The 72089-nt window shown below is 45.3% G+C and overlaps 3 protein-coding genes across 3 annotated transcripts in view; 1 reads left to right on the forward strand and 2 right to left on the reverse strand.

The window, feature by feature from the left end:
• Positions 1 to 1102: 1102 nt before the first annotated feature.
• Positions 1103 to 33522, reverse strand: LOC121571323 (NEDD4-binding protein 1). The gene is made up of 9 exons (XM_041882727.2): positions 33401 to 33522; positions 31996 to 32289; positions 10526 to 10660; positions 8084 to 10305; positions 7652 to 7782; positions 7228 to 7324; positions 6829 to 6936; positions 1796 to 1897; positions 1103 to 1516 (listed from the first exon to the last, which is right to left on the reverse strand). The coding sequence occupies exons 2-9, from the start codon at positions 32260 to 32262 to the stop codon at positions 1114 to 1116; spliced, it is 3465 nt and encodes a 1154-aa protein (XP_041738661.2). The 5' UTR covers positions 32263 to 32289; positions 33401 to 33522; the 3' UTR covers positions 1103 to 1113.
• Positions 33523 to 63547: 30025 nt separating this feature from the next.
• LOC123491478 (receptor-interacting serine/threonine-protein kinase 3-like) lies at positions 63548 to 69485 on the forward strand. The gene is made up of 5 exons (XM_045222277.1): positions 63548 to 63659; positions 63924 to 64112; positions 64346 to 64474; positions 69004 to 69190; positions 69388 to 69485. The coding sequence occupies exons 1-5, from the start codon at positions 63606 to 63608 to the stop codon at positions 69483 to 69485; spliced, it is 657 nt and encodes a 218-aa protein (XP_045078212.1). The 5' UTR covers positions 63548 to 63605.
• A 2282-nt stretch (positions 69486 to 71767) lies between these two features.
• The window catches only part of LOC121571321 (cerebellin-1), a 9608-nt gene continuing 9286 nt past the window's right edge, over positions 71768 to 72089 (reverse strand). Inside the window, exon 4 of the mRNA XM_041882726.2 lies at positions 71768 to 72089. This exon is cut by the window's right edge and continues 208 nt beyond it. The gene's annotated coding sequence lies outside the window, so the exon portion shown is untranslated.

Raw genomic sequence — 72089 nt, forward strand, 5'->3', positions numbered from 1 at the left:
TGCATTCAATACTAATTTCAGGTCAATAAAGTTTTTCTGTAATACAATGAAGGTAGACTGTAGTTCAGACAGAGCTTGGTCACCCGTGGGGGCAATAGCATAAACAACAGTATTATCGGCATACAAGTGCAGGTTACCATTTTACCAAGTCAATATTGTTAATGTAAACAGTAAAAAGTACAGGACCCAGAATCGACCTCTGCGGGACACCTTCCATGTTATTGATTCAATGTATTTCCTTTTCTTGTTATTTCTCAGTTTATAAGTGTAAACAACTGTCTTAACATGACAAATGTGTGTTTGAATTTACATTCTGTGGGTTACATTCAATGTAACAGTCCCCGCAAGGAGAACATGTGTAATTGGTAATTAATTGATTGATTAATGGGATATGATTGATCGATTGATTATTATATTTTTTCAGTATTACCAATTAATTATTGTTCAATTTGTTAATTCTTATTTAATTATTTATTATGGTTTATAATGCATTTTCTAACTCTTCTTACAATAATATTATTCCTATTTCAAACTGCATTTATAGTATGAATATACAGTATATAAACAAACAAATAATTGTCTTACTCTTTAAACTGCTGTTAATGTAATAACATTAATAAAGTTATACTATTGAAGTATGACAATTCTGAATTTGAAATTGTTAATTAGAAGTTGAGCATCATCAACTTAATATTATTATGCTGTAATGTCATGTTTAATAGATAACATTGTACATTGAATTCAGCAACGCTACTCATCCCTAACACAAAATCTAACAGTGGCCAGAAGTGTTACAATAAACTTTTTTTAAATTAAGGGTACGGAATATGTTTTAAAAATTGCTTTGCAGTATTAAGACCTGTTTTCAACATTAATTGGATAAAAATCAATTTAGAAACATCATTTGAAGATCTGTCTGACTTTTAACTAAACCCATCATTCAAACAATTAAATAATATACATTAATACATCAATATACACACTATGGACTAGACTGAATAGAAAGCAAGAAAGAAAGTGAAAGTTATTGGTATTTTTCTGGAATACCACACGCGCACACACACACACACAAAACACACACACACACACACAAGCGTCCCCCCATCACTCAGTCTACACCCCCTGCTCAATCTCCATCTGTTGCTGCAGCATAATGTGTGACAGTGAATTGATGTCAGTCACTGTAGGGTTACACTGCAGCACCAGAGTAACAATGCTATCCTGTCCTGGGAACACCTGGGATAGGCTCTCCCTAAGCCTGGAGGTCTCTGCTGCGCTCCTCTCCACATCCAGGCCAAGGCCCATCCCCGGAACAAGGTCCATTCCGGGGCTACCGTGTCCAGCCTTAGCCTGCCCCTTCCTTTTCCCTCTGCCCCGGGCCTGGCTGGAATATGGCTCCACAGCGACACCTGGTGTTCTGTCCCGGAACATCAGGACCTCTGTCTGGGCCCTGGGAGCTCGGGGGAAGGGGGAGGAGGCAATGCCCGCAAACGAGTGACTGCCTGGGTCAGGAGTCCTGAGAGAGAAAGAGAGAGAGAGAGAGAGAGAGAGAGAGAGAGAGAGAGAGAGAGAGAGAGAGAGAGAGAGAGAGAGAGAGAGAGAGAGAGAGAGAGAGAGAGAGAGAGAGAGAGAGAGAGAGAGAGAGAGAGAGAGAGAGAGAGAGAGAGAGAGAGATGGGGGAGGGAGGGAGAGAGAGAGAGAAAGGGAAGTAGGGAGAGAAAGAGTATGAGGAATGTGTATTTGTTTATGTGGGATAAATCTAGACAGAGAGTAAGAGGAAGTGTGTGTGTGTTACCTGTGCAGTGAGCGTAGGAAGTCATCTAGATGGGGTCCTTCTCGGCCCAGCGGGTCATCAGGCACCATGAAGTGATCACCTACAAACGTGTACTGGAGGAGTCTGGGTAATACACAATCAGTATGACACTGAGACCTAATTTACAGCTTGTATTAGGATGACATGCTGAACACGGGCCTTGCATTTACTTGCAATTACACCTTGTTAATAAAATATGTGCACTCTGGTCCCATTGTGTCTCCATTGTGTTCGGATCTAACTTTTCCCTCCAATTTATGCAGATAGTTTGTGGTCACAATTCAGTTATATACAGTGTATAGCCTATAGGCCTACATCAGTGGTAACCAACGTTTTATGAGTCAAGATCACTTTCTAAATCAAAATGCAAGCCGAGATCTACCGCTCAGATTTTTTACATTACTTAAAAAACGTAAGCCTATGCAACATGAACCTATTAAAAACAGTAATGTAGCAATGAGGTTTGTGCAGTAGGCTATAAGCCCAATACATTATCACCTCATATTGGCTTTAATTCAATTGCCCTGCCAATGCATTGCTGTTCGGGCCATTTAAAAATATATTAGGTAGGCCATATGATCACACCGGTAATAGATCAGTTGTTGTATTACTTGTGAGGCACAGCTGAGTGAGCATACATTTAAATAATTTGCTTTTTATTTGTATTTTACTGGGCTATTTTACTGGTCCTGCATCTGATGGTCAGTCTCAGCGGAGGGAGAGAGCAGCAGACTGAGGGTCTGCCTCTCAACATCCCTCCGCTCTCCCTTTCCTCGACTGCCACTGACCAAAAAGGGACACCGTCTTCCAGCTGATGGCGAAACTCGAGTCGCACCGCATTATTTCTGCCTAATGCACAAATTCATGTTGTTACTCCTATGAACAGAGAAAGTTAAATATTCCTCGATATTAAAAAAGGCCCAAGCCACTAATAATAACAACAACGCAAGCCTATAGATACACTTTCCTACTCATTCATTACTGCTGCAGTGCTGGTTGTAGCGCGAGTAGAACACACATTTTATGGCTTATGAAAGTTGAATAAAAAGTGTTGACAGAACTGACTGAGTAAAAATATAAACATGAACTCACTCATATAAAAAAGAAGGTATTTGCTGTATTAATGGTTTTAAACGTTTAGAAATCTCAGTTTCAATTTAGCTGTATATATTTTTTTACACCTGCTACGTTACTGCAGACACAGTAATCTGAGCCTTCCAATTGGCCAGCGGATAGTGTACTTGATTTGCTCTCCGGGCCCGCCGGGAAGCAGCGTTTCTACTTCAGACACATGAAATGGTTCAAAATGGGAACACTTGGCCACCCAGCGCACAGGGCAGCTGAATCGGGTGCACCCACTGCCAACAGCGCGAGACGATTAAAAAAAATACGGCTTTATCGTTGTTCTTTTTTTACAGAAATGTTTGGCGATCGACTAGGAATGCCTTGACTTGGAATGCGATCGACCGGTTAGTGACCACTGGCCTACATCATGGTATTGGGGTGGTATTTCAATGTTTTTTCACAGGTATATTATTTTCCTATTTCCATCTTCCAAGACAACCCTATGCTTGACATGACTGTATGGCCACAGCAGATCATTGGATATGCCCTTAAATATTTTGGTGTGCAACCTGGAATTACAATTTAAGAGGACCAGCGCTTCTATCATAAAATAAAATCTGTGCTGTTTGTGAGCAATGTTGTTAGGCTACATTGTTTCACTGTTTCTTCTTCAGAGCACACTGGTGAGCAAGTCGATAAATAGTATAATTTCACTTCACCGTGAGAACCACACGTTTCTCAAGTTTAGCACTGTATCTACACATTTTTCTGGTGTTCCTATATTCTGTAAGATAGGCTATACTCAAAATGTAGGGTTTCACAGAGAGCATTGCTAACAATTGGATCACTTTCAAAATGATTTTATAAATTAACTGTATTTTCTGAAGGTTTGTATAAAAATTAAGTGTAGGCTACATTACGTCATTATGTCAATGGAGTGCTATTCAACTTTTTCACTTTAACTGCTTTCCATTTTCAATCCTCCCTTTGACCGTCATCTTAAGCTATTTCGGAATGAACGTGCCGATATTTGCTGATATATTGCAATAACTATTGACCTATTCTGGACTAAACTGTGGCCATTTATTCTGCACAGGTTTATTGGATATTGTGATGAGTGTGAATGTGCTCATTGGAACAGGTTATAGAGCAAACAATGCAATTATCACAACATAAGTTGAAGATTTTAATATTGATTGCTTTGTGTTGTTGTAGGTAGAATAGGTAGGATAATTGCATTGTCCCTAAAAACCTAGGCCTAATCAATATCTGAGGTTAGTCAGGGTCTGGAAGTGCAGGCTGGATGCAGGTGTTTCAGCCTAGCTCAGTGCTTTCTGTGGTGGTGGGTCAGCCAGCGGAAAATACAGAGCGTAGGGGTTAGTAATGTTCTCTAGTTGTGCCGTGATTGGCTAAGGGTTCTGTCACTCATGGGGACACTACATCACCGCACAATCTACAGAGAGAGCTTGAAAATTCAAGCCCCTTGGGTGCTGCCATAGATTTACATTAGAAGTGCCCATCCAAGAAGGCTCAAGGTCATTGGCCACAGATAAAATGACGTCAAATGTAGCTTTGATTGGACTGATCATGTCAACACTATACTTTCAAAATCTTAGCTAGCAAGCTAGACATGCAGACATCATCATGAATCAAGTCGCAAATCCTTTTCAATCCTTGTCATATGAAGAGAAATTATAGATAAAACGTATCGGTGCTCATCGGCCATTGGACATAAACATTACACAACAAGTTGGAAATCGCAAAATCAACAATGAGTGGTTTGGAAGGAATCGGTGGCTAACTGCAAGTGTTGCAAAGCAACCACTAGCCTGCTATTCAGTGGAGAGGGTGTTTGGTCCAAGTCTGGGTTTAATAGTCTATTTTACGAGCTTAAAAGGATAAACATTCACATGCAACACCATGGGCCAGAAAAGGTTGGATACGTTGGCCATGCTGTCAATCCAGCATGACTTCTGCCGCATTTAAAACAACTGGAAACTCGTAACTGGGAAATCTAGACTTCAGTGAGTTCAAGACAACTGGGAACTCTGAAAAGAACGGGTTCCGACTGGGAAAATCGTCTTTGAGTGGTCATCCAATTCGGAATTCCAAGTCGGGAATTCGGGCCTCTTTCTAGAGCTCCAACCTGAAGATCACTGACGTCATGATTCGACCGTGTTTTTTTCAGAGTTCCCAGTTGCCTTGAAAGCACCATAAATCCAGAGAATGCCAGACTGAAGACAAAGTTTGATGACAAAATTTGCCCACAAGTAGGACTGCCGCGCCACCTTCCTGTTCAAGTGAGCACAGCACAACAAAGTCCAAAAATCGCTTGTATGCTGCTGCATAAATTATGTAATATGCCAGGGAGATATGTATACTGTAGCTAAGAAAGTAATACTAAGTGTATGTTGTGTAGTAAGCTGTTAGTAGCCCATGTGCCTCACCCTAATAATTTGGTCCCTTTCCCCCTCATAATTTAGCCTACTGTTCTGACTTGATGTCATGTAGCCTATAGCCTGTTTTAGAGAAATGTAATCATCAAATATTGTAAGAGCTTTCATTGTCTGCTTATATGCCCCATTTATTTATCCTATGGTTCTGACTTGGTGTACAGGGAGAACACTGTAAGAACGGCCCATGTTCTGAATTCTGTCGCTGTACATTTCAAAACTGCTGAACAAATATTTATATTGAATACGTCCGTCTTAGCTCGCTCATTAATGTCTTAATTGAAATTACGGATTGCCTCTTATCCACTCGTCGTCCCTTTATGCCATAGTTTGTACACCTCAATTGTCAGTAGAAACCACATTTGTTTAAGCAAGTCAGCCATATCAGCTATGATTTTTAAAAAGGCAGTAAATGAGGCTGAATGAACTGTTTTGCTGCCAGACAAGGCTCCGCTGATAGCCAGGTGTAGCGGTGGTAAGGATTCACTCCATGGTGCTGTAAAGAAAGCTCTGCTGTTGGGACAGCTTTATGTAGGCCCTAACAGTTTGTGGGCACCGTTTGTCACCACTATAGTGCAATTAATGTATTGTTTAGTGTTGTGTAGTGTAGTTGCTTTGCTGGCATGCATTTAAAAAAATGGGGGAGTTTGCCCCACCAAGATTGCCATGCTAAAATCGCCACTGAGTAGGCCTAGTCTATTTATAGGCCTACGCCTACTGTTTCAAAAATACCTACCTATAGCAAAACATCAGAAATACATTTGCCTATAGCTTAATGCAAAGACACAATGTATGAAACTTGATGGGGAAAGTCTGAAGGGGAGAGAGAGACGGTTATAGTGCGATAGTGACGATGAAGACGAAATTGAAAACTTTAAACAAAAATGATATGCCACCTGTCCTAAATAATGATCCGCCGTTGATACATTTGAGTAAAGCAGGGGGTTAAATGCTGACACCACATTTTAATTTTTTGCAATTGTCCGTTCTGTCCTTGCTCTTTTTCTTTTTACATTCAATAGGTGGAACACTGAGGTGGAGTTTGAATAACGCTGTATTTTAGACGGAGCACTGATGATGTTGCCCACTGAATGTGGTCAGGTTGGACTAATTGCATTTACACTGAGCAAATCTGCTTACATTCCAATCACGATGTAGCATTAAGATGCGTTTCTTGTTATGCGAATACAAATGCACAAACAGTTTGCATTTTTAATACATGATGTAAATGGGGTCTGTTGTTATAGAGATATGAGCCCAATATATTGCTTTGAAATCAAAGGGGTGTTGGTTCATACTCAAGGTTGACTTTAGTGGTCAAATCCACTAAAGGGGAATGAAAATGGTATTGTTGCTGTCCTGTGCAATGCACAAATCTATCCTAAATCTATTTATAAAAATGTTTCTGATTTCATTAGACAATTGCTAACATACAGTCAACTTATTGACAGAAAAATCTGTTTCCTCTCCTCCATTCCTTTCTTTCTCTTTCTCTACCTTTTCTTGATGATGTCTCTCCATACATGGGACTCATCCAGCAGGTCTCTAAGGTTGTCATTTGTCACGATCACACCATCCGTCTTCTGGGCCAGCTGCAGCATGAACCTGCAGAGAACAAGGATGAAGGACGAGGGAGGAGTGCAATAGGGACGTCACTTCATCCATTTATAGAATATTCCCTATTAAGCATGAACAAGCCTTATACTGTACATATATAACTTAAACTGTAACAAAGCTGTTTATAAGCAGTTTAAAGGGAGTTCATAAAAATACTTTTCATGTAAATTTAGAAGCCATTAATAAGCAGTTTATAAGCAGTTTATAAGCAGCTATTAATATAAAGATTTTAAGCTGTTTACAAGCAGATCTATAGTATGACAGATGCGAGGGTCCAACCTGTCATCGTATGAGTTTATCCTCTTCCCCTGGACCTCTCTGGAGGGGGTGTAGGAGAGCAGACCCAGGTTCTGGAGCTCAGTTAGGTAGTGCTGCTCTGAAAACAACACAGACCAAAATCCGCTCCTTTACAACACGGTACACACAGTCACACACATTTCACTGTAATGTCTAGACCTGTTGTATTCGGCGCATGTGGCAAATAACATTTGATTTGATTTGATTTACCACAATGAATAAATTCCTTAGGGATAATACTATAGGCTTGGGGTCAATTCAGGAAGTGAATTAATTAATGGACAAATACATTAATAACAAATCCATAGAAAAAACTTAACTTCCTGAAGTGACTTGACAAAACTGGTGAAATGAAAGAGCTGGATGGATGTAAAGTCTGGGCTTCCAGACGGACAGGAAGTGTTACCTTTGATCCGGGGATCTCTCTTCTGCCTCCACTGGGGCAGGAAGGTGCTGATTCTGCGATGGCCGCGGTTCCAGAAGTGTTGCACAGCCAGGGCGATTCCTCGACACGAGAAGAAATTACCCAGACCATGACTACAGAGAAGGAGCGAGATAAAAACATATTAAATACTGCTGTATAGAATACTTGTTATTTGAATAATGTAAACAATAGCTCTGTTAGTTGGAGCATAGCATTACAACTAAAACAGTTGTGGATTCATGTAATGTAGGGGCCACACAGGTATGTCACTGCTTTCAGTGAAAGCGTTTACTAAATAACTAAATGAATGAATAACCTCAACATTTTGCCTGCCCTTCTAAATTTTCCATCTTATTTGTAATCCTTTCGTCCTCTCACTTCTCTCGTTCTCATTCTCTCTTCCCTCGTTCTCACCTCATGGCAACATTGCTCCCGTCGATGACCACCATCCTGAGACCTGGGTCTCCTGGTTGGTCAGTCAGCTTGAGGTCAAAGGGCGTCTGTAGTCCTTCCAGGAAGCGCTGCTGCCCTGTCACTAAAGACCCTGCTGCCATGGTCGGGAGACCCCATCCCTTAACAGCCGCTTCTCTTAGGGCAGGGAGACCCTTTCTTGCTGGAACCTCTGCAGCTAGGGTAAAGAAACCCTGTTTCTCCTTCACTCTGGTTGCTGAGGAGTTATTCACGGTGAGGGCGGAGGCTAGTTGATTGTGAAATAAGGGAAGGTTGGTGGGTTGTGGAGGTAGTGTGGTGGGGTAGGTGGGCTGGGGAGGCCCTCTGACTAAAGGGGGGCTGGCTCGACGGGGGGTGTGTGTCTGGGCGGGTTGCGGTCGTGTCTGTGTGGGGTTCTTCTGGTGACCATGGGTCGGGAACGGAACCTCGTTCATCACAGTGTTCCACTGAGCCAGATCCGGTTCAACCCTAACTGGACCATCAACGGTTCGGTTTGGCACTTTCACTTCTCCTACCTCATCTGTCTTCCTTTCACTCATTCCTTTGGCACTCTTCCTTTCTACTCCTCTGTTTTCAGTAGCCGTGAATGGTTGTGCCGGTGCCTCCCTCTCTTTACCTCTCTCCTTCTCCGTTTCTTCTTTTCTGCCCTTCTTTTTCCGTACATCTGAGACAACCTCATCCACCACTCTTGGGTCGTCACTTACCCTGTCCTGGGAATTAGCTTCTGTCTCTCTGGCGCCCTCTCTCTGTAGCTCCAGGAGTAGCTGACGTGTGGACAGTTCAGGTAACATACTGTATACTTTTATTACCTTCTCCTCTGTGTACCCACAGTTGGCCGCAGCCTTCATCAGCACCCCCAGGACAAAATCCTCCTCGTTCCCCACCTCTCCTCCCTTACTGTCCCCTTCACCGCTCTCCCTGCCCCCCTCACTTCTCTCCCTGTCTACCTTTGTTGAATCCTTGGACAAATCAGCAGACAATCCTCCACTCTCCCTCCCTCTTCCCTCCTCCTCTCTTTGCTCTTCTCTAGCCCTCACCCCATCTCCCACGCCTCCCTCCATCTCCGTCTCCACCTCCACTCTTTTATCTATAACGCTTCTCTTTCCTCTCACTTCTCTACCTCCGCTCTCCTCCCCCTCTCTTCCCCTCTCCTCCACCTCTCTGTGCTCTAGCTCCACAGGGCGGTTCATGGCCAGTCCGGTCCGGTCCTGCTCTTGCTGCACCAGATCCAGGATCTGGGAAGCTTCTCTGAGTCTGGTCTGGGCTAAGACCCTCAGTACCACGTCTTCTGCATAGCCCATTGCCGTGAAGAACATCAGAAGCAGGCCAAACTCCTTCCCTACTGACAACAAAATCTTCCCTTCTCCCTCCTCTGTCTCTAGCTCCTCCTCTTCTTCAGGGTGTCCCGCCTCCTTTACCTCCTGTGGGGAATGCCCTAGTACCGCTTCTGCCCCCTCCGACCCCTCGGCTCGACCACGAATGTCCTCGTTTTGTGGGAAAGAGTGGAAGATGGAATCTTGGGGTGCTGCTTCGTTCCCAATCCCTCCTCGTGTCCCATATCTGCTTCCCTCTCTATCTTTTACAGGTGGGGTAGTGAACGTCTGTTGAGAAAACTGTCCCATTTTCTGTAGACCAGGGTCTTGGTTGTGGTGGGAATGTTCGGAAGGTTTGGTCGTTGAAATCCCCTGTATTTCCTGTATGGCCCTTGCCTCTCCAGCTCTGATCCCTATTCTGGTATCCATAAGTGTTAGTGCCTCTAAGTCGAACTTGCTGTCCCATAGTCTCTGGGTATCAGTGTCCATTAGACCCACTTTGTCTCTAGACCCCCCAAGACCAAGGTTCAAGCCCAGCCCTGGAATGGGGTTTGAGCCCAGCACTGGACCGGGATTCAAGCCCCCGCGACCAGGTTTAGATCCCAGCCCATGTTCCCTCACCAGATCCAGTAAAGTCTCCTTCACTGCTCCCGGTAGCACTAGCAGGTCCAGAGTGTGCCTGTCCTCCCATCTCTCCACCAGGGACTTGAAGGCCAGACGTGAATCCAGGGTCTCGCCTGCTGCCCTGTCCCCAGGCTCGCTGAGTCGTCCCTGGGTGCTCTCGTAGCGCTCCACCAGGTCTGTGATCAGGGAGTAGGCCCTGACCACTGGTTCTGCCAGACCTGAGATGAGCAGGAAGCCTGGGGAACCCACCTGGAGGAAGGAAAATGTGAAAAAAGGGAGAAGATCAACTTTAGTCTTATCTCTCTAGGACTAAAGAGACTCAAACCCACAACCTCCTTCCTCTCCTCTAATGTGCATTTCCTTCTTTCATCAGCCATCCATCCATTTGATCGTGTGTGTGTGTGAATACACTTGTCTGTATGCCTGCATTCGTGTATGCGCCTGGGAGCGAACGTGTGTGTATGCTTACCATTATCTGAGCAGAGGTGTTTCTGATCAGGCAGTCCATGAACAGCCCCCGGGATCCACAGAACACACAGTGAAGGACTGCTGGATACGGAACCTCCTGCTGGGCCTCCTGATTCACAACTCCCTTAACAAACAACTGGAGGAGAGAGACAACCTGATTTTGGACAAAATTACCTGGAAGGATTCCTACTACCAAAGATTCTTATTCCCAAGGACTATACAACAAATCCTCTGGCAAACTAACAACTAGCAAACAAAGCACAACAGAAACCTGAAAATACTATCCAACCTGGAACTGAGTGAGTAATGTTTAGTCTGAAGCTACTTTTAAAGCCAAGAAGAAAAATATATTACACTATTTTACTTTATAAGGACTGAATGCTAAGTTAAGGCTACCAAGCTTGCTAGGACAGAACAGATCCGGCTGCAACTTCAATTAGCACTGAAGTGTGAAGTGAGAGGTGTCAAAGACCTTGAGCCCAACAATGGCAGGAGAGTTTCACAGCCTCCCCCGCCCAAATGCAGAGGTCTTTGAAGACCCCTGCTCAATGGCCTCCCTCTGTGCAGAGGTCATTACTTGGATGTAAAAATGAGAAGGCACAGAAAGAGTACAAAAATAAGCTCCTCATGGACAATCCAGAGACACTTTTTGCTGACTGGTACAGAAATGGGAACATAAGCAACTTAATATTCCACACAGACCATCCCCTGGCATGGCGCAGTGCTATATTAACACACTACCCCTCTGTCAAGAGTTAGCGATGAGTTAGCGCTGTGTTAGCGATGGGTGGAAACTCAGGACACTAGGCAACGAGGACTCTGAGTCAGCCAATGTCAACCTGTACAAGTCTGGAACAGTATTGGTACAGGGCAACCCCAAACAGCAGCAGGAGAAGCTCTCTCTTGAGAAAGACTCCCCCACCCCGAGGGAGTCAGACCAGACCTCTTCATTAAACAACCCCATAGACGACCAACCCCAAGCGGAAAGTCAACCTCCCAGCACAGAGCACTACACCGTCACACAGGATCAATTCACCCAGCTGGAGGTAATGCAGGTGGAGCTGGAACAGCAGGTGAACACATTCCAGTCAGCACAGACCCAGACAACAGTCCAGCACAACAACACCCCCTCATCCTGACCCGGTGTTATGATGAGTTTCTCTGGTATCGAGTACTTCAAGATGTAAGAGAATATGGGACACAGATGGAGAGTTGATACAAAGTATTGTGATGTCACGAGAGGCTGTGTCCTGGAGGGACGTTACATCCCCCTGAGGTGGCTGCAAACCCAGACAGCTATGGCTCCATCTGCTGGTATGGTCGGGAACTCCAACCCTCTATGGCCAATCTTCCCACGCAGCTGAAACAAATGAGGAGCTGATGAGCTGAAGGTTTGGGAAGGGAAGAGACACACTGAGGGAGTGTGTGGGGGGTGAAGAGACACAGTCTCCAACCTGGGCTCTCTGGAGGACAAGAGTGCTGCACGTCCACTTCCATGAGGAATATAAGGATTTGGAGATACTTACCTTTGGGAAATACTCACCTTTGGATATATGCACCTGTGGAAATACGTGAGAGACATTTGGAAGGACTTTCGGCTGGGTTGGCCACTAGCTGCAACGTGGACTACAGTAAGGCTGGGGAAAAGTTATCTGAGCGAGTGAGAATTATGATTTTGGATGTGGAAGAGACATCCCTGAACTGTTAACCCTTAAAGAGCCACAAGAGAACAGAATTTTGTTATATTTTCGTTAATTTCCCAAGACCTATAATAAAATCCTTGTTTTGTTTGAACCTTGTCTCCTTGCACTACTTGAGCAATCCCGCTGAAAGCTGTGTAGCCTCTCGTGACGTCACAGATGGTGGAGAATACGGGCACGCTCAAGCGTTAATAGTGCATGTCAGAGGAGGATACCGAAGGTTTGATCACCCAGTTTTCCAAGTTGGCCGTAGGCTCCCCGCCGACTGAAATGGAGGACATATTGAAAGCCCTTGTTGCTGGCCAGCAAGCCCAGATGCAAGCAAACGTGGCTCTCTTGGAGGAGCAAAAGAAAGCCAACCTTCTGAAGGCAGAGGAATTGCAGTTGCAGAGACAGAGGGTGGTCCAAAATACCCGCCCAATAAAGGCAAGTGACTTTATATCTAAGATGGGAGCTACCGATGACATTGAGGCATACCTGCATGCATTTGAGGCCACGGCCACTAGGGAAGCCTGGCCCAAGCAACAGTGGGTTGGTCTGTTAGCCCCCTTTCTAACCGGGGAATCGCTGAATGCTGTCCGGGACCTGGGCCCTGACCAGGTTACTGACTATGATGCCCTGAAGTCTGAGATCCTCAGCAGATATGGACTCACAAAGTTTGGTATGGCCCAGCGTTTTCACGGCTGGACCTTCCAACCAGACCAACCTCCTCGGGCGCAGATGCATGAACTTGTCCGAATCGCAAGGAAATGGCTGGATCCGCAGAGGAATACAGCAGCGGCGGTGGTGGAGGCCGTTGTGGTGGATCGTTACCTACGCGCCCTGCCTTATGAGGCAAAACGGTTCATCAGTCAACAGGCCTTGACCACGGCTGATCTGACCGTGGAAGCTGTGGAAAAGTACCAGGCCACAGCGGAGATGCTGAATGCTTCCCGAAAAGACCCCAGGAGTGCGGCCCCACCACAAATGGGAAGAACCCGTCCAAAGGACCCCAAGGTCTCGAACCCAGCCACGTCAGGACTTATCCCGGCTCCAGGGGAGCCAGAAACCAGGCGGGTCCAAGAAGAGTACACCAGGAGGGGGAAACTCGACAGTGTTACCGGTGTGGGGAGATGGGACATATCTCCTGGCAGTGTGGGAAACCAGCCGATGAACCTATGCCCACTGCGGAGTCCTCCAGCTCAGCACCCACACACCGTTTGCCTCGCTCTTGGGAGTCGTAGATGGCGGCCCAGATCGACCCCCCACCTGCCCGGTAACTGTGAATCACCATGATGTGGAGGCCTTACTGGATTCTGGTAGCCGGGCCACCCTGGTGCGTAAGGATTTGGTGGGCCCAACGTGTCTGACCCCGGGGAAAGTCCTCCCAGTTTCCTGTGTCCATGGGGACACCAGAGAATACCCCATTACTGAACTTACAATGACCAGCACACGGGGAACCATACACACGACGGCGGGGGTGGTTGATTCCCTCCCCGTCCCTGTCCTAATTGGACGAGACTGCCCAGCCTTTTACCCACTCTGGAGAGAGTCTCAGGAGAGGATAACCCGAGTACCTCGGAAACGGAGAGGCAAGACTCATCCTGGGAAGGCTCCGGTGCAATCCTCCGAGTTACTCACTCCCGCCCCGGGCTTTGATAGGGATGGCAGGTGCCCAGACCGACACAGAGACGGAGCTACAGAATCTGGACAAAGAACTGTCTGGTCTGAAGGGGACCGCTGAGAGGTATCGTTTGTTAAAGCAACAGTTAGACATGAAGACAGAAGAGTTAGATATCCTCCAGGCTAAACTCCAACAGAGCTCCTTCCATAAGCAACAGGAGGAGCTGGAGAGGCTGCGCAGGACCATCGAGGAGTGTGAGGAGACCCTGCGCAGTAGTAAGGAGGTCCAGAAAAAGGCAGAGGAGAAGTACAAGGTGTTGGAGAACAAGATGAAGAATGCGGAGGCAGAGAGAGAGAAGGAACTGAAAGCTGCTCAACAGAAGCTAAACTCTGCTAAAACCAAGGCTGATGCGTTCAGTAAGAAACTCAAGGAGAGACAACAGGAGGCTGAGTCCCTGGTCCTAGAGGTGGAGGAGTTGAAGAGAGAGCAGGCTGGCAAGCACCACGGCAATGCGGACGCCCTCTCCCGGCGTGATGCCTTCTTCGCTGCCTTTACCCGACGAGGACGTCGGTCCCGAGGAGGGGGATGTGTGATGTCACGAGAGGCTGTGTCCTGGAGGGACGTTACATCCCCCTGAGGTGGCTGCAAACCCAGACAGCTATGGCTCCATCTGCTGGTATGGTCGGGAACTCCAACCCTCTATGGCCAATCTTCCCACGCAGCTGAAACAAATGAGGAGCTGATGAGCTGAAGGTTTGGGAAGGGAAGAGACACACTGAGGGAGTGTGTGGGGGGTGAAGAGACACAGTCTCCAACCTGGGCTCTCTGGAGGACAAGAGTGCTGCACGTCCACTTCCATGAGGAATATAAGGATTTGGAGATACTTACCTTTGGGAAATACTCACCTTTGGATATATGCACCTGTGGAAATACGTGAGAGACATTTGGAAGGACTTTCGGCTGGGTTGGCCACTAGCTGCAACGTGGACTACAGTAAGGCTGGGGAAAAGTTATCTGAGCGAGTGAGAATTATGATTTTGGATGTGGAAGAGACATCCCTGAACTGTTAACCCTTAAAGAGCCACAAGAGAACAGAATTTTGTTATATTTTCGTTAATTTCCCAAGACCTATAATAAAATCCTTGTTTTGTTTGAACCTTGTCTCCTTGCACTACTTGAGCAATCCCGCTGAAAGCTGTGTAGCCTCTCGTGACGTCACAGTATTTATTTGATTACGGTACAGGGTTCGTTTAACAAACGGCACGTGCTTTGCCTCTTGTCATCCGAACCACTGGACAAATAAAATATCGCTCTTCTTATAGTCCATGTTACATTTTGCTTCCACAACATCCGGTAACCATCAGTTGGCACTCCCCACTCTGATGGTATCTGCTTGTACCCAAGTCAGTATATTCTATCTATCAATCATTCTAAGATAAACCCCAGTAAGCTCCCTCGACATACTGGAATCCTTGGCATCCAGACTCTGTGGCACCAAGAGTCACCTATCTAATAGATTTAACCTTGTTCCAACAACACTATGAAAATACATAACACCCGGAGAGCTGGAGGGGGAGAGAGACATGTCTCAACTCTGGACTGTGGTGAGACAACTTCAACAGGAGAAAGAGCAGGAGCGGAAGAAGAAGGCCCGGGGCAGGAGAAGAACAGCGCACTAGAGGAGAAGGTGAGAGTGCTGGAGGAGAAGGGGAGAAAGATGACGTGTGAGAGAGAACAACCCATTAGAGAGCTGGCCACCCCTGCAGAGAAGCCAGCAGAACAGCCCACCTCAGATCCTGACCAAAATCTCGACACCACAGCAGAACAGTCCACCCTAGACCCTGACCATAGCCTCGACACCACAGCAGAACAGTCCACCCTAGACCCTGACCATAGCCTCGACATCACAGCAGAACAGTCCACCCTAGACCCTGACCATAGCCTCGACATCACAGCAGGACAGATAAATGAAGAACCCCAAGCCCAGGGCATCCCACCCCCTCTGAGCACCCCCCCTTGTCAGCCCCCCTTATAGCCCTCCTGACAACCCCCCCATACCCACAAGCCACAGATTGTACTCCTTATGGACTCAAACAGGAAATATATACAATAAAATAAACTTTTTCCCAAACACACAGTCTCTAAACTCTGGTGTCCAAACACCCAGTGTGCCCTAGACCTTCTGTCTGAGGACCAACTAGGGTCACCCTGCCACATAATAATACACACAGACACAAACGACCTAAGAGCACAGCAGGAAAGGGTGGCCAGAGCACTCAAGGGAGTGATTGAAAAAGCTTATTCTAATCAAATCAAATTGTATTTGTCACATACACGTGTTTAGCAGATGTTATTGCGGGTGTAGCGAAATGCTTGTGCTTAGCTCCGACAGTGCAGTAATATCTAACAAGTAATATCTAACAATTTCACAACATATACCCAATACACACAAATCTAGTAAGGAATGGAATTTAAGAATATATACATACATGGACAAGCAATAATAATATAATAATAATATGCCATTTAGCAGACGCTTTTATCCAAAGCGACTTACAGTCATGCGTGCATAAATTATTATTTTTTGTGTATGGGTGGTCCCGGGGATCGAACCCACTACCTTAGCGTTACAAGCGCCGTGCTCTACCAGCTGAGCTACAGAGGACCACAATGCAATGACAGATCAGCATGGACTAAGATACAGTAGAATATTATAGAATAGAATACAGTATATACACATATGAGATGAGTAGTGCAAGATATGTAAACATTATTAAAGTGACTAGTGTTCCATTTCTTAAAGTGGCCAGTGATTTCAATAGGCAACAGCAGCCTCTAATGTGCTAGTGATGGCTATTTAACAGTCTGATGGCCTTGAGATAGAAGCTGTTTTTCATTCTCTCGGTCCCAGCTTTGATGCACCAGTACTGACCTCGCCTTCTGGATGATAGCGGGGTGAACAGGCAGTGGCTCGGGTGGTTGATGTCCATGATTATCTTTTTGGCCTTCCTGTAACATCGGGTGCTGTAGGTGTCTTGGAGGGCGGGTAGTTTGCTCCCGGTAATCCGTTCGGCAGACCGCACCACCCTCTGGAGAGCCCTGCAGTTGCGGGCGGTGCAGTTGCCGTACCAGGCGGTGATACAGCCCGACAGGTTGCTCTCAATTGTGCATCAGTCAAAGTTTGTGAGGGTTTTAGGTGCCAAGCCAAATTTCTTCAGCCTCCTGAGGTTGAAGAGGCTCTGTGCGCCTTCTTCACCACACTGTCTGCGTGGGTGGACCATTTAAGTTTGTCGGTGATGTGTACGCCAAGGAACTTGAAGCTTTCCATCTTCTCCACTGCGGTCCCGTCGATGTGGATAGGGGGGTGCACCCTCTGCTGTTTCCTGAAGTCCACGATCATCTCCTTTGTTTTGTTGACGTTGAGTGAGAGGTTATTTTCCTGGCACCACACTCCCAGAGCCCTCACCTCCTCCCTGTAGGTGGTCTCGTCATTGTTGGTAATCAAGCCTACTACTGTTGTGTCGTCTGCAAACTTGATGATTGAGTTGGAGGCGTGATTGGCCACGCAGTCATGGGTGAACAGGGAGTACAGGAGGGGGCTGAGCACGCACCCTTGTGGGGCCCCAGTGTTGAGGATCAGCGAAGTGGAGATGTTGTTTCCTACCTTCACCACCTGGGGGCGGCCCGTCAGGAAGTCCAGGACTCAGTTGCACAGGGCGGGGTTCAGACCCAGGGCCTCGAGCTTAATGATGAGCTTGGAGGGTACTATGGTGTTGAATGCTGAGCTATAGTCAATGAACAGCATTCTTACATAGGTATTCCTCTTGTCCAGATGGGATAGGGCAGTGTGCAGTGTGCAGTGTGATGGCGATTGCATCGTCTGTGGACCTATTGGGGTGGTAAGAAAATTGAAGTGGGTCTAGGGTGATAGGTAAGGTAGAGGTGATATGATCCTTGACTAGTCTCTCAAAGCACTTCATGATGACAGAGGTGAGTGCTACGAGGTGATAGTCATTTAGTTCAGTTACCTTTGCTTTCTTGGGTATAGGAATAATGGTGGCCATCTTGAAGCATGTGGGAACAGCAGACTGGGAAAGGGAGAGATTGAATATGTCCGTAAACACACCAACCAGCTGGTCTGCGCATGCTCTGAGGATGCGGCTAGGGATGCCGTCTGGGGTTAACATGCTTAAATGTCTTACTCACGTCAGCCATGGAGAAGGAGAGGCTACAGTCCTTGGTAGTGGGCCTCGTCGGTGGCACTGTGTTATCCTCAAAGCGGGCGAAGAAGGTGTTTAGCTTGTCTGGAAGCGAGACGGTGTCGGCGACGTGGCTGGTTTTCCTTTTGTAGTCCGTGATTGTCTGTAGACCCTGCCACATATGTCTCATGTCTGAGCCGTTGAATTGCGACTCCACTTTGTCTCTATACTGATGTTTTGCCAGTTTAATTGCCTTGCGGAGTGAGTAGCTACACTGTTTGTATTCTGCCATATTCCCAGTCACCTTTCCATGGTTAAATGCGGTGGTTCGCGTTTTCAGTTTTGTGCGAATGCTGCCATCTATCCACGGTTTCTGGTTAGGGTAGGTTTTAATAGTCACAGTGGGCACATCACCACCTATACACTTCCTGATAAACTCAGTCACCGTTTCAGTGTATTCGTCAAAATTATTTTCGCAAGCTACCCGGAACATATCCTAGTCCGCGTTATCAAAACAATCTTGAAGCGTGGATTCCGATTGGTCAGACCAGTGTTGAATAGTCCTTACCATGGGCACTTCCTGTTTTAATTTCTGCCTATAGGAAGGGAGGAGCAAAATGGAGTCGTGGTCAGATTTGCTGAAAGGAGGGCGGGGGAGGGCCTTATAACCATCCCGGAAGTTCGAATAGCAATGGTCGAGGATTTTAGCAGCGCGAGTACAACAGTCGATATGTTGATAGAACTTCGGCAGCTTAGTCCTCAAATTTGCTTTGTTAAAATCCCGGCTACAATAAATGCCGCCTCAGAATATGTGGTTTCCAGTTTTCATAAAGTCCAGTGAAGTTTTTTGAGGGCCGTCGTGGTATCGGCTTGAGGGGGGATATACACGGCCGTGATTATCTTGGGAGATAATATGGTCTGCATTTGATTATGAGGTATTCTAGGTCGGGTGAACAAAAGGACTTGAGTTCCTGTATGTTACTACAATTACACCATGAGTCGTTATTCATGAAACACACACCTCCGCCCTTCTGCTTCCCGGAGAGATATTTATTCCTGTCTGCGCGATGAACTGAGAACCCATCTGGCTGGACCGATTTCGACAGAATATCCCAAGAGAGCCATGTTTCCGTGAAACAAAGTATGTTACAGGCCTTGATGTCTCTCTGGAAAGAAATCCTTGCCCGGAGCTCGTCGACCTTGTTAACCAGAGACTGAACATTAGCGAGTAGTATACTTGGAAGCGGTGGGTGGTGTGCACGCCTCCTAAGTCGAACCAGCAGGCCGCTCCAAGTGCCTCTCCTCCGCCAGCGATGTTTTGGGTCAGCCACTGGAATCAGTTCAGTTGCCCTGGGGAGAGCAAACAAAGGATCTGCTTCGGGAAAGTCTTATTCCTGGTCGTAATGCTGGTGAGGTACCGCCGCTCTGATATCCAATAGTTTTCCCCGGCTGTATGTAATGATACAAAACACTTTCTGAGCTAATAATGTAAAAAATTATATATATTTACAAAAATACCGCAAAGTTTCTTAAGAGCTAGTCGCGAGGCCGCCATCTTCGTCGGCGCCAGGTATGTGACATTCTACTGTCCCCAACTCACAAGTGGTTATCTCCACCCTGCTACCACAAAAATACTTTCACCCTACTACCATACAGCGGGTAAATGCCAGTATTAAAGATGTATTAAACATTTTACCAAATTATCATAGAAACTGCAACCAAGTTTCTATGTTCATAAGACTAATAACTTGAATATGTGCAGGGGGCCCTAAGCGTTTTGGGGGCCCTAAGTGAGATTTGGTTGACATTTTCTGCCAAATGTGTTACACTAATGTATTTTCTGTAGCTCAGTTGGTAGAGCATGGCGCTTGCAACGCCAGGGTTGTGGGTTCATTTCCCACGGGGGACCAGTATGAAAAAATAAAATTATGCACTCACTAACTGTAAGTCGCTCTGGATAAGAGCGTCTGCTAAATGACTAAAATGTAAATGTAAGTATTTCCTGTGACTGTGCCTCAAAACCAAATGTTTACCTGGCACACCACTCCACCCTGCACTTGAACAGCCTTTACGACCTGGTCCACCTATACAAGGCAGCAGTGCCCACCTTCGCCAGGACCCTAAAGGACATCGCCCTCAACCGCAGCCCCAACACCTCACACAGGAGCATCAAATCAACAGACACCCTGCCCACACCAGCGAGACACTCTCCCAGACCTGCAGGATCCCTGACCTGAAGGATCCCCCCCCCCCTTACACTAGCTCAAGCCAATAGCATGTACCAGATGCTCAGCAGGCTCTGCTCACACTTACTGGTCTGAGGCCAAACCACATCACTAACAACATAGAACACTTTATGGAACACAAAGACTTCACCATCTCATCTTGGAATATCCAAGGCCTGAGGTCATCTGCCTTTGGCCTAAAGAGCAGGAACCTGGACTTCACCAAAGAAATCAGAAATATAGACATTGTCATCCTACAAGAAACATGGTATAGAGGAGATGGACCCACTTGTTGCCCTCTAGGTTACAGAGAGCTGGTAGTCCCATAAAACTACCAGGTGTGAAACAGGGAAGGGACTCAGGGGGTATGCTAATGTGGTATAGAGCAGACCTAACTCACTCTATTAAATTAATCAAAACAGGAACATTTTACATTTGGCTAGAAATTCTAAAGGAAATTATCTCAATAGAGAAAAATGTCCTCCTGTGTGCTACCTACAGTGGCTTGCGAAAGTATTCACCCCCCTTGTCATTTATCCTATTTTGTTGCCTTACAACCTGTAATTAAAATTGATTTTTTGGGGGGTTTGTATCATTTGATTTACACAACATGCCTACCACTTTGAAGATGCAAAATATTTTTTTGGGGTGAAACAAACAAGAAATAAGACAGAAAAACAGAAAACTTTTGTGTGCATAACTATTCACCCCCCCAAAGTCAATACTTTGTAGAGCCACATTTTGCAGCAATTACAGCTGCAAGTCTCTTGGGGTATGTCTCTATAAGCTTGGCACATCTAGCCACTGGGATTTTAGCCCATTCTTCAAGGCAAAACTGCTCCAGCTCCTTGAAGTTGGATGGATTCCGCTGGTGTACAGCAATCTTTAAGTCATACCACAGATTCTCAATTGGATTGAGGTCTGGGCTTTGACTAGGCCATTCCAAGACATTTCAATGTTTCCCCTTAAACCACTTGAGTGTTGCTTTAGCAGTATGCTTAGGGTCATTGTCCTACTGGAAGGTGAACCTCCGTCCCAGTCTCAAATCTCTGGAAGACTGAAACAGGTTTGCCTCAAGAATTTCCCTGTATTTAGCGCCATTCATCATTCCTTAAATTCTGACAAGTTTCCCAGTCCCTGCCGATGAAAAACATGGGGTGATGAGAGGTGTTGGGTTTGCGCCAGACATAGCGCTTTCCTTGATGGCCAAAAAGCTAAATTTCAGTCTCATCTGACCAGAGTACCTTCTTCCATATGGTTGGGAGTCTCCCACATGCCTTTTGGCGAACACCAAACGTGTTTGCTTATTTCTTTCTTTAAGCAATGGCTTTTTTCTGGCCACTCTTCCGTAAAGCCCAGCTCTGTGGAGTGTATGGCTTAAAGTGGTCCTATGGACAGATACTCCAATCTCCGCTGTGGAGCTTTGCAGCTCCTTCAGGGTTACCTTTGGTCTCTTTGTTGCCTCTCTGATTAATGCCCTCCTTGCCTGGTCCATGAGTTTTGGTGGGCGGCCCTTTCTTGGCAGGTTTGTTGTGGTGCCATATTCTTTCCATTTTTTAATAATAGATTTAATGATGCTCCGTTCAAAGTTTCTGATCTTTTTTTTAGAAGCCTACCCTGATTTGTACTTCTCCACAACTTTGTCCCTGACCTGTTTGGAGAGCTCCTTGGTCTTCATGGTGCCGCTTGCTTGGTGGTGCCCCTTGCTTAGTGGTGTTGCAGACTCTGGGGCCTTTCAGAATAGGTGTATATATACTGAGATCATGTGACATATCATGTGACACTTAAATAATGTCCACCTGTGTGCAATATTACGAATTATGTGACTTCTGAAAGTAATTAGTTGCACCAGATCTTATTTAGGGGCTTCATAGCAAAGGGGGTGAATACATATGCACGCACCACTTTTCCATTATTGATCTTTTAGAATTTTTTGAAACAAGTTATTTTTTTCATTTCACTTCACCAATATGGACTATTTTGTGTATGTCCATTACATGAAATCCAAATAGAAATCCATTTAAATTACAGGTTGTAATGCAACAAAATAGGAAAAACGCTAAGGGGGATGAATACTTTTGCAAGGCATGTTCATTAATTGTTTATGGTTCATTGAACAAGCATGGGAAACAGTGTTTAAACCCTTTACAATTCCCCCCTCTAGAATCCCCATAATTTAATGAAGACAGCTTCTCCATCATAGAGGGGGAAATCAATCATTTCCTGGCTCAGGGACATGTACTAGTCTGTGGCGACCTAAATGCCAGAACTGGACAAGAACCTGACACCCTCAGCACATAGTGGGACAAACACCTCCCCCATATGCCCCCCTAGGCACAACTACGACAACATAACCAACAAAAACGGGTCACAACTCCTGCAGCTCTGTCGCAAACTTGGTATGTACGTAGTCAATGGTAGGCTCAAGGGGACTCCTACGGTAGGTACACCTATAGCTCATCTCTTGGCAGTAGTACTGTAGACTACTTTATCACTGACCTCAACCCAGAGTCTCTCAGAGCATTCACAGTCAGCCCACTGACACCCCTATCAGATCACAGCAAAATCACAGTCTACTTGAACAGAGCAATACTCAATCATGAGGCATCAAAGCCAAAGGAACTGAATAATAAACTCAGCAAAAAAAGAAACGTCCTCTCACTGTCAACTGCGTTTATTTTCAGCAAACTTAACAAGTGTAAATATTTGTATGAACATAACAAGATTCAACAACTGAGACATAAACTGAACAAGTTCCACAGACATGTGACTAACATAAATGGAATAATGTGTCCCTGAACAAAGGGGGGGTCAAAATCAAAAGTAACAGTCAGTATATGTACCTCGGGCAGTTGTTGTTGCCATCCTGTACCTGTCCCGCAGGTGTGATGTTTGGATGTACCGATTCTGTGCAGGTGTTGTTACACGTGGTCTGCCACTGCGAGGACGATCAGCTGTCCGTCCTGTCTCCCTGTAGCGCTGTCTTAGGCGTCTCACAGTACGGACATTGCAACTTATTGCCCTGGCCACATCTGCAGTCCTTATGCCTCCTTGCAGCATGCCTAAGGCACGTTCACGCAGATGAGCAGGGACCCTGGGCATCTTTCTTTTGATGTTTTTCAGAGTCAGTAGAAAGGCCTCTTTAGTGTCCTAAGTTTTCATAACTGTGACGTTAATTGCCTACCGTCTGTAAGCTGTTAGTGTCTTAACGACCGTTCAACAGGTGCATGTTCATTAATTGTTTATGGTTCATTGAACAAGCATGGGAAACAGTGTTTAAACCCTTTACAATGAAGATCTGTGAAGTTATTTGGATTTTTACGAATTATCTTTGAAAGACAGGGTCCTGAAAAAGGGATGTTTCTTTTTTTGCTGAGTTTATTAACAAACAGGGACGGCCTGTTCAATAGGGCGATATGGGCGACGCACTGCCAAACGGGAAAAGGAAGGGATTTTTTTTCTAATCAATTATATCACGGCAACAGTAGTTATCAGTGTTGTAATCTATACGTCTGATCTGCCACAGTGCCACACTGCCACTAAATGTCCAATCAGGCTAAAGTCGTGCTTCAAATGGCTCCACCCCCTTTTGGGGCGATTTCAGTCAGATTGAAAATCGCCCAGAACTTCTGTCATAGACTCCCATGTAAAATCTATTTTTTCAAATTTCAGAGCCTTCAATACAATCTCAATGGGTGTCTCTGGGCTTGCACTTACGCGCTTTCGTCACATGAACGTAACTAAGAAAAGAGAGGGTAGCAGCCTCAATCAATTCACTACTACTATCAACATGGCTAGGCTTCAGTGCAACTCGATTGTGTCTTTGAAATAAGTTCCTTTTTGTCGGCGAACAAATGAAGATAAATTGGCAACGAAACAATTAGGACCTCCCAGACCAAATTTAATAATTCAACAGGTTTCTACTAAAGGGGGGAAGTCCTACACCCGAGGATTTTCCAAAAATTGGTATGAACGAAAAACCTGGCTAGCAGGCTGCGATGTAGCTAATGCAGTTTTCTGCTACCCCTGCGTACTCATTCACCCTGAAGGCGGCACTTCAGACAGCACCGCTTGGACAGCGACTGGTGTAACCGACATGCACCATCTTTCAGAAAAGATTAAGAAACATGAGCTGTCAAAGACCCACATGGATAGCTGTTTGAGAATTTCTGCTTTGGGGAGAGTGAATATTGCCACTCAACTGGATGAGGGATACAGGCTAGCTGTCCGCCGCCACAACGATGAGGTTAGCAAGAACCGCCATATCCTCAGCCGGCTAATCCAGTGTGTGAAGTTTTGCGGCGTGTTTGAGTTAGCTTTGCGAGGCAAAGATGAAACTGAGGGCTCCACCAACCCTGGTATTTTTCTTGGACTTGTCAACTTTGTGGCACAATTAGATGAGGTGTTTGATGACCATCTTAAAAATGCTAAAGTTTTCAAGGGCACATCAAAGACCATTCAAAACGAGCTACTGGAGTGTATGCTAGCGGTCACGAGGGAACATATTGTGGAGGAGGTGAAGTCTGCGAACTTCGTAGCTATCCAAGCTGACGAGACCACGGACGTTTCTACACAGACACAGTTGGTGCTTGTGCTGAGGTACATAGATAGCAAGCACAAAGTGCAGGAGCGCTTTTTTGAGTTCCTTCCCATCTCGGAATCAACCTGTCTCAATCGCCAGTGTACTTTTGGAGAGACTGAACGGTCTTTTTGCCGATGACGAGAAAGTCAAACTCATTGCGCAAGCTTACGATGGAGCCAGTGTGATGAGGGGAGAGAAGGCTGGTGTGCAGAAAAAGGTGCGTGAGCATTTCAAGAATGCCCATTACGTGCATTGCTATGCGCATCAGCTGAATTTGATCATACAACTTTTTTTTCCCGGTCACCCAAACGCACCAGCATTCTTGACCAGACTGTTGCACGAAGACTGCCCAGACCTTCATCCACACGGTGGAACTTCAACAGCAGAGTCGTGAACACTGTCTACGAGAATCGAGACGACCTCATAGAATGTTTTGAAGCCATCCGGACGGGTTCATTGGGTTCATTTGACCAGGGCACAGTGAGAGAGGCATCTGGCTACGTGAGGATGCTGCATGATGAAGATTTTATTTTTTTCCTGCGGCTTTTTCACAAAATCATGCCCCCACGTCGACATTCTGTACCAGAAGCTACAGAAGAAGGACATCGATGCTGTCTTTATCAAAAGTGCCCTCGACAGCTTCACAAGCAGTGTGCAGGCCATAAGGTAAGATTAAACAATATCATTCGATCTTTCTCAAAGCAGAGCTTTATTTGAAAATGTATGCATGAAAGGAGACTGCATTTGTGTTTGAAATTACATTATTCTCATTATATATGGCCAGTGGTGTAATCTATTTTATTTTATATACTATGTGTACTGTGCAGTGGTGCTCATAAGTGTATGAACACATTCTAAAGTTGACTAAAAAGAGGAATAAAAAAATAAAAAAATAATCTTTTGGAAATTTATCTTAATGACTTAATTAAAAAAGTTGGAAAATCCAACCTTTATGGACACCAATTTTCTTTTCTTTTTTATTCCTCTTTTAGTCAACTTTAGCATGGGATCATAAGCTTATGAGCACCACTGTATACTGTGCTGAACATCCAGGCTATGTGAGACACAAAGGCTAACTTAAACACTAAAGACTTTATGCATCCCTGCCCATTTTAAGTGGAACTGAAGTATTTGTACTATACATCATGGATACATTGCATATACCTGTGCATCACATAGACAACAATACTGTACAAAGCCAACAAACACATTGGTCTGTTTGCCTTCAGGGACTCCTCTCAACAGCAGCTGCAAGAAGCAACAGGAGCCAAAAGACCCAGAACAGCTTTGAGAGAAGAGGAGAAGCAGAGGCTGTCTGAAGAGGTCTGCAACACCATCCTGGATCACACCAAAGAAAGGTTCTCTTTCTCTGGCCACCTTGTGAGTGCTACCTTACTGCAAGCAGACATGTTTGAAAGGTACTGCCATTCATTTCCTGATGAGGCTCTGAATGCCACTGTGAATGCATACCCCATGCTGAGCAAGGCAAAGCTCAAGACAGAACTATCTCTGATCTATGAGAATCCTGAATTCAAGGGAGGCTGTGGTGCACTGGCACTGTACCAGGTTCTCATGAGCTACAACCTCCAGGAGACGTTCTCTGAGACTGTGACTCTGTTGAACATCCTCATAACTACTCCCATGACAACAGCTGAAGCTGAGAGATGTTTCTCAACTTTGACACGAGTTAAGACATTCCTGCGAAATTCAATGGGCCAGGAACGTCTGAATGCACTGGCCATGCTTTCCATGGAGAGGGAACTAGTCCTCAGCATGCCTGATTTCAATGAGAAAGTCATTGAACGCTTTGCTGTATTGAAACAGAGAAGAGAACAGTTTCAGTACAAGTAATGTAGCCTCTCTCTCTCTTTGTCCCTCCCTCCCTGTCTCTTTAACACACACACGCCCAAATCAGTTCACAGTTGATGTTGTTTAAAATAGTTATTTTTCATTTTAAAAAAAGTAAAACAAAAAAAAATATCTGTTCATGTTCATTTTTACAAATCTATACAATTGGCCAGAATATGGTTGTTTATATTTACAAATCTATACAATTGGCCAGAATATGGTTGTTCATTTTTACAAAGCCATACAGATAGCTGTGTTTACCTTTTCTAGAAATTACTTTCAAATTCTGTTTTCAAGCAAAATGTCTATCACTGTTCATTTTCACAAATCTATACAAGAGGGCAGAATATGGAAGTCTATAAAAATGTCTTATTACCAATAACTTGCATCAATGTTTTCAGTAGCCTCTATCAAAAGCTCCTGCTTGCTTGTTGTGAATTATGCTCAGGTGCACATATTTCCAATTCAACCATGAGGCAAAAAATGTGGTAAAAGCTCTTGTTGATCCTGCAATCTGAACAAATACCAAGATGCTGTATTTTCAGCTGATATTTCATTTGTTTATGGAAATGCATATTGTTTATGCAGTGTTGAGGAATGTGAAAGAACACCCTTGATTATTTTTACTGTGATAACTTATTTTGATTTTGTAAGCCAACACTTTTGAGATCAGTCAATAAATGCTTCTGGTATTGACTTATATGCTGCCCCTGTCTTCATGTTGTTGCTGGACATATCTTTTTAAAAATGTGTGTAGGTCACCTAAATCATCAGAAAAATTGCCCCCCCTGAGAATTTTTTCAGGAGCCGCCACTGTTAACAAATGCTATAGATGGAAGGAAAGTAGTGAATCTAACCACTTCTGGGAAAATTGGAACACACAAAACAAACAACAACATGAAGAGTTATCTATCCAAAACAGAGATGTATGGATGAACCACTTCTCCAATCTTTTTGTCCCTCTAACAAAGAACAAACAGCAAAAACATATACATGATCAAAAACAAATCTTAGAATCAACTATTAAAGTACCAGAATCCACTGGATTCTCTAATTACATTGAATGAACTACAGGACAAAATACAAACCATCCAACCCAAAAAGGCCTGTGGTGTTGATGGTATCCTAAAATAAATGATAAAATATACAGACCACAAATTCCAACTGGCTATACTTAAACTCTTTCAAATCAATCTCAGCTCTGGCATCTTCCCCAATATTTGGAACCAAGGACTGATCACCCCAATCCACAAAAGTGGAGACAAATTTGACCCCAATAACTACCGTGGGATATGCGCCAACAGCAACCTTGGGAAAATCTGCTGCACTATCATTAATAGCAGACTCGTTCATTTCCTCAGTGAAAACAATGTACGGAGAAATTACCAAATTATCCTCTGACAGACCATGTATTCACCCTGCACACCCTAATTGACAAACAACTGGGGGAAAAACATACGACATTATAAAATCCATGTACACAAACAGCGGTTAAAATTGGCAAAAAAAACACACATATTTTTCCCCAGGGTCGTGGGGTGAGACAGGTATGCAGCTTAAGCCCCACCCTCTTCAACAGACACTACCACTACCTACTCATTCAAGGGTTTTTCTTTATTTTAATTTTTTTTTTACATTGTAGAATATTAGTGAAGACATCAGAACTACGAAATAACACATATGGAATCATGTAGTAACCAAAAAAGTGTTAAACAAATCAAAATATATTTTGATGACAGCTTTCCACACTCTTGGCATTATCTCAACCAGCTTCATGAGATAGTCACCTGGAATGCATTTCAATTAACATGTGTGCCTTCTTAAAAGTTAATTTGTGGAATTTCTTTCCTTCTTAATGCGTTTGAGCCAATCAGTTGTGTTGTGACAAGGTAGTTGGGGTATACAGAAGATAGCCCTATATGGTAAAAGACCATGTCCATATTATGGCAAGAACAGCTCAAATAAGCAAAGAGAAACGACAGTCCATCATTACTTTAAGACATGAAGGTCAGTCAATACGGAACATTTCAAGAACTTTTAAAGTTTCCTCAAGTGCAGTCGCAAAAACCATCAAGCTCTATGATGAAACTGGCTCTCATGAGGACCGAAACAGGAATGGAAGACCCAGAGTTACCTCTGCTGCAGAGGATAAGTTCATTAGAGTTACCAGCCTCAGAAATTGCAGCCAAAAAAAATGCTTCACAGAGTTCAAGTCACAGACACATCTCAACATAAACTGTTTAGAGGGGATTGTGTGAATCAGGCCTTCATGGTCGAATTGCTGCAAAGAAACAAATATGTCATTTGTTCTGGAGTCCAAATTGGAGATTTTTGGTTCCAACCGCCATGTCTTTGTGAGACGCAGTGTGGGTGAATGGATGATCTCTGCATGTGTATTTCCCACCGTAAAGCATGGAGGAGGAGATGTGATGGTGTGGGGTTGCTTTGCTGGTTACACTGTCTGTGATTTATTTAGAATGCAAGGCACACTTAACCAGCCTGGCTACCACATCATTCTGCAGTGATACGCAATCCCATCTGGTTTGGGCTTAGTGGGACTATCATTTGTTTTTCAACAGGACAATGACCCAACACACCTCCAGGCTGTGTAAGGGCTATTTTACCAAGAAGGAGAGTGATGGAGTGCTGCATTAGATGACCTGGCCTCCACAATCCCCCGACCTCCACCCAACTGAGATGGTTTGGGATGAGTCGGACGGCAGAGTGAAGGAAAAGCTGCCAACAAGTGCTCAGCATATGTGGGAACTCCTTCAAGACTGTTGGAAAGCATTCCAGGTGAAGCTGGTTGAGAGAATGCCAAGAGTGTGCAAAGCTGTCATCAAGGCAAAGGGTGGCTATTTGAAGAATCTCAAATATAAAATATATTTTGATTTGTTTAACACTTTATTGGTTACTACATGATTCCATATGTGTTATTTCATAGTTTTGATGTCTTCACTATTATTCTACACTGTAGAAAATAGTAAAAATAAAGAAAAACCCTTGAATGAGTAGGTGTGTCCAAACTTTTGACTGGTACTGTATATATCAACGAATTGGCGAGGGCACTCGAACGGTCTGCAGCACCTGGCCTCACCCTAGTAGAATCTGAAGTCAAATGTCTACTGTTTGCTGATGATCCGGTGCTTCTGTCCCCAAACAAGGAGGGCCTACAGCAGCACCTAGATCTTCTGCACAGATTATGTCAGACCTGGGCCCTGAGAGTAAATCTCAGTAAGACAAAAATAATGGTGTTCCAAAAAAGGTCCAGTTGCCACGACCACAAATACAAATTCCATCTAGACACCATTGCCCTAGAGCACACAAAAAACGATACATACCTCTGCCTAAACATCAGTGCCACAGGTAACTTCCACAAAGCTGTGAATGATCTGAGAGACAAGGCAAGAAGGGCCTTCTATGCCATCAAAAGGAACACAAAATTCGACATACCAATTACGATCTGGCTAAAAATACTTGAATCCATTATAGATCCCATTGCCCTTCATGGTTGTGAGGTCTGGGGTCCGCTCACCAACCAAGAATTCACAAAATGGGACAAACACCAAATTGCATGCAGAGCAGAATTAGGCCGATACCCGCTAATTATCAAAAACCAGAAAATAACTGTTAAATTCTACAACCATGTAAAAGGAAGTGATTCCCAAACCTTCCATAACAAAGCCATCACCTACAGAGAGATTAACCTGGAGAAGAGTCCCCTAAGTAAGCTGGTCCCGGGGCTCTGTTCACAAACACAAACAGACCCCACTGAGCCCCAGGACAAGCAACACAAGTAGACCCAACCAAATCATGAGAAAACAAAAAGATAATTACTTGACACATTGGAAAGAATTAACAAAAAACAAAGCAAACTAGAATGCTATTTGGCCCTAAACAGAGAGTACACAGTGGCAGAATACCTGACCACTGTGACTGACCCAAAATTAAGGAAAGCTTTGACTATGTACAGACTAGTGAGCATAGCCTTGCTATTGAGAAAGGCCGCTGTAGGCAGTCCTGGCTCTCAAGAGAAAACAGGCTATGTGCACACTGCCCACAAAATGAGGTGGAAACTGAGCTGCACTTCCTAACCTCCTGCCAAATGTATGACCATATTAGAGACACATATTTCCCTCAGATTACACAGACCCACAAATCCAATTTTGATAAACTCTGATATCTATTGGGTGATGTACCACAGTCTGCAATCACAGCAGCAAGATTTCTGACCTGTTGCCACAAGAAAAGGGCAACCAGTGAAGAACAAACACCATTGTAAATACAACCCATATTTATTTACTTTTGTACTTTAACTATTTGCACGTATTTACAACACTGACTGGACCAAATCTGAACCAATCATAGACGACTATGTTTCACAAGTTTGGACAGCACTGTACAGTACAGTAGATCACAGTAGAGAACAGTACAGTAGAGTAAAGAAAAGTATAGAAAAGTACAGTACTGTACTGTACAGTAGGGTTCAGTACAGTACAGTAGGGCACACTAAAGTAGAGTACAGTATAATATACTGTACTGAACATATCAACTTTACTGTACTGTTCTGAACTCTACTGTGCTGTGATCTACTGTATTGTACTACACTCTACTGTGCTGTGATCTACTGTATTGTACTACACTCTACTGTGCTGTGATCTACTGTATTGTACAACACTCTACTGTGCTCGACTGTGCTGTTCTGTGCTGTCCAAAGTTGTGAAACATAGACGTCTATGATTGTTTCAGATTTGGTCTGGTCCGGACCAACCAGATGTGGTCTTGTTTGGGGGCGGAGCTCATTACAATAACAGCCAGTGTGTAGAATAATATGCAAAAGAAGGATATTGCATATTTCTACCTTTGTTTACCTATTCAGGATTCATCACCATGAAGGGAATGATATTCATATCCATAATTATGCATTTCTGTATAATACAGATCAGGGACCCATAATGTGATTCCATTACCGTAATTCTGTTACCGGATGTAAATCCACTTCACCTACTGTAGTTCAATAACAAAAAATATTTTGGAAAACGTGGTTGCATAAAAAACTGAGGGAGATTTGACCGTAATTCTGTTACCAAACTTTGCATCTGCACAGTTCTTCCAGTAAATGTGTTTTGTGAAAATATCTGTGTAAATTGTTCGAAGTAGTCCTTGTGCATACAGTTGTATGGTTTGTTCAACTTTAAAATCAAATGTTTTTGTTTAGCATACATTTTAAAGCGTAATTCTGTTACCATGATATTGACCATAACATTAAAGCTAAGAGTTCAGAATAATAATAATACGATAAGTAATTTCTTACTTTGGCAGCCACAACATCCTTCCTTCCTCCTTTTAGTTTAAGCCAGATCTGTCCATCATGTGGCAACACAGCATCCTCCTCTCTTCCGATCATAAAGGACACCCCAAATATCCTCTCCAGGGAGGCGTGGAAGGACTGTAGGGCTCCGCGTAGCACCCCGGAACATGCAAACTCATCCTCCACCTGGTTGTCTCCTCCTCCTCCATCACTCCATCCTTCTCTCTCTCTTCCAGACATTGGAGAGAGATGGCTCAAGGCAGAGGCCATGGGAATGGGGGTATGTGTCAGAACTCACTGAGAGGGTGGGGAGGGAGGGAGAGAGAGAGAGAGAGATAGAGACACAGACAGACAGACAGACAGACAGACAGACAGACAGACAGACAGACAGACAGACAGACAGACAGACAGACAGACAGAGGGATATGGAAAGAGAGAGAGAGAGAGACAGAAATGGTCTGTCAATTTATTTTATTTCCATATTCTACTTCCAATAAAATATGAATAACTTAATATGCCCATGTCAGCCAATGATCTACCATCGATCTAGAGATAAATAGTAATGGCGTCTTTTTGTTGGCACTAACTCCGCCATGGCTCGTTGGACAAAGCCTATGGGGAAAATGAATGGCGTTTTTGGATAAACGCTGAAAATAAGGTCTGTGGTAAACACAGGCTTAGGAGATCTTATACATTTTGTTCTATGAGATCCTTTTCATCAGCTAACGTCACTTTTTGTGAATTTTGAAGAATTTATGTAATTAAAAAAAGCATATAAAGGCTTAATAATTCATAAAGGTCATGTTAACTGACAGCAATTATCCCATAGAACAAACATATAAATGACTAAAATGTAAATGTAAATAAGATATCCTACGCCTGTGATAACCTTCAACCTTATTATTCCAAAACCCTATTCTTTCCCCATTCATTTTTCCATAGGGATGGCTGAACAAACCGTCATTGTAAATAAGAATTTGTTCTTAACTGACTTGCCTAGTTAAATAAAGGTAAAATAAAAAATAAAAAAGCCAGAGGTAACTCATTTCCGGGTTTTAGGACTACAAGCTGGCGAGCTCTATGGATCAACGAGACGAGATTTGGAAGGTTGGCCTCGCGAGACTTATAGGTAGGTAATAATAATAGGAATTGACAAACACTTTCTAAACCCAATCTCGTCCACAGCAACAGCTAACAATAGTTTTATTTAATTTACAAAGTTAATTGTAGATTATACATTTAAATAATATTATGAACAACCTCAACAATTCTCTAAACGCATTCCTCTTTCTCCCAAAGTCGCTCTCCTTCACTGTGGCTCAAAGTTTAGATTTCTAATAGGCTATTGGAATAATTTGATCCTGCCTTCTGCAAATTTAAAATAATACAGTACAAAATTCACAAATACCGTAAACTCATAAAGCGATGTGCCAGACCGACAGTAAACGTTGGTAAAATAATACGAAGTAAAGTGTCAATTGAACAACATTTGAGTTACTGTAGAAGTTTCTGTCTGAAGTTGTGTGGGCTTAAAAAACGAAACTATAGACACAACAACGTAAATGCTGGAGTATCTGCGACATTCATAAAGTCAACAACGCCTATCTCGTGCCAGTCACATGCACAATTTTAATTGGTTATTATCGGTAATACCGCAAACCGACAGTTAAGTTGCATATTAATTATTTAATAAATACATTTTGTGCTTTAGAATTAGGCCTAACGGTTTTACATAAATATGACGTTTAAAGTTCCTGAGTACTTGTAAAACAAACAAATTAAAACCCGACCTCTCGGTGAACGGCACCAGGAAACAAGAATGCGCAGATACACCAGGCTGTACGATCAAAACACAGAGAGTAAACAAAAAGATAAGGGGAATTTCCATTTACGTCATGCGCGACATGGAACACTTCCTTTCCATAGAAAAGTAGATGGTGCCGCTGTAAACTAGAATTAACTTCGACCTGTAATTCTTTGCAACAAATAATCGAATCTAGTATTTAGTGACAATGATTGTCAGTTGATGTATCCAAGCCTAAAGCCATCATATTAACCCTAACCCCAGACCAGTGGTCAGGATATAGTGACTAAGGCCATAGCCACAGGAAAAGTGATGCAGCATCCACTGAATTTGTGTTGCAATTAAAAAATATTAAACGATTTTTCTGTTGCATTATTGATATAAATGATAATTGATTGGGGTAGGGGAGAGAAAAAAAACATGGCATATATATATGGCGCCCATTCTGCATGGAGAGCTCCCAGCTCTGTTTTGTAAGCAGTTCCTTCATGATATGCTCTTATTTATTTAGTTGTGGGGGTTTGGAGTCAGACACACTCTCTGCTGTACAATATACAGTATAGTTTGAGTTAAGTCGGGTTTCTCTCCCTCTCTGTCCTGCTCTCTCTACCAGTAGTGGTGGATATCAAGTGATCTGGAGCAGTGCTCGCAATTAGTTCCTCGCTTCTGTTTTCTATTAGTTTACAATTCTAACCTTGGCTAAAAGGGAATGGGAAAAATATCAAATAAGGAACATGGCATTCTCTCACCCTCTGCTCACAGGTCTGCTCCTGCCCATGTCAAAGGCCTGCTCCTGCCCATAGCAAGCAACACAGTGAGTTCTTGCCACCTGGTCTTTTTGATTTATTCTGTACATAAATCAAAGACACTCTATTTAGAATGATATGTTACGTTTCGTATGGTATGTATTAATTTGTGGATGTCCGCTCAGAGTTTCCTTACCAGACACAGCTGTTTTTGCGCAAAGGGAAATGTGTTTAGGTAGGCTATTTTATGAAGTTTGCACATATGGGAGGTTGTGAACTCTGAAAACAAGTAAAGTGGGAAAAGTAGTGTGCAGGGTGTGAAGGAGAGCGCAGGTCGAGAGCTACGAAATATGCCTCTAGGCAGAAGCCTTGCTTTAGCGTTTCTGATTTATTATACAATTCTACATCGAAACATGGATGGTGCATGAGATGGACATTTTCTCTTTCAGAGTGTGAACTTCGGACATATCCAGTGCTTGACTTGAACTGAAATAGGTGCCTGTACTCATTTAGGGTGCCGGTACTGTTCATACTTAGGTGCAGGAGCTCCACAATAGCTTTGAACTAATATTCTATAAGAGGAACAGGAACTCAAGCAGTAGAAAATTGAAGGTGCCGGTACTCAGCTCTGGTGAGCTCCTGCCCAAGTCAAGCACTTACATTGAAAACTTTTACCATAGCAAAGGTATCACAAAATACTTGTTTGAGCTGTGCATGGTAACAGAGAACAGTTTCAAATCTACTATGCTTAATGAGCACAAACAAAGCAACTGGGTTGGATAACCTTCCTGCAAGATTCATAAAGGACAGTGCCTGTGTCACTGCTAAAACAATAACGCATAACCTTTCTATTAGTAGTGGTAAATTCCCCAATGATCTCTAAACAGCCAGGGTGGTTCCGCTCCACAAGAAAAGCAGCAAAACAGATGTAGGAAACTACAGGCCTGTATCGATCCTCAGCACCTTATCCAAAGTTGTTGAGAGATTACTTTTTAATCAACTTGAGGGATACCTTCTCGAGCACAAACTTTTAAAAATTAACTCCAATCTGGCTTTAGAACCGCTCATTCCACTGATACTGGTCTTATCCACCTTTTTAACCACATCAAGCAGGAAAGTGAGAATGGGAACTATACAGGTAGGGTCATGTTAGACTTGCAGAAAGCTTTTGACACTGTGGACAATGATATTCTCCTGATGAAACTGAAAAGGTCTTATCTGATCAACAGAAATCAAATCAAATCACATACACATATTTAGCAGATGTTATTGCGGGTGTAGCGAAATGCTTGTGTTCCTAGCTCCAACAGTGCAGCAGTATCTAACAATTCACAACAATACACACACATCTAAAAGTAAAAGAATGTAATTAAGAAATATATCAATATTAGGACGAGCAATGTCAGAGTGGCATTGACTAAAATACAGTAGAATATAATACAGTATATACATACAGTGGGGGAAAAAAGTATTTAGTCAGCCACCAATTGTGCAAGTTCTCCCACTTAAAAAGATGAGAGAGGCCTGTAATTTTCATCATAGGTACACGTCAACAATGACAGACAAATTGAGAAATTTTTTCTCCAGAAAATCACATTGTAGGATTTTTAATGAATTTATTTGCAAATTATGGTGGAAAATAAGTATTTGGTCACCTACAAACAAGCAAGATTTCTGGCTCTCACAGACCTGTAACTTCTTCTTTAAGAGGCTCCTCTGTCCTCCACTCGTTAGCTGTATTAATGGCATCTGTTTGAACTTGTTATCAGTATAAAAGACACCTGTCCACAACCTGAAACAGTCACACTCCAAACTCCACTATGGCCAAGACCAAAGAGCTGTCAAAGGACACCAGAAACACAATTGTAGACCTGCACCAGGCTGGGAAGACTGCATCTGCAATAGGTAAGCAGCTTGGTTTGAAGAAATCAACTGTGGGAGCAATTATTAGGAAATGGAAGACATACAAGACCACTGATAATCTCCCTCGATCTGGGGCTCCACGCAAGATCTCACCCCGTGGGGTCAAAATGATCACAAGAACGGTGAGCAAAAATCCCAGAACCACACGGGGGACCTAGTGAATGACCTGCAGAGAGCTGGGACCAAAGCAACAAAGCCTACCATCAGTAACACACTACGCTGCCAGGGACTCAAATCCTGCAGTGCCAGATGTGTCCTCCTGCTTAAGCCAGTACATGTCCAGGCCCGTCTGAAGTTTGCTAGAGTGCATTTGGATGATCCAGAAGAGGATTGGGAGAATGTCATATGGTCAGATGAAACCAAAATATAACTTTTTGGTAAAAAACTCAACTCGTCGTGTTTGGAGGACAAAGAATGCTGAGTTGCATCCAAAGAACACCATACCTACTGTGGAGCATGGGGGTGGAAACATCATGCTTTGGGGCTGTTTTTCTGCAAAGGGACCAGGACGACTGATCCGTGTAAAGGAAAGAATGAAGGGCCATGTATCGTGAGATTTTGAGTGAAAACCTCCTTCCATCAGCAAGGGCATTGAAGATGAAACGTGGCTGGGTCTTTCAGCATGACAATGATCCCAAACACACCGCCCGGGCAACAAAGGAGTGGCTTCGTAAGAAGCATTTCAAGGTCCTGGAGTGGCCTAGCCAGTCTCCAGATCTCAACCCCATAGAAAATCTTTGGAGGGAGTTGAAAGTCTGTGTTGCCCAGCGACAGCCCCAAAACATCACTGCTCTAGAGGAGATCTGCATGGAGGAATGGGCCAAAATACCAGCAACAGTGTGTGAAAACCTTGTGAAGACTTACAGAAAACGTTTGACCTGTGTCATTGCCAACAAAGGGTATATAACAAAGTATTGAGAAACTTTTGTTATTGACCAAATACTTATTTTCCACCATAATTTGCAAATAAAATCATAAAAAATCCTACAATGTGTTTTTCTGGAAAAGCAATTCTCATTTTGTCTGTCATAGTTGACGTGTACCTATGATGAAAATTACAGGCCTCTCTCATCTTTTTAAGTGGGAGAACTTGCACAATTGGTGGCTGACTAAATACTTTTTTCCCCCACTGTATATAGGCTGCAGCATCTAAGGTGCAGGGTTGAGTAACAGGGTGTTAGCCGGCTAGGGATAGCTATTTAACAGTCTGATGGCCTTGAGATAGAAGCTGTTTTTCAGTCTCTCGGTCCCAGCTTTGATGCACCTGTACTGACCTCGCCTTCTGGATGGTAGCGGGATGAACAGGCCGTGGCTCGGGTGGTTGATGTCCTTGATGATCTTTTTGGCCTTCCTGTGACATCGGGTGCTGTAGGTGTCCTGGAGGGCAGGCAGTGTGCCCCCGGTGATGCGTTGGGCAGACCGTACCACCCTCTGGAGAGCCCTGAGGTTGCGGGCGGTGCAGTTGCCGTACCAGGCGATGATACAGCCCAACAGGATGCTCTCAATTGTGCATCTGTAAAAGTTTGAGGGCTTTAGGTGCCAAGTCAAATTTCTTCAGCCTCCTGAGGTTGAAGAGGCTCTGTTGCGCCTTCTTCACCACACTGTCTGTGTGGGTGGACCATTTCAGTTTGTCAGTGATGTGTACGCCAAGGAACTTGAAGCTTTCCACCTTCTCCACTGCAGTCCCGTCGATGTGGATAGGGGGGTGCACCCTCTGCTGTTTCCTGAAGTCCATGATCAGCTCCTTCATTTTGTTGACGTTGTGGGAGAGGTTATTTTCCTGGCACCACTCTGCCAGGGCCCTCACCTCCTCCCTGTAGGCTGTTTCGTCATTGTTGGTAATCAGGCCTATTACAAGTTTGTAATGTTGGTGATGTTCTGTCAGAGGCCAAAGAAATATACTGTGGAGTACTGCAGGGATACATTTTAGGTTTTCTCTTATTTCTTATATGCGTCAATGATATGCAAGATACAGTAAAGTGCAAACTCCTGCTTTATGCTGATGACTCAGCGATACTGGAATCAGTGAAGGATACGGCTTAGAGGAGACCTTGAGTAAGGAATTGCCTTATGTTAGAGATTGGTTGATTGGCAACAAATTGTCGCTACATTTGGGAAAATCTGAATCAATTTGTTTGGAACAAAACGTAGATTGCTTAGGGCTAACAAGATAAAGGTAAACTGTGCAGGCAAGGAAATTGAATCTAAGACAAGTGTAACTTATCTTGGTGTGTCCATAGATCAATCCCTTTCTGGAAACAAGACTGCTGCTAAAAACCTTTCTAAAATGGCAAACAAACTGACATTTCTAGAGCGTAACACTAGATATTTTAACATCAAAGTTAAGAAACTGCTTGTCTCAACCTTGATTCAGTATCATTTTGATTACGCCTGCTCTGCTTGGTATAGTGGGCTATCAAAAAAGCTGAACAAGAGAATGCAGGTCATGCAAAATAATGGACCCACAGGACCCACAGGGATACAGGAGTTCCGGGAGGTGGGCTTGTTGCCTTTGGAGTCCAGAGTGGACCAACTTAAACTCAATCATATGTTTGACATCTTAAATGATCGTGCCCCAGGTTATATGAAATACCACATTGATATGGTCTATAACCAGCACAGTTACAATACCAAAGCTAGTGTTATGTCTTGTAAAATCCCAAGAGTAAACAGTACTGCGAGGAGCACGTTTTTCTATAGAGGCATTTGTCTCCCATTGGAGATCAAGCAAAGAAATAGTAGAAATAGCTTTAAAAGCAGGCAAAGGTTTTCATTTGGATGAGGTTGCCCCCTTGTGCCCCTTACTGCTGGTCAGGTGTATTTATTTGAAAGATAGGGATGATGTTCAATAAATTGGTTGTTTTTTAAGGTTAGGGAAATCTGCAATGAATGGGTTGTTTTTTAAGGTTAGGGAAATCTGCAATGAATGGGTTGTTTTTTAAGGTTAGGGAAAAGTGCAATGAATAGTGCCAGTTTCTAGGATTTCAATATATTAATGTATTTATAGTTGTTTGTCATTTTGTCTTGCCTTTTAATCATTATATGGGGTATTGCTTTTGCCATCAAGGACCACTTTGGTAACAATTTCATTAATACTTAATTAATACTTTTAAGTGCTCTCCTCTGGGTCCACATTGTACATTTTGTTGTATATGTCTATTACCCAAATAGATTCAGTTCAATTCAACAACGTTTCCACTCCGGCTTCACAGTAAACGGCACAGTAAATGACTGTAGGCCTAATTAATCCATGCATTAACAGAAACGAATGTTACCAAATGACAGGGATTAAAGGTACATACATACTGTATCTAATTGGGAAGTGCTAAAAAATAAACAATCAAAGGGCAAACTAGCACAATAAACAATGAATGTGCAAAAAATGGCGGGAGACATCTTAGTGCATTCTGGAGAGAGACACGCCAATTTCTTCGCCACACATCCCCCTCCCCTTCTTTTTGTCTCAACATTTCAAATTATACTGAGGACACTTTTATCTTTTATCATATAATATTTTAGATGCATTTCTTTTCACTAACAGCAGCATCTCAATCAACTACGCGTATTGTCACGCGCACTGCCCAAATTGCTGGCTTCCTAACTAGGCATTTAAGCCCACTGTCACGACTTCTGCCGAGGCTGCCTCCCCTCCTTGTTCGGGCAGGTTTCGGCGTTCGGCGTCACCGGCTTACTAGCTACTGCCGATCCATTTATCATCACTCCATTTGTCTTGTCTTCAATCACACACACCTGGTCCTTATTCCCTCATTAGTCATTGTATAAGCGTTCCCTCTGCTTCCTTGTCTGTGTGGGTGATTGTTTATTGTGGAGGTTAGTGAAGCTCGGTGGAGCGCGTGTATTTTGTATCGACGGGAGTATTTCCCTTGTGCCTTGTATTTTTCCGGTGCGCCTGTTTTGTGCCCTGGAGTGTGTTTGACGCATTTCTGTGTAACCTGTATTTTGCGGATTAAATCCTGTTATTCTGTGATTTACCCTCCTGCGCCTGACTCCTTCAACACCACCTCATCACACCCACACGCTTGTGATTTGAAACAATCCACAGCTTTAAAATGATCCTCTGTGGTTAAGTCATGCTCTTTCCGCAGCTATGAATAAGGGGGCAGTTGAAATTGGTGAGGGATTACAATTCAGGGGGGGGTTCTTGCATTGTAATTATATAGAATTCTGCTTACAGTGCATTCGGAAAGTATTCAGACCCCTTGGCATTTTTTACGTTACAGCCTTATTCTAAAATTGATTAAATACATGTATTCCTCATCAATCTACACACAATACCCCATAATGATAAAGCGAAAACAGGTTTTATGAAATTTTAGCAAATGTATAAAAAAAAAATCAAACTCAAATACTTTATTTAAATAACTATTCAGACCCTTTAGCAGAGACTCGAAATTGAGCTCAGGTGCATCCTGTTTCCATTGATCATCCTTGAAATGTTTCTACAATTTGATTGGAGTCCATCTGTGGTAAATTCAATTGATTGAACATGATTTGGAAAGGCACACACCTGTTTATATAAGGCCCCACAGTTGACAGTGCATGTCAGAGCAAAAACCAAGCCATTACGTCGAAGGAATTGTCCGTAGAGCTCCGAGACAGGATTGTGTTGAGGCACAGATCTGGGGAAGGGTACCAAACAATGTCTGCAGCATTGAAGGTCCCCAAGAACACAGTGGCCTCCATCATTCTCAAATGAAAAAAGTTTGGAACCACCAAGACTCTTCCTAGAGCTGGCCGCCTGGCCAAACTGAGCAATCGGGGGAGAAGAGCCTTGGTCAGGGAGGTGACCAAGAACCCGATGGTCACTCTGACAGAGCTTCAGAGTTCCTCTGTGGAGATGGGAGAACCTTCCAGAAGGACAATCTTCTCTGCAGCATTCCACCAATCAGGCCTTTATGGTGTAGTGGACAGCCGGAAGCCACTCCTCAGTAACAAGATTCTCTGGTCTGATGAAACCGAGATTGAACTCTTTGGCCTGAATGCCAAGCGTCACGTCTGGAGGAAACCTGGGACCATCCCTACAGTGAAGCATGGTGGTGGCAGCGTCATGCTGTGGGGATGTTTTTCAGAGGCATGGACTGGGAGACTAGTCAGGATCAAGGGAAAGATGAAGGGAGCAAAGTACAGAGAGATCCTTGATGAAAACCTGCTCCAGAGCGCTCAGGACTTCAGACTGGGGGCGAAGGTTCACCTTCCAACAGGACAACGACCATAAGTACACAGCCAAGACAACGCAAGAGTGGCTTCAGGACAAGTCTCTGAATGTCCTTGAGTGGCCCAGCCAGAGCCCGGACTTGAACCCGATCTAACATCTCTGGAAAGACCTGAAAATTGCTGTGCAGAGAGCTCCCCATCCAACCTGACAGAACTTGAGAGGATCTGCAGAGAAGGATTGTAGAAACTCCCCAAATACAGGTGTGCCAAGCTTGTAGCGTTCTACCCAAGAAGACTCAAGGCTGTAATCGTTGCCAAAGGTGCTTCAGCAAAGTACTGAATAAAGGGTCTGAATACTTATGTAAATGTGATATTTCCGTTTATTTTATTTTATACATTTGCAAAAAATTCTAAAAACCTGTTTTTGCTTTGTCATTATGGGGTATTGTGTGTATATTGATGAGGAGGAAAAAAAAAACAATTGAATCCATTTTAGAATAAGGCTGTAAAGTTATAAAATGTGGAAAAAGTAAAGGGGTCTGAATACTTTCCAAATGCACTGTATATCACGTTATACCACAAACAATGTTCAAATGCCGAGACTCTGAGACCATTGAGTGCTTTTGAAGTGACAGGATGGCGTGAAATCTGTAGCTCATCTTGCTTTATTGTATCAGCACAATGGACAACGCCCTACACAGTAAAGCAAGGCCTATTTGGCAATGAATATACTAGATAGATGGGGTAATTCACCTATTGCAAACAGCCTATGTGAATGCAGCCGTACACAGAGCTGTCTTGCAAAAAAAATGCTTAAAGTATTAGCCTAGTTATTCATGCAAAACAAAAATACTGATTAGCAGTTTGGCTTAGAATACCAACACAACTGAAAATGAGAACGAATGAATGCGAACAGAACAAAACAGCGTTAGGCCTATAAATAAAATATCAAACCCATAAACGCTTGACACAATCTGACTGTACATTTTGTTTTTGTTTATTCCATATGTAACTCTGTGTTGTCGTTGTTTTTATCGCACTGCTTTGCTTTATCTTGGCCAGGTCGCAGTTGTAAATGAGAACTTGTTCTCAACTGGCTTACCTGGTTAAATAAAGGTGAAATAAAAATAAATAAAACATCTATATTTAGGCTAGTTACATTAACAGTAAACATTCGCAGTAAACAAAAGGCGAATGCAAATAACCAAAACATAGCCTACAGCCTACAGTGAGATGTAGCCATGTACAGCTGACTTGCGAAATAAATAGGCCTAAAGGCCCGCTTCAAACATGGTGTCACGATCGTTATAGGAACCGGACCAAGGCGCAGCGTGATAAGCGTACATTATTTTATTAAGTACACACACCCGAACAAAAACAACAAAATGATACGTGAAGTCCTAGGTCATACAACACAAACCTTAACGGAACAAGATCCCACAAACAACAGTGCCAAACAAGCTGCCTAAGTATGGTCCCCAATCAGAGACAACGAGCCACAGCTGTCTCTGATTGGGAACCACCCTGGCCAACATAGAAATAAACGATCTAGAAAGAAACACATAGAAAACACAACATAGACACTACACACCCTGGATCAACATTTAAGAGTCTCCAGAGCCAGGGCGTGACACATGGAAACATGCCGTTCATGAGTTCAGCAACACGTTGCGACATAGCACAATACAGTTTCTTGGATGAAATTCGACCCACCCACGTATTCAATTTAGCAATGCCGGCCTACCATAAATAAGTTTCCAAAACATACAGTTCCATTTACAATTTCGAAAAGCAATAGTCTGTACCCAGGGTTTGGGTTCTTGCGTTGGAATTATATTGAATTCTGCTTACAGGGAGGGGAAAAAGTATTTGATCCCCTGTTGATTTTGTACGTTTGCCCACTGACAAAGACATGATCAGTCTATAAGTGTCACGCTCGTCATGAAGAGTGGACCAAGGCGCAGCGTGATATGCGTACATATTTTAATAGTACTTAGCAACAACACAACAAAACGAAACGTGAAGTCCTCGGTCATGAACACAAACCAACACGGAACAAGATCCCACAAATGACAAGTGCACAAAAGGCTGCCTAAGTATGGTTCCCAATCAGAGACAACAAGCAACAGCTGATTCACGTTGCCTCTGATTGGGAACCACCCCGGTCAACATAGAAAACACATGAACTAGAAACTGAACATAGAACACAAAACATAGACCCTACACACCCTGGCTCAACATATAAGAGTCCCCAGAGCCAGGGCGTGACAGTACCCCCCAAAAGGCGCGGACTGCGACCGCGCCAACTAAACCCAACAGGGGAGGGGCCGGGTGGGCATTCCGCCTCGGAGGCGGATCCGGCTCCGGGCGTGACCACCACCCTCTAACTACCCCCACGTAGCGCCCCTGGTCCGGTCTGGCCCCGCTGGCTGGAGCTGGACTGGACATCGGTGGAGCGGATTGCTTAGGCTCCGGTGTGGAGCAGCTGACCGGTACCTGACCAGGCACCGGTGAAACAGGCACGGGCTGTGCCGGACTGATGACGCGCACCACAGGCTTGGTGCGGGGAGCAGGAATGGGCCGGACCGGGCTGACAACGCGCACCACTGGCTTGGTGCGGGGAGCAGGAACGGGCCGGACCGGGCTGACGACGCGCACCACTGGCTTGGTGCGGGGAGCAGGAACAGGCCGGGCCGGGCTGACGAAGTGCACCACAGGCTTGGTGCGGGGAGCAGGAACGGGCCGGACTGGGCTGACGACGCGCACCACTGGCTTGGTGCGGGGAGCAGGAACAGGCCGGGCCGGGCTGACGACACGCACCACAGGCTTGGTGCGGGGAGCAGGCCGGGCCGGGCTGGCGACGCGCACCACAGGCTTGGTGCGGGGAGCAGGAACAGGCCGGGCCGGGCTGACAACGCGCACCACAGGCTTGGTGCGAGGGGCAGGAACAGGCCGGGCCGGGCTGGCGACGCGCACCACAGGCTTGGTGCGAGGGGCAGGAACAGGCCGGGCCGGGCTGGCGACGCGCATCACAGGCTTGGTGCGGGGAGCAGGAACGGGCCGGACCGGGATGTGGAGACGGACTGGAGGTCTGGAGCGAAGAGCTGACACAACCCGTCCTGGCTGAATGCCTATTTTTACACACTCTGTGTGAGGCATCAGCACAGGACGTACAGGGCTCTGTACTCGTACTGGCACTACTGCACGTGACACTGGCACAGGATATCCGGGACCGAGGAGGGGTACTGGAGGCCACGAGCGTTGAGCCGGCACACTCCGTCCTGGCTGCATGCCCACCTTAGCACGACACGTGCGTGGTGCTCGCACAAGACGTACCGGACTGTGCCGGACCACTCGCGGTACAGTACGCAGCCCCGCATACCTCGGAACCTGCCCAGTCTCACGCTTCCTAGCCTGAGTACGGGGAGTTGGCTCTGCTCTACCTCTAGGCTCCGCCAACCTCCCTTCCAGCCCCCCAAACCCGGTGGCCTCCTCTCCTAATCCACAAACTTGCCCAGTAACTGCCTCCAGCAGCCCCGTCGTCCATGCCGTGTGCCCCCCCCCCAAATTTTTTTATTTTTTGCACACATCTCAGGAGGTATTTTGTCCCACTCTTCTTTGCAGATCTTCTCCAAGTCATTAAGGTGTTGAGGCTGACATTTGGCAACTCGAACCTTCAGCTCCCTCCACAGATTTTCTATGGGATTAAGGTCTGGAGACTGGCTAAGCCACTCCAGGACCTTAATGTGCTTCTTCTTGAGCCACTCCTTTATAATAATAATAATAATATGCCATTTAGCAGACGCTTTTATCCAAAGCGACTTACAGTCATGCGTGCATACATTTTTTTTGTGTATGGGTGGTCCCGGGGATCGAACCCACTACCTTGGCGTTACAAGCGCCGTGCTCTACCAGCTGAGCTACAGAGGACCACTTTGATCGCTTGGCTGTGTGTTTTAGGTCATTGTCATGGTAGAATACCCATCCACAACCCATTTTCAATGCCCTGGCTGAGGGAAGGATGTCCTCACCCAAGATTTGACAGTACATGGCCCCATCCATCGTCCCTTTGATGCGGTGAAGTTGTCCTGTCCTCTTAGCATAATGTTTCCACCTCCATGTTTGACGGTGGGGATGGTGTTCTTGGGGTCATAGGCAGCATTCCTCCTCCTCCAAACACGGCGAGTTGAGTTGATGCCAAAGAGCTCGATTTTGGTCTCATCTGACCACAACACTTTCACCCAGTTCTCCTCTGAATCATTCAGATGTTCATTGGCAAACTTCAGACGGGCCTGTATATGTGCTTTCCTTTATGAGCAGGGGGACCTTGCGGGCGCTGCAGGATTTCAGTCCTTCACGGCGTAGTGTGTTACCAATTGTTTTCTTTGTGACTATGGTCCCAGCTGCCTTGAGATCATTGACAAGATCCTCCCGTGTAGTTCTGGGCTAATTCCTCACCATTCTCATGATCATTGCAACTCCACGAGGTGAGATCTTGCATGGAGCGCCAGGCTGAGGGAGATTGACAGTTATTTTGTGTTTCTTCCATTTGCGAATAATCGCACTAACTGTTGTCACCTTCTCACCAAGCTGCTTGGCGATGGTCTTGTAGCCCATTCCAGCCTTGTGTAGGTCTACAATCTTGTCCCTGACATCCTTGGAGAGCTCTTTGGTCTTGACCATGGTGGAGAGTTTGGAAACTGATTGATTGATTGATTGCTTCTGTGGACAGGTGTCTTTTATACAGGTAACAATCTCAGCTCGTTACCTGCATAAAAGACACCTGGGAGCCTGTTATGTGAATTATTAAACAAACGATTTCAGTGTCTCTGTGCGTCTCCCAAAAGGTTGTAAGTCTTTTGGGATTTAAGTAACGGACAGAGTTTCGATCTGCATAGTCAGAGATCTTTATTCATTGAGAATTCTGCCATCACAATTTCAGAGTCCATCTTTTATACTCATACGTCATACAAACATCCTGCCCTTAGGCGGCCTGTATTTTTCCACTATACACATCTTGTAAGCACACACACACTTCGGTTCAGCTCATGTTTTCCTCTGCTCTCCTGACCATTAGGACACACACTGTTCTTATCTTTTCCTACTCCTTGCTCGGCCAGGTGGCAAACTTCATTTATCGCATCCTCACAATATGTCACAATGTCATCTGTCACATTGTATACTGATAGAAAACAGGCGCAGGAATGCGTAATAGGGTTTTTATTACTCTACCCAACATTAGATACTTCATGGAAAACGACGGGGAGGAAGCCCAAAACAAACACCTATAAATATATATATATATAATACAGGGATGTAACCCAAACAAAAGAGCGAGGTGTAAACCTCTAAATAATACACGGGAGGAGACCCGTAATAACAAGTGCACAATTACTTGGTATGTAAATTATAATATAATGTACTCACGACACCAACGGACAACAATTGACAAGGACAATGGGGAAAAGAGGGCACATACATTGGGGAGAACAAGTATTTGATACACTGCCGATTTTGCAGGTTTTACTACTTACAAAGCATGTAGAGGTCTGTAATTTTTATCATAGGTACACTTCAACTGTGAGAGACGGAATCTAAAACAAAAATCCAGAAAATCACTTTGTATGATTTTTAAGTAATTAATTTGCATTTTATTGCATGACATAAGTATTTGATACATCAGAAAAGCAGAACTTAATATTTGGTACAGAAACCTTTGTTTGCAATTACAGAGATCACACGTTTCCTGTAGGTCTTGACCAGGTTTGCACACACTGCAGCAGGGATTTTGGCCCACTCCTCCATACAGACCTTCTCCAGATCCTTCAGGTTTCGGGGCTGTCGCTGGGCAATACGGACTTTTAGCTCCCTCCAAAGATTTTCTATTGGGTTCAGGTCTGGAGACTGGCTAGGCCACTCCAGGACCTTGAGATGCTTCTTACAGAGCCACTCCTTAGTTGCCCTGGCTGTGTGTTTCGGGTCGTTGTCATGCTGGAAGACCCAGCCACGACCCATCTTCAATGCTCTTACTGAGGGAAGGAGGTTGTTGGCCAAGATCTCGCGATACATGGCCCCATCCATCCTCCCCTCAATACGGTGCAGTCATCCTGAGTGGAGTGGAGTTTAGACCAAAAAGCTCTATTTTTGTCTCATCAGACCACATGACCTTCTCCCATTCCTCCTCTGGATCATCCAGATGGTCATTGGCAAACTTCAGATGGGCCTGGACATGCGCTGGCTTGCGCAGGGGGACCTTGCGTGCGCTGCAGGATTTTAATCCATGACGGCGTAGTGTGTTACTAATGGTTTTCTTTGAGACTGTGGTCCCAGCTCTCTTCAGGTCATTGACCAGGTCCTGCCGCGTAGTTCTGGGCTGATCCCTCACCTTCCTCATGATCATTGATGCCCCACGAGGTGAGATCTTGCATGGAGCCCCAGACCGAAGGTGATTGACCGTCATCTTGAACTTCTTCCATTTTCTAATAATTGCACCAACAGTTGTTGCCTTCTCACCAAGCTGCTTGCCTATTGTCCTGTAGCCCATCCCAGCCTTGTGCAGGTCTACAATTTTATCCCTGATGTCCTTACACAGCTCTCTGGTCTTGGCCATTGTGGAGAGGTTGGAGTTTGTTTGATTGAGTGTGTGGACAGGTGTCTTTTATACAGGTAACGAGTTCAAACAGGTGCAGTTAATACAGGTAATGAGTGGAGAATAGGAGGGCTTCTTAAAGAAAAACTAACAGGTCTGTGAGAGCCGGAATTCTTACTGGTTGGTAGGTGATCAAATACTTATGTCATGCAATAAAATGCAAATTAATTACTTAAAATCATACAATGTGATTTTCTGGATTTTTGTTTTAGATTCTGTCTCTCACAGTTGAAGTTTACCTATGATAAAAATTACAGACCTCTACATGCTTTGTAAGTAGGAAAACCTGCAAAATCGGCAGTGTATCAAATACTTGTTCTCCCCACTGTATATACACACAGTGATGGCCTACTTAGCATTTTTGTTGCTAGATTTAGCAACTTTTCAGACTACCCTGGCAACTTCTTTTCAAAACAGCACCTACCAACAAATTTAGCTACTTAAAATGTTTTATTTGGAACTTTTAGCAACTTTTGAAAAGTGACTCAAACGCTAAGATGCACGCATTTACCCTCTAAATAAAACAAAAACGATTTTCTCTGTCACACACTCAGTCACAACACACGTGCCTGGCTGCAAAAGTGCATTGGGAGTGCTGTCAGCAGCAGGCGCTCAGCTCATGCACAGGCAGCAGCAGGCCAGCCAAGCAGCACAACAACCTGGAAAGAGCTGGAGAGAGATGCCTAGCGCACACATCATTATTTGAGTTAAGTTGCTTGTTCAATAAGATAGCATATATACCTTGTTATTAGCTGGTACCTATAATTGTTGATCAGTTAGGTAGCATGTGTGACGAGTTGTCACGCCCTGACTCAGGGGACGCTTATATGTTGAGTCAGGGTGTGTATATTCTTTGTTGTGTTTATTCTAGGTTGTCGATCTAGTATGTGTGGATCTATGTTGGCCGCTGTGTTTCCAATCAGAGGCAGCTGTCGCTCGTTGTCTCTGATTGGGGACCATACTTAGGCAGCCTATTGGCACTGTCTAGTTGTGGGATCTTGTTCCTTGTCAGGTACAGTGGGGGAAAAAAGTATTTAGTCAGCCACCAATTGTGCAAGTTCTCCCACTTAAAAAGATGAGAGAGGCCTGTAATTTTCATCATAGGTACACGTCAACTATGACAGACAAATTGAGGAAAAAAATCCAGAAAATCACATTGTAGGATTTTTTATGAATTTATTTGCAAATGATGGTGGAAAATAAGTATTTGGTCACGTACAAACAAGCAAGATTTCTGTCTCTCACAGACCTGTAACTTCTTCTTTAAGAGGCTCCTCTGTCCTCCACTCGTTACCTGTATTAATGGCACCTGTTTGAACTTGTTATCAGTATAAAAGACACCTGTCCACAACCTCAAACAGTCACACTCCAAACTCCACTATGGCCAAGACCAAAGAGCTGTCAAAGGACACCAGAAACAAAATTGTAGACCTGCACCAGGCTGGGAAGACTGAATCTGCAATAGGTAAGCAGCTTGGTTTGAAGAAATCAACTGTGGGAGCAATTATTAGGAAATGGAAGACATACAAGACCACTGATAATCTCCCTCTATCTGGGGCTCCACGCAAGATCTCACCCCGTGGGGTCAAAATGATCACAAGAACGGTGAGCAAAAATCCCAGAACCACACGGGGGGACCTAGTGAATGACCTGCAGAGAGCTGGGACCAAAGTAACAAAGCCTACCATCAGTAACACACTACGCCGCCAGGGACTCAAATCCTGCAGTGCCAGACGTGTCCCCCTGCTTAAGCCAGTACATGTCCAGGCCCGTCTGAAGTTTGCTAGAGTGCATTTGGATGATCCAGAAGAGGATTGGGAGAATGTCATAAGGTCAGATGAAACCAAAATATAACTTTTTGGTAAAAACTCAACTCGTCGTGTTTGGAGGACAAAGAATGCTGAGTTGCATCCAAAGAACACCATACCTACTGTGAAGCATGGGGGTGGAAACATCATGCTTTGGGGCTGTTTTTCTGCAAAGGGACCAGGACGACTGATCCATGTAAAGGAAAGAATGAATGGGGCCATGTATCGTGAGATTTTGAGTGAAAACCTCCTTCCACCAGCAAGGGCATTGAAGATGAAACGTGGCTGGGTCTTTCACCGTGACAATGATCCCAAACACAACGCCCGGGCAACGAAGGAATGGCTTCGTAAGAAGCTTTTCAAGGTCCTGGAGTGGCCTAGCCAGTCTCCAGATCTCAACCCCATAGAAAATCTTTGGAGGGAGTTGAAAGTCCGTGTTGCCCAGCGACAGCCCCAAAACATCACTGCTCTAGAGGAGATCTGCATGGAGGAATGGGCCAAAATACCAGCAACAGTGTGTAAAAACCTTGTGAAGACTTACAGAAAACGTTTGACCTGTGTCATTGCCAACAAAGGGTATATAACAAAGTATTGAGAAACTTTTGTTATTGACCAAATACTTATTTTCCACCATAATTTGCAAATAAATTCATTAAAAATCCTACAATGTGATTTTCTTGATTTTTTTTCCTCATTTTGTCTGTCATAGTTGACGTGTACCTATGATGAAAATTACAGGCCTCTCTCATCTTTTTAAGTGGGAGAACTTGCACAATTGGTGGCTGACTAAATACTTTTTTCCCCCACTGTATGTTGTGTGTTCTACCTTGGACTTCACGTTTCGTTTCCTTTATTGTTTTGTCGTGTGTTTATTAAGTTAATAAACATGTACGTATATCACGCTGCGCCTTGGTCTGACCAGTCATTCAACGAACGTGACAGAAGATCCCACCAAACAAGGACCAAGCAGCGTGCCGAGAAGGAGCAAACGCCTGGGACTCAACAGGAGGTTACGTTAGTAGATGTCCTCCTCGGTTGGGGGAGAATTACGGAGGAGGAGGCCGTCCGTTATCGGAGGGCGATGAAGGAGGATGCCCAGGTAGGAGAGGAGAAACGGTGCCGACAACGGAGACCCGAGAGGCAACCCCAATAAAAAATTTTGGGGGGGCACACGGTGTGGACGACGAGGCAGCAGGAGGCCGTGAAAGGGCGGATCTGCAGGTTAGGAGAGGAGGCCATCATGTTACGGGGGCTGTTGGCTCAGAGGGAGCAGGAGTTATTCGGTCAGAGGGAGGCGCTACAGGAGGCTAAAAGGGAGAAGGAAAAAGTAGAGGCACGGCGAGAGGAGCTGGTTAGGCAGCAGAAGGAGGGGGGGTTAATAAAGGAAACCAGTCCTGCTCCTCGCACCAAGCAAGTAGTGCGTGTCGCCAGTCCGGCCCGGCCTGTTCCTGCTCCTCGCACCAAGCCCGTGGTGCGCGTCGCCAGCCCAGCCTGGCCTGTTCCTGCTCCTCTCACCAAGCCAGTGGTGCGCGTCGCCAGCCCGGCCCGGCCTGTTCCTGCTCCTCGCACCAAGCCAGTGGTGCGCGTCGCCAGTCCGGCCCGGCCCGTTCCTGTCCCTCGCACCAAGCCAGTGGTGCGTGTTCCTAGTCCGGTCCGGCCCGTGCCTGCTCCTCGCACCAGACCAGTGGTGCGTTTGTCCAGTCCGGCACGGCCCGTGCCCGTTCCACCGGAACCTGATCCAGTGCCGGTCAGCTGTTCCACTCCGGAGCCAGAGCAGTCCGCTCCACCGGTGCCTGATCCAGCTCCGGTCAGCTGCTCCACTTCGGAGCCAGAGCAGTCCGCTCCACCGGTGCCTGTCCAGCTCCGGTCAGCTGCGCCACTCCGGAGCCAGAGCAGTCCGCTCCACCGGGGTCCAGTCCAGCACCGGTCAGCTGCTCCACTCCGGAGCCAGAGCAGTCCGCTCCACCGGAACCTGATCCAGTGCCAGTCAGCTGTTCCACTCCGGAGCCAGAGCAGTCCGCTCCACCGGTGCCTGATCCAGCTCCGGTCAGCTGCTCCACTTCGGAGCCAGAGCAGTCTGCTCCACCGGTGCCTGATCCAGCTCCGGTCAGCTGCGCCACTCCGGAGCCAGAGCAGTCCGCTCCACCGGGGTCCAGTCCAGCTCCGGTCAGCGGCCCCACTCCGGAGCCAGAGCAGTCCGCTCCACCGGTGCCTGATCCAGCTTCGGTCAGCGGCTCCACTCTGGAGCCAGAGCAGTCCGCTCCACCGGTGCCCAGTGCAGCTCTGGTCAGCGGCTCCAGTCCAGACCATGACGTCAGCCCCTCTCCAGGTTCGGGATCTCCCACACCAGGGTCCAGACAGGGCCTGGCGTATCATGGGAGGAAGGAGAGGGGAAGCAGCGCGCCAAGGTCCAGACCAGACCAGGGGCGCAACAGGGAGGCGGAGAGTGAGAGGTCGTCACGCCCCGAGCCGGATCCGCCTCCGAGGCGGAATGCCCACCCGGCCCCTACCCTGTTATGTTTATGTTGTGTGGTCGGAGTCCGCACCTTTGGGGCGGGGGGGGTACTGTCACGCCCTGACTCAGGGGACGCTTATATGTTGAGTCAGGGTGTGTATATTCTTTGTTGTGTTTATTCTAGGTTGTCGATCTAGTATGTGTGGATCTATGTTGGCCGGTGTGGTTCCCAATCAGAGGCAGCTGTCGCTCGTTGTCTCTGATTGGGGACCATACTTAGGCAGCCTATTGGCACTGTCTAGTTGTGGGATCTTGTTCCTTGTCAGGTATGTTGTGTGTTCTACCTTGGACTTCACGTTTCGTTTCCTTTTTGTCATGTGTTTATTAAGTTAATAAACATGTACGTACATCACGCTTCGCCTTGGTCTGACCCGTCATTCAACGAACGTGACACGAGTACTGAGGATATGAAGAGGCAGGACGCAGACGCAGGAATCAACAATGTAAAGGTTTACTTAACACTGAGCAAGAGAACAACAAAGAGCGAGGAGTACACGACATGACACTAACAGTCCAGGGCTATATAGGGGTGGGACGGCATCCGCCAAAGGACCAGGAACCACCGGCCTGAGGAGAGACACATGAAAAGTGGGTGAGACACGGTAGTGAGGGGGAAGGAGCAGCCGGTATGATACCTCATTTATCTGACGGAAGACCTTAAACGGCCCCACAAACCGGGGGCTCAGTTTCTTGCAGGACAAGCGGAGAGGGAGGTTTTTAGTGGACAGCCAGACACGATCCCCAGGCTGGAATACGGGGGCGTCACTGCGGTGGCGGTCAGCTTATTCCTTCTTACGACGAATGGCCCTCTGGAGATGGACATGGGCGGCGTCCCAAACCTGTCCGGCCCTGTGGAACCACTCATCGACAGCGAGCGCATCGGTCTGGCTGGGTGTCCAAGGGGCCAGGGCTGGCTGGTACCCCAGGACGCACTGGAAGGGAGTGAGCCCTGTGGAGGAGTGAATGTGGGAGTTCTGGGCGCCCACTCACCCTGCCGGTCCTGACAGTGACAACGAAGAAACCTTCCCAGCTCCTGGTTCATGCGCTCCACCTGCCCATTCAACTGAGGCCTATTCCTGGAAGTGAGGCTGGCCGTGGCCCCGATCTTCTCCAGGAAAGCCTTCCACACTCGGAAGGTGAATTGGGGGCTACGGTCCGAGACGATGTCCTGCGGAAGGCCATAATGCCGGAAGACCTGTTGGAACAAGACCTCAGCGACCTGGAGAGCAGAAGGAAGACCAGTTAGTGGCAAAACACTTTTTTTAGATTGGAGAACCAATCTACGACCAACAGGACCTCCTTCCCAGACTGCCGTGGCCCAATCCAGCGCCTTTCCCTTCAGTAGCGAAATCACCAGCGCTATCCTGGCTTGGTCCGATGGAGATGCCCCATGCTGACGCGTCAGAAACAGTGAGACCTGTAGCAGGAAGCCTCTACATTTAGTCGTTTTCCCGTCATAGAGCTCCGGAAGGGCGAGGGGTCCTCAAACGTTGGTGAAAGCACAGGAGGAGGTGGACTGGGTGCACTCGCCGCTCCCTGAGGTGGAACCGGAGCGATGGTTAGTTTATGCAGCGTTTGGAGCACTTCCTGCACGTCGGCGTTCAGCTGGGCAATCTGCTGCTGGTGCTGGTCGAAGCGCTGGGAAACTCCAGGAGGATTACCTGCTGCATCCATCTTGGCATTGGTGTGTGATTCTGTGACGAGTACAGAGGATACGAAGAGGCAGGACGCAGACGCAGGAATCAACAATGTAAAGGTTTACTTAACAGCAAGAGAACAACAAAGAGCGAGTACACAACATGACACTAACAGTCCAGGGCTATATAGGGGTGGTGATGAGATGATGAGGTGCAGGTGCGCTGGAGGTGATTAGGGTGCATTGGGTTTCCATTCCGGTGTTGCCGAGGTGGTGCGCTCAGACCGGTGGCTCAGTAGACCGGCGAATCAGAGTGCCGGAGGGGAGCAACGGGAGGAGACGTGACAGCATGTTAACTAACTACCAATACACTGCTTAAAACTATAATTGTTCAGAATTTGTGGGTTTATTAGTTAATAAGAAAATAAATCAAATGTAATTGTTCAATAATGTGTAATGTGTAATTGTTCAATAATTCAATGTGTTGTGTTTAAAAAATAAAATATATCTGATCATATAAAATGTGTTGTGTTTATATTACTTTACAAATAAAAATATGTGATAATAAACAAACAAATCTAAACTAACAAATGTCAAATCATATTTGTCGCCGAGATGGCCAGTCAATTTGAGTAACGTTATTGTGTATTCTACGTAATGATGCAGTTTTACATTATTACGTAATGACGTCATCATGCAATGATATCACAACATCATTTATCAACTTTTAGCAACAAATCGACCAGCCTCTAGCAACTTCCCCTGAAAATGAGTTGGCAACACTGTATACACATACTAATCAGGGGGAATGGGAACCAGGTGTGCGTAATGAGACAAGACAGTCCGGGGTTGGTGGTAATGAACCAGGTCTGTGACACCAAGAAGGCCGGTGACGTAGACCTCCGGAGCTGGTGAACGGAATGAGCAGCAGTACCAGGGGGGATCCGTGACAGTACCCCCCACCCCCAGCAGCGGGACGACACCGGCCTAAGGGACGACCACAGGAACGCGGTACGGGACGGTCAGGGCGCCGACGGTGAAAATCACTGGTCAGCGAAGCGTCCTGGTTGTCCACTACAGAACCCAGCACCTCTCCCTGTTGATGAGGTACTGGAGACGCCCCGCCTGACACCTCGAATCCAGGACTTCACGGACCGAGTACGCCGGACATCCCTCGATGTCCAGAGGAGGAGGCGGAGAATCACTGGGTCCAGCATCAGCGAGGGGACCAGGCACCACTGGCCTGAGGAGAGACACATGAAAAGTCGGGTTAATGCAGTAATCAGCAGGGAGTTGCAAACGGTACATTACCTCATTAACCCTCCTCAGGACTTTAAACGTCCCCACAAACCGCAGGCTCAGCTTCCGGCAGGGCAAGCGGAGGGGCAGGTTCCGGATGGAGAGCCAGACCCGGTTGCCTGGAGAGAAAACAGGCGCCTCACTGCGGTGGAGGTCGGCCTGTTCCTTGTGCCGACGCACGGCCCGCTGGAGACTAGTGTGCGCAGCTTTCCAGATCTCCTCAGCGCGCAGAAATCACTCGTCCACCGCAGGGGCCTCGGTCTGGCTCGGATGCCAAGGTGCCAGGGCCGGATGATACCTCAACATGCACTGGAAAGGAGTGAGGTTAGTGGAGGAGTGGCGGAGGGAATTCTGCGCGTACTCAGCCCAAGGTAGAAAATCCGCCCAATGCCCTGGCCGGTCCTGACAGTAACACCTCAGAAACCTGCCCAATTCCTAATGGACCCTCTCCACCTGCCCATTAGCTTGAGGATGGTACCCGGAGGTGAGACTGACCGTGAGCCCCAGGCATTCCATGAACGCTTTCCATACGCGTGAGGTGAACTGAGGACCACGGTCTGACTCAATGTCCTCCGGGATCCCATAGTGCCGGAAGACATGCGTAAAAAGAGCCTCCATGGTTTGCATGGCTGACGGGAGCCCAGGCAGAGGAAGGAGGCACAAGCTTTGGAAAATCAGTCCACAACGACGAGAACGGTGGTATTCCCCTGGAAGGGGGGAAGGTCAGTGACAAAATCCACCAAGAGGTGAGACCAAGGTCATTGTGGAACCGGCAGGGGAAGGAGCTTTCCATAAGGAATGTGTCTGCGTGTCTTAGACTGGGCACAGATGGAGCAGGAAGAGACGTAAACCCGGACGTCCCTAGCCAAGGTGGGCCACCAGTACTTCTCAGTCAGGCAGGCGCGGTACTCCGGGCACTGTGCAGGTGTGGCTTCCGTACATAGGGCCTGCCGTATGTCGGTGTCCACATCCCACACCACTGGCGCAATGTTACGGAATGGAGGGATGATGGGGGTCTCCTCTCCCTGCCTCTCCTCTGCGTCATAGAGGCGAGACAGGGCGTCCGCCTTCACGTTCCTCGAGCTGGCCTATAGGAAAGCGTGAATTGGAACCTGGCGAAGAATAGAGCCCACCTGGCCTGTCTCGGGTTTAGCCTCTTCGCTGCCCTGATGTACTCCAGGTTGCGGTGGTCCGTCCACACCAGGAAAGGCTGTTTGGACCACTCCAGCCAGTGCCTCCACACCTTCAGAGCCTTCTTGACCACCAAGAGTTCCCGATCCCCTACGTCGTAGTTCCTCTGGGCGGGGCTCAGCTGCTTGGAGTAGAAGGTGCAGGGCCACAGTTTTGGAGGGGTTCCGGTGTGCTGGGACAGCACTGCCCCGACTCCTACTTCGGAGGCATCCACCTCGACGATGAAGGGGAGTGAGGGGTCGGGATGTGCCAGCACGGGAGCAGTGGTGAAGCGTGCCTTCAGCGTCTCGAACGCCCTCTTCGCCTCCGCCGTCCAACGAAGCCGCTGGGCTACTCGTAATGATACTCGTAATGCCCCGTGGTCGTGGAAAAGGCAATTTTCCATTCGTCGTCTGTACGAATGCGCACCAGATTCCAAGATGGCGTTGCAGTGCAGTCGTGTATTCTGTAGTGTCCTCGTGTAAATAGCCTGTTTTTTTTTATTTTTTGTCTTTTTCGTATATATTTCTCAATCTCACTTTCCATCCTTTAACTAAATATACTTTCCTGCAACCTGCCTCACCCAATGTGGAACGGATTCTATTATTTCTTTATACCTTTTTATCTAGAACCTCCGGCTGAAACTAGCCAGCTAGCCAGCTAACTACTACTTGCTATTAGCCACTGTTAGCGGTCTTTACCAATGTCCGTGGCCTGCACTACCTACCAGCCAGCTCTAGCCTGGACAATTATCGGCCAGTCTGCACAGTCTGCACAGCGCGCTATCGACCCAGAGCATATCGGATTTTCTGCTGGAATCACCGAATCTCTGGACTTTAACACCGGATCATCGCAACTAGCTAGCTGCAACCGAATGGCTGTTGTTGTTGTTGGCTAATCACCACTGTCCCAAAGCAAGCACCAGTTAGCCTTGAGCTAGCCTCGAGCCAGGCCCATCTCCCGGCTATCTACCTCTCTGTCAAACGGACGGGACCTCCTAGTGTTGACACGGAGCCCCGCCGATCCATCACGACTGGTCTGCCGACGTAATCGTCTGATGTGGTTTCAATGGGCTTCTAACTGCGACGACCACGAGGATCCATCTGCTAGCCCCGGCCCAGTAGCACACGCAATCAACAGCCTTGCCTCCTGCTCGCCTGTGCCGTAGCAGCCACCGAACTGCTCCCGGACTCACCTATTGCTGTTCACTGGACCTTATGATCACTCAGCTATACAGCTGATGCCTGCTGGACTGTCCCTTTATACGGTACCCCATCCTGTTTATCTGTTTAGCCTCAGCCCAAACTTTCGTCGCCATTACCAGCTGTTGTCTTAGCTCTCTCGAATAACACCTGTGATTGCTCTATGCCTCTCTCCCGTGTCAATATGCCTTGCCTATTGCTGCTTCCGTTAGTTCTTATTGTACTATTTCACTGTAGATCCCCCAGTCCCGCTCAACCTGCCTCAGATAGCTCCTTTGTCCCACCCCCCATACACACGGAGACCGGCTCAATCGATGCCTCCAGTGATGCTATCTCTTTCATCGTTACCCAACGCTTTGGTTTACCTCCACTGTACTCATATCATTCCATATCCTTGTCTGTACATAATGCCCTGAATCTATTCTACAACGCCCGGAAATCTGCCCCTTTTATTCTGTGTACCCAACGTACTAGAAGACCAGTTCTTAAAGCCTTTAGCCGTATCCTTATTCTATTCCTCCTCTGTTCCTCTGGTGATATAGAGGTTAACCCAGGCCCTGTAGCCCCCAGTATCACTCCTACTCCCCAGGCGCTATCATTTGTTGACTTCTGTAACCGTAAAAGCCTAGGTTTCTTGCATGTTAACATCAGAAGCCTCCTCCCTAAGTATGAGTTATTCACTGCGTCAGCACACTCCGCCAACCCTGATGTTCTAGCAGTGTCTGAATCCTGGCATAGGAAGGCCACCAAAAATTCAGAAATGTCCATCCCCAACTACAACATTTTCCATCTAGATAGAACTGCCAAAGGGGGCGGAGTTGCAATCTACTGTAGAGATAGCCTGCAGAGCTCTATCATACTATCCAGGTCTGTGCCCAAACAGCTTGAGCTTCTACCTCAAAAAATCCACCTTTCCAGAAATAAGTCTCTCACTGTTGCCACTTGCTACAGACCCCCTCAGCCCCCAGCTGTGCTCTGGACACCATATGTGAATTGATTGCCCCCCATCTATCCTCAGAGTTCGTACTGCTTGGTGACCTAAACTGGGATATGCCTAACACCCCAGCCGTCCTACAATCTAAACTAGATGCCCTCAATCTCACACAAATTATCAAGGAACCTACCAGGTACAACCATAAATCCGTAAACATGGGCACCCTCATAGATATCATCCTGACTCATTTACCCTCTAAATACACCTCCGCTGTCTTCAACCAGGATCTCAGAGATCACTGCCTCATTGCCTGCGTACGTAATGGTCCACAGTCAAACGACCACCCCTTATCACTGTCAAACAATCCCTAAAACACTTTAGCGAGCAGGCCTTTCTAATTGACCTGGCCTGGGTATCCTGGATGGATAGTGACCTCATTCCGTCAGTAGAGGATGCCTGGTTGTTCTTTAAAAGTGCTTTCCTCTCCATCTTAAATAAGCATGCCCCATTCTAAAAATTCTGAACTAAGAACAGATATAGCCCCTGGTTCACCCCAGACTTGACTGCCCTTGACCAGCACAAAAACTTCCTGTGGCGTACTGCATTAGCATCGAACAGCCCCCGCGATATGCAACTTTTCAGGGAAGTCAGGAACCAATATACACAATCAGTTAGGAAAGCAAAGGCTAGCTTTTTCAAACAGAAATTTGCATCCTGTAGCTCTAATTCCAAAAAGTTTTGGGACACTGTAAAGTCCATGGAGAATAATAACACCTCCTCCCAGCTGCCCACTGCACTGAGGCTAGGAAACACTGTCACCACCGATAAATGTACGATAGTCGAGAATTTCAACAAGCATTTTGTTACGGCTGGCCATGCTTTCCACCTGGCTACCCCTACCCCGGCCACCAGCTCTGCACCCTCTGCTGCAACTTTCCCATGCCCCCCCCCCTGCTTCTCCTTCACCCAAATTCAGATAGCTGGACCCCTACAAATCAGCTGGGCTTGACAATCTGGACCCTTTCTTTCTAAAATTAGCCACCGAAATTGTCGCAACCTCTATTACTAGCCTGTTCAACCTCTCTTTCGTATCGTCTGAGATCCCCAGAGATTGGAAAGCTGCTGCGGTCATCCCCTTCTTCAAAGGGGGTGACACTATAGATCCAAACTGTTACAGACCTATATCCATCCTGTCCTGCCTTTTGAAAGTATTTGAAAGCCAAGTTAACAAACAGATCACCGACCATTTCGAATCCCACCGTACCTTCTCCGCTATGCAATCTGGTTTCCGAGCTGGTCATGGGTGCACCTCAGCCACGGTCAAGGTCCTAAACGATATTATAACCGCGATCGATAAAAGACAGTACTGTGCAGCCGTCTTCATCGACCTGGCCAAGGCTTTCGACTCTGTCAATCACTGCATTCTTATTGGCAGACTAAATAGCCTTGGTTTCTCAAATGACTGCCTCGCCTGGTTCACCAACTACTTCTCAGATAGAGTTCAATGTGTCAAATCGGAGGGCCTGTTGTCTGGACCTCTGGCAGTCTCTATGGGGGTGCCACAGGGTTCAATTCTCGGGCTGACTCTATTCTCTGTGTATATCAATGATGTCGCTCTTGCTGCTGGTGACTCTCAGATCCACCTCTACGCAGACGACACCATTTTGTATACATCTGGCCCTTCATTGGACACTGTGTTAACAAACCTCCAAACGAGCTTCAATGCCATACAACACTCCTTCCGTAGCCTCCAATTGCTCTTAAACGCTAGTAAAACTAAATGCATGCTGTTCAATCGAACACTGCTTGCACCCACCTGCCCGACTAGAATCATTACTCTCGGCGGGTCTGACTTAGAATATGTGGACAACTACAAATACAGTGGGGGGAAAAAGTATTTAGTCAGCCACCAATTGTGCAAGTTCTCCCACTTAAAAAGATGAGAGAGGCCTGTAATTTGCATCATAGGTACACGTCAACTATGACAGACAAAATGAGAATTTTTTTTCCAGAAAATCACATTGTAGGATTTTTTATGAATTTATTTGCAAATTATGGTGGAAAATAAGAATTTGGTCAATAACAAAAGTTTCTCAATACTTTGTTATATACCCTTTGTTGGCAATGACACAGGTCAAACGTTTTCTGTAAGTCTTCACAAGGTTTTCACACACTGTTGCTGGTATTTTGGCCCATTCCTCCATGCAGATCTTCTCTAGAGCAGTGATGTTTTGGGGCTGTCGCTGGGCAACACGGACTTTCAACTCCCTCCAAAGATTTTCTATGGGGTTGAGATCTGGAGACTGGCTAGGCCACTCCAGGACCTTGAAATGCTTCTTACGAAGCCACTCCTTCGTTGCCCGGGCGGTGTGTTTGGGATCATTGTCATGCTGAAAGACCCAGCCACGTTTCATCTTCAATGCCCTTGCTGATGGAAGGAGGTTTTCACTCAAAATCTCACGATACATGGCCCCATTCATTCTTTCCTTTACATGGATCAGTCGTCCTGGTCCCTTTGCAGAAAAACAGCCCCAAAGCATGATGTTTCCACCTCCATGCTTCACAGTAGGTATGGTGTTCTTTAGATGCAACTCAGCATTCTTTGTCCTCCAAACACGACGAGTTGAGTTTTTACCAAAAAGTTCTATTTTGGTTTCATCTGACCATATGACATTCTCCCAATCCTCTTCTGGATCATCCAAATGCACTCTAGCAAACTTCAGACGGGCCTGGACATGTACTGGCTTAAGCATGGGGACACGTCTGGCACTGCAGGATTTGAGTCCCTTGCGGCGTAGTGTGTTACTGATGGTAGGCTTTGTTACTTTGGTCCCAGCTCTCTGCAGGTCATTCACTAGGTCCCCCCGTGTGGTTCTGGGATGTTTGCTCACCGTTCTTGTGATCATTTTGACCCCACGGGGTGAGATCTTGCGTGGAGCCCCAGATCGAGGGAGATTATCAGTGGTCTTGTATGTCTTCCATTTCCTAATAATTGCTCCCACAGTTGATTTCTTCAAACCAAGCTGCTTACCTATTGCAGATTCAGTCTTCCCAGCCTGGTGCAGGTCTACAATTTTGTTTCTGGTGTCCTTTGACAGCTCTTTGTTCTTGGCCATAGTGGAGTTTGGAGTGTGACTGTTTGAGGTTGTGGACAGGTGTCTTTTATACTGATAACAAGTTCAAACAGGTGCCATTAATACAGGTAACGAGTGGAGGACAGAGGAGCCTCTTAAAGAAGAAGTTACAGGTCTGTGAGAGCCAGAAATCTTGCTTGTTTGTAGGTGACCAAATACTTATTTTCCACCATAATTTGCAAATAAATTCATTAAAATCCTACAATGTGATTTTCTGGATTTTTTCCCCTCAATTTGTCTGTCATAGTTGACGTGTACCTATGATGAAAATTACAGGCCTCTCTCATCTTTTTAAGTGGGCGAACTTGCACAATTGGTGGCTGACTAAATACTTTTTCCCCCCACTGTATATATATATATATATATATTTATATATATATATATATATATATATAACACAGGGATGTAACCCAAACAAAAGAGCGAGGTGTAAACCTCTAAATAATACACAGGACGAGCCCCGTAATAAGAAGGGCACAATTACTCGGTATGTAAATTGTAATACAATGTCCTCACGAGACCAACGGACATGGGACAATAATCGACAAGGACATTGGGGAACAGAGGACACATATATACACATACTAATCAGGGGGAATGGGAACCAGGTGTGCGTAATGAGACAAGACAGTCCGGGGTTGGTGGTAATGAACCAGGTCTGTGACGCCTAGAATGCCGGTGACGTAGACCTCCGGAGCTGGTGAACGGAATGAGCAGCAGTACCGGGGATCCGTGACATCATCTCTCTCTCTCTCTTTCTCTCTCTCTCTCTCTCTCTCTCGCTCTCTCTCTCTCTCTCTCTCTCTCTCTCTCTCTCTCTCTCTCTCTCCCTTAAAGGAGAAGTGAAAGAACCGTATGAGAAAACTGGAGCGCCATTAGATAAAACTTTTGTAAAAGATGAGATGACAGATTTTTAACCCAAGGGTCATTTTTGCTCTTTCATTGCTATTTAGTGTTTGATTTTTAATAGTAGCAGTTTGTATAAAGAACATGAAAACCACATAGGTAAGTCCGGTTCTGTTGAATGGTAGATTACAATTGAGGAAGTAGGAAGGAAAATACAATTTTAGGATTCAGAGAGGTTGAGAGATGAGAGTTGTCTTTACTCTCTCTCTCTCTCTCTCTCGCTCTTGCTCTCTACCTCTCTACCTCTCTCCTTATCTCTCCCTCTCTCTCTCTTTCTCTCTGTCAATGGTTTTAGACAGATCCACAAGGCCAGACATGTAGAGTGGGGGTTAGATGTGGCCATCAAGTTGCTGCATTATGATGACAGGTAAGTTTCACAACTGTAAGTAAGCCCTAGACAAGTACGCCTTGTCTGAGCCAGAACAGCCCATAGGGGCAGGAGCCTATCTCTTGTTTCTGTAGTGTGAGGCAGCTCGATGTACAAGTACACCCCCCTGGACAGGACACTAGTCTGTTTCACAACTGTGCATGAAAATAAATGGTTGAGTTTGCATGTTGATGTGTTGCTTATCTCTGTCAATTCTTCTGTCTCTGTTTCCCCTTCTACACCCCCCCACACACACACACACACATACACACACAGACACACACACCAACTCCAGCTCGTCTTTGCTCAGAGAGGCAGACCTCATGCGCCACGGAGGGGGCCCATATGTTCTCAGGATCCTGCACCGGCCTCTCCATCCAGATGGGCCTGATCATGGAGGTAAATTATACTTACTGTAAATAAGTCTTACTACGGTCTTACTTACTGAATAAGATCCTCTGTATCAAAATGTATACAATAAAGGTGGTAATCAGGAGCATATAAACTGAGTGTACAAAATATTAAGAACACATTTGACCTCAGACCAGCTTCAATTCACCTGGTCAGTCTATGTCATGGAAAGAGCAGATGTCCTTAATGTTTTGTCTGTGTGTGGGCATTTCTGTTCTTTCCATGTAAACTTTATTTGTATTATTTCTACAGTTTGTGGAGAGGGGGTCCCTGGCGGCCCTCCAGGACCGTCTCTCCGGCACCCCACCCTGGCCCTTGTCCTTCTGCCTTGCCCACCAGGTGGCTCTGGGCATGGACTTCCTTCACCGCCTCCACCCGCCCCTGCTGCACCTGGATCTGAAGCCCAGTAATGTACTGCTGGATGACAGCCTCCACGCCATGGCAAGTCCCAGTCTTTTGGGTGACTGGATCTGAAGTAGGCCTCTACCAGGGGGGAGAGTGGTTTGGGTGATATGCATAGTTATCAGTAGCCATCTGCATTTTATTGTATTTGTAATGCATGATAATTGTGATACTACTGTGATGTTACATCCCTCCCTCTCCTGTCTCCCTCTCCCCTCAAATCTCTCTCTCTCTCTCTCTCTCTCTCTCTCTCTCTCTCTCTCTCTCTCCAGCTGACAGACTTTGGCCTAGCAAGGGTTTACCACAGCTTTTCCAAGGCAACCATGAAGGACACAGGAAATGAAGGAGGTACATTAAGTTACATGCCACCAGTGGCTTTTGACATACTGACTGGATACCTAGTAGGAGAAAGATACTGTACATGCCAAGAGTGTGCAAAGCTGTCATCAAGGCAAAGGGTGGCTATTTAAAGAATCTCAAATGTAAAATATTTTTTGGGGATTTGTTTAACACTTTTTTGGTTACTACACGATTCCATATGTGTTATTTAATAGTTTTGATGTCTTCTCTATTATTCTACAATGTAGAAAATAGTAAAAATAAATAATATAATCTTTCAATTTAAATTATTATATAAAATTATATAAAATTCTTGCTACCAATAGAATGTTATTTATATGGGGGATACAATCTTCCCAGCTCTGCAGATTTTGCTGCGAAGAGACAGAATCATTAGCTCATTTGTTTTGGTACTGTCCATTTGTAGCTTGTTTTTGGACACAGGTCCAGGAATGGCTAAAGGATTGCAATATTTACCTGGAGCTAACCCTGCAGATAGCACTACTGGGTGATCTGAAAAGTCATAGTCAATCGATCAATAACATAATAATACTATTAGCAAACATTTTTATTTTCAATTCACAATCTGTAGAAACAATGAGAATAGAAAGGTTCAGAACTTTTGTAAGACATCACAGTACAGTTGAAATATATATGGCAAATAGAAATCCTATATGGATGGTGTTAAAAGATAAATGGGATGTGTTGAATGGAATTGAAGGATGGGACTAATAACAACTAACAACAAACAATAACAAGATAACTAACAATGTAGGCACGCTGTGTCCATAATAAGTGTGTGGGTTGTAGGTTGGGAGCTTTTGTGAAGGAGCACAGTTAGAAAGATATGGCATATAGAAGCAAACCGGATGGACATCATGAAAATGATCGGAGAGCTTGTGAGTAGAAGAAGTTCAGGAGAAAGAACAAACAAAATGTAATTACGGTAAAATTGACTGTGTCCATAAAATGTAGATAGTGGGTATGGGCTAGAAGTAGAGGCCTAGGCGTTGTTGTTCACTAGTTTACTCCAAGTGGGGAAAGGGTGGCGGAGTTGGAAAGTAATAAAGGGGAATATATATATATTTTTTAAAGGATATGTATGTGTATGTATGTATGTATGTATGTATGTATATACAGGTAAAAGTCAGTAAATTAGAATATTTTGAAAAACTTGATTTATTTCAGTAATTGCATTCAAAAGGTGTAACTTGTACATTATATTTATTCATTGCACACAGACTGATGCATTCAAATGTTTATTTCATTTAATTTTGATGATTTGAAGTGGCAACAAATGAAAATCCAAAATTCCGTGTGTCACAAAATTAGAATATTGCGTAAGGGTAATACATTTTGAAGACACCTGGTGCCACAAACTAATCAGCTGATTAACTCAAAACACCTGCAAAGGGCTTTAAATGGTCTCTCAGTCCAGTTCTGAAGCCTACACAAACATGGGGAAGACTTCCAGATTTGACAGCTGTCCAAAAGGCGACCATCGACACATTGCACAAGGAGGGAAAGACACAAAAGGTTATTGCAGAAGAGGCTGGCTGTTCTCAGAGCTCTGTGTCCAAACACATTAATAGAGAGGCAAAGGGAAGGAAAAACTGTGGTCAGAAAAAGTGTACAAGCGATAGGGATCACCGCGCCCTAGTCAAGATTGTGAAAAAAACCCATTCAAAAATGTGGGGGAGATTCACAAGGAGTGGACAGCTGCTGGAGTCAGGGCTTCAAGATCCACCACCAAGAGACGCTTGAAAGACATGGGTTTCAACTGCCGCATACCTCGTGTCAAGCCACTGTTGACCAAGAAACAGCGAAAAGCGTCTCACCTGGGCTAAGGAAAAAAAGAGCTGGACTGCTGCTGAGTGGTCTAAAGTCATGTTTTCTGGCGAAAGCAAATTTTGCATTTCCTTTGGAAATCGAGGTCCCAGAGTCTGGAGGAAGACAGGAGAGGCACAGGATCCACGTTGCCTGAAGTCTAGTGTAAAGTTTCCACCATCAGTGATGGTTTGGGGTGCCATGTCATCTGCTGGTGTCGGTCCACTCTGTTTCCTGAGATCCAGGAGTCAACGCAGCCGTCTACCAGCAAGTTTTAGAGCACTTCATGCTTCCTGCTGCTGACCTGCTCTATGGAGATGGAGATTTCAGGTTCCAACAGGACTTGGCGCCTGCACACAGCGCAAAATCTACCCGTGCCTGGTTTACGGACCATGGTATTTCTGTTCTAAATTGGCCAGCCAACTCCCCTGACCTTAGCCCCATAGAAAATCTGTGGGGGTATTGTGAAAAGGAAGATGCAGAATGCCAGACCCAACAACGCAGAAGAGTTGAAGGCCACTATCAGAGCAACCTGGGCTCTCATAACACCTGAGCAGTGCCAGAAACTCATCGACTCCATGCCACGCCGCATTAATGCAGTAATTGAGGCAAAAGGAGCTCCAACCAAGTATTGAGTATTGTACATGCTCATATTTTTCATTTTCATACTTTTCAGTTGGCCAACATTTCTAAAAAATCCCTTTTTTGTATTAGCCTTAAGTAATATTCTAATTTTGTGACACACGGAATTTTGGATTTTCATTTGTTGCCACTTCAAATCATCAAAATTAAATGAAATAAACATTTGAATGCATCAGTCTGTGTGCAATGAATAAATATAATGTACAAGTTACACCTTTTGAATGCAATTACTGAAATAAATCAAGTTTTTCAAAATATTCTAATTTACTGACTTTTACCTGTATGTATATGTCTCCCGAGTGGCGCAGTGCTGCATCGCAGTGCTAGCTGTGCCACTAGAGATCCTGGTTCGAATCCAGGCTCTGTCGTAGCCGGCCGTGACCGGGAGACCCATGGGGCGGCGCACAATTGGCCCAGCGTCATCCAGGGTAGGGGAGGGAATGGCCGGCAGGGATGTAGCTCAGTTGGTAGAGCATGGCGTTTGCAACGCCAGGGTTGTGGGTTTGATACCCACGGGGGGCCAGTATAAAAAATAAATAATGTATGCACTAACTGTAAGTCGCTCTGGATAAGAGCGTCTGCTAAATGACGTAAAGATAAAATGTAAATGTGTATATATATATATATATATATAGTGGGGAGAACAAGTATTTGATACACTACTGAAATGACAATTTATAAAACATAAAGCATGTTTTAAAAACACTTGAATTGTTAAAGCAAATAAATATATCCAAGACATAGATACATAGAAAAGACAATGATATTTCATATTCCAATCAAATACAGCATATTGGGCAGGCAGCTCCTCCCTAGCATATAATAATTTTTTGAATGGGGCATGCTTATATAAGATGGAGAGGAAAGCACTTTTAAAGAACAACCAGGCATCCTCTACTGACGGAATGAGGTCAATATCCATCCAGGATACCCGGGCCAGGTCAATTAGAAAGGCCTGCTCGCTGAAGTGATTTAGGGAGCGTTTGACAGTGATGAGTGGTGGTCGTTTGACCATGGACCCATTACGTACGCAGGCAATGAGGCAGTGATCTCTGAGATCCTGGTTGAAGACAGCAGAGGTATATTTAGAGGGTAAATTAGTCAGGATGATATAAATTTAAATTTAAATTTAATTTATAAATGATATCTATGAGGGTGCCCATGTTTACGGATTTAGGGTTGTACCTGGTAGGTTCCTTGATAATTTGTGTGAGATTGAGGGCATCTAGTTTAGATTGTAGGATGGCCGTGGTGTTAAGCATATCCCAGTTTAGGTCACCAAGCAGTACGAACTCTGAGGATAGATGGGGGGCAATCAATTCACATATGGTGTCCAGGGCACAGCTGGGGGCTGAGGGGGGTCTGTAGTAAGCGGCAACAGTGAGAGACTTATTTCTGGAAAGGTGGATTTTTAGAAGTAGAAGCTCAAACTGTTTGGGCACAGACCTGGATAGTATGATAGAGCTCTGCAGGCTATCTCTACAGTAGATTGCAACTCCGCCCCCTTTGGCAGTTCTATCTAGATGGAAAATGTTGTTGGTGGCCTTCCTATGCCAGGATTCAGACACTGCTAGAACATCAGTGTTCTAACGCAGTGAATAACTCAAAATCTATTTTTCTGAGCAATTGTATTACTATAAAATAATGTAATTTTCACAAAATATTGAGCATGCAATATAGGTTATTATTTATTTTATACAGTCTTTTTTGCTCATCTTTATCAAGGGTGCCTATAATTATGACTGACCGACTGTATGTCATCTTCAAATGGGGAAACTAGATATATAAAGTGCTTTCTTGTTTTAATTTCATTTTCGACCAATGCCTCCACACATTTTGCACTCCACAATCTACAATCCATAACGAACAAGTCTCCTCTTCTGAATGAGTTTATCTCTGACAATGACTTTGACATGATATGCCTCACTGAAACATGGCACAGAGAGGGTGACTTTTACCATCTTAATGAAGCAGCTCAACCTGAATTCAAATACATTGAAAAGGTGTGCAGCCTGACCACAAGGCTGTGACACTGTCTGTGACTGCTCCAACTCCTCTCCACTGCCCAAAGAAGACCATTACATTCTGCCACCTGAGGAAACTTAACCCGTCCCTCTTTCAGGAACACATCAAGCCCACCTTTGCGTCTGACTGCAGTAAGCTGGCCCTTGATGACATGGTCAATCTGTATAACAGCACTCTGAGTAAAACCCTGAACATCCTTGCCCCTGAAAAAACATGTGAAGTAACATTCCAACGCTCGTCTCCTTGGTTCACTGATGAACTGCGCAGAATGAAGACTCATGGCTGTAAGCTTGAGAGACATTGGAGGAAGGATGGCCTCATACTGGCCTATAAAACCACCAGACAAGCTACTCTGGTGCCTTAAAAGCAGCACGATCAGCCTTCTACTCTGCCAGGATTGACAATAACAAAGTTAACCCCAGAACCCTGTTCTCTACCATCAACCACCTTTTCAACCCTGCAAACTCATGCTCTCCTGCAGCCTCATCTGAGCAGTGCAATCGCGTCTCAGATTTCTTCATGACAAAAATGGACACCATCAGAACAAACATCACGGCCTCTAAGACGACCTGCACCTGAGCCTCCAACCCAGACTGCCCCTCCCTTCAGCAACTTTACAGAAGTCACATCTGGAGCTGTGCAGTCAATAATCCCTCAAATGAAGGCCATCACTTGTTACCTTGACCCTATCCCACATGCCTACTCAAAACCTGTTCATCTAGCATGCTTATGTTTGTCACCACCCTGATCAACAAGTCCCTGCTGTCCCTGAGAGGTACCATCGATCTTCAAAACAGCTGCAGTCACCCCCTTACTGAAGAAACTCAACCTTGACCAGGACATCCTATCCAACTACAGGCCCATCTCCATCCTCCCCTTCCTATCAAATGTACTGGAGAAAGTGGTTGCAAATCAGCTTCAATCGCATCTGTCATCTAATCAGTTGTACAAGGTTTTCCAGTCTGGCTTCCGGCCTTTGCACAGCACCGAAACAGCTCTGGTTAACGTTACCAACGACCTACTGATGGCTGCTGATTTTGGATATCCCAGCATCCTCCTCCTCCTCTTAGATCTCAGTGCTGCTTTTGACACTGTAGACCACATCATCCTCCTGTGGCGTCTCAGAGCACACTTCTGTCTCTGGAACAGCTCTGAACTGGTTCTCCTCCTATCTCTCCAATAGGAAGTCCAGATCAGTGGAGTCTGCAGTCACATGGTGCGTCCTACAGGGGTCAGTGCTGGGGCCTATCCTGTTTTTTATTTACATGCTCCCCCTCGGCCAAATCCTCAAAGATTATAACATCAACTTCCACTACTATGCTGGTCTACATTAACACCAAACCGGACAAAATCTCTGCCCTAGAAAAACTCAGCAGCTGCCCAGAGGACATCAGGGCATGGATGAAAGAGAACTTCCTCCAGTTGAACAGTAGCAAGACTGAGGGTATGCTTATTGGGACACCTAAGCAGGTCACCAGTGGCGGAAACATCTGCCCTACAATCAACGGCTAGGCCATCCATCTGTCCTCTGTCATCTCCAACCTAGGAGTCAAGTTTAACCCTTCTCTGTCCTTCGATGCCCACATAAAACAAATATGTAAAACATAATTTTCCATCTTAAAAACAGAGAAACTCATCCCCCGCCTTCATCTTCTCTCGGATCGACTATGGCAATGCGCTTCAAGTCTCCAAGACATGTCTCTGAACTATGGGGGAACGAGCCTTCTGCTCCCTTGACCCTAGCCTATGAAATGCTCTCTGAACTTTTAAAACAGGCCTTAAAACCCACTTCTACAGACTGCCTTTTTTATAGTCCATTTCCCAATCTAAAATGTATTTAGCACCTAGCCCACTATTGCTATTTTACCTGCCTTAATTCTAAATGTATGTTGTTTTTATTGTATATAATTTATATATTTTTCCCTCAGTAGAGCTATAAAAATTACTTTGTAATGAAATGTGCTATACAAACTAAATGTATTATTTTATTTTCATTTTTATTAAACGGTAAATCAGATATGTCTGAAAATACCCCCAAATAAAAGGTGACATTCTGTACTGTCACCTCATATGAAACATTTGATATCAAATCCAAAATCCTGGAGTATAGAGTCAAATTAAAATGTTAGCTTCACTGTCCAAATACATACATAAAGCACATACAGTAACACAGGGATGTGTATCTGTACATATTAAGCTTTATAGTACCACAGTTCTATAATCACTCACTCCTATATGTGCTTACACATGCCTCCATTACACCCTCCTGTGGTAACACACACCCACACACACACGTCTATGAAGAACGAACAAAGCACTCCTATGTGCTTATAACATACCTCCGCTGTGTATTCGAGCAGCGAGACAAATTGGTTGTGACAGTGTACGGTGTGAACGCCACAGGTTCCTGGCAACACACACACACACACACACGGCCCTCGCCAAAACTCCCATCTGTCACCGGATCCGCCAGGACGAGCCGCATGAGCCCTTACCCAGAATCCTCCTCTCGGGGCGTTGAGGGTGGCTGCGCTATTTACAGGACTAACAGATGCACAGCTTGGAGAAGATGAAAGTTTCCCCTAATCTGATTTAGGGTCAGATTTTCTCCCTAATAGTTTAGGTTAGGATAGGGAGTATAGAATCTGATCCTTGATCTGCGCTTAAGGTCAACTTCTATAATACTGATACAGGGTCAGATTTAATTTAATCTCCTTTATGATTGAGTTTAGGATTTGGGGTAGTGCAATCTGATCCTAGATCTGTGGATAAGGTCAACTTCTATAATACATGTTTGGCGACAGCAGAAAGGAGGAGCAGTTGTTTCAGCTAGTGACACTCACTTTGAAGAAAATCCTGTATTTACTGTATGACCAACTTTTTTTTATTAGCACGTACAATTATTTGCATGCAGACAACAAAAGCCAACACATAATACATGAACACTCAAGCAGAAACTGTACACACTACAGTATCATTTAAATAATGGAGCAGTGTACGTAGAAGTGCATTCCAAAATCGTAACATTCAGGATTTTCGGATACAAAGCGAGCTGTAAACTAACTCTCATACATACACACTTCTCCTCCACCTAACCCTGTCCTTACTTGATGTCTCCCCTGTGTCACCTTGCTCGCCTTTCCCCTGTCCCGCTCTCTTTTTCTCTTCCTCCCTCACTCCCCT

This window comes from Coregonus clupeaformis, chromosome 8, assembly GCF_020615455.1.
Source record: "Coregonus clupeaformis isolate EN_2021a chromosome 8, ASM2061545v1, whole genome shotgun sequence".
In the NCBI taxonomy this organism is placed as follows: domain Eukaryota; kingdom Metazoa; phylum Chordata; class Actinopteri; order Salmoniformes; family Salmonidae; genus Coregonus; species Coregonus clupeaformis.

Bases quoted from the DNA above. Each gene is read 5' to 3' on its own strand.
- LOC121571323 (XM_041882727.2), bottom strand. From the start codon at position 32,262: ATGGCCTCTGCCTTGAGCCATCTCTCTCCAATGTCTGGAAGAGAGAGA. The intron at 6,937-7,227 runs GTTGGACCCTCG...TGTTCTCTGCAG, and splicing joins ATAAACTCATACGATGACAG to GTTCATGCTGCAGCTGGCCC. The intron at 1,517-1,795 runs GTAACACACACA...TTTCTCTCTCAG, and splicing joins TTCCTACGCTCACTGCACAG to GACTCCTGACCCAGGCAGTC.
- LOC123491478 (XM_045222277.1), top strand. From the start codon at position 63,606: ATGTTCTCAGGATCCTGCACCGGCCTCTCCATCCAGATGGGCCTGATC. The intron at 63,660-63,923 runs GTAAATTATACT...TTATTTCTACAG, and splicing joins AGATGGGCCTGATCATGGAG to TTTGTGGAGAGGGGGTCCCT. The intron at 64,113-64,345 runs GCAAGTCCCAGT...CTCTCTCTCCAG, and splicing joins ATGACAGCCTCCACGCCATG to CTGACAGACTTTGGCCTAGC.